Source organism: Myodes glareolus, chromosome 24 (genome assembly GCF_982192425.1).
Source record: "Myodes glareolus chromosome 24, mMyoGla1.1, whole genome shotgun sequence".
NCBI classification, from domain to species: Eukaryota; Metazoa; Chordata; class Mammalia; order Rodentia; family Cricetidae; genus Myodes; species Myodes glareolus.
The window spans coordinates 11,431,748-11,503,836 of NC_142049.1; the positions used below are offsets into that span (position 1 = coordinate 11,431,748).

Below are 72,089 nucleotides of genomic sequence, written 5' to 3' on the forward strand. Positions count from 1 at the left end.
TTCTTTTAATGGCAAAAGCAAACAAAGTAACTTCTGAGAGCCTCATCTAATTTGGCAACCCCAGAGAGAAGCAAAAGGGATTGGCCTTTCAAGTTTATATTTGCAAAGCAATTTCCAATCATTTAAATTAGGTTTTCCATTTACTAAGTGAAAGCTTTTGTATGCCCACTGGACAGCATGGGCACGGGGGCAGAGATAGCCGCCACTGTGCTTTCTGGGATATCACGGAGGCCTCACATTGGGAGAATTTTGCAGTCTCACCCCTTCACGACTTGAGTCATCTGCCTTCCTGCTGCTGGGGAAAGGGTGTGCAGTAGTTTGGCAATAGGAGCATGCTCAGAGCCTGAGAACAGTGCCAGGGATGTGTGGATAGATACTGGGGAAAACCGGTTTCCCTGACGCAAATATGATGTTGAGACGGTGCCCTTACAGGTTCGGGGACCTAGTTAGGTTTCACTGGACTGCATGTCTGTTCTTCCCATGCCACTGAAGTCTAGAGGGTTTAAAAAGAAACTAAGAGTAATTTCTTCCCATTGTGAGGCATTATCATAAGACTACAATGAATACCTCTGGAAACAAATTGCCATGTAAGTCTTGCCTCGTCAGAGTGACTCTGCTTTGAGTACTGTCCCTGAGAGAGTCATCAGCACCTACTATATGCATGCATGAATACATATAGGAATATATATATATAAGTATACACACACACACACACACACACACACACACACACATATATATATATTCTTCTGCCCGGGTCATTTAGACATTATTACTTTCTTTTTGGTCTGAAAACCAAAGTTCAGACAGTTGCACATGTGTGGTCACTCAGGAAAGGAGCTCTCGGCTTATGAGAGGCTAATAGTAAAGGCATTATGTAATTTCAGAGAAGCAGAGCAGAAAGAATTTGGTAGCATGAATAATAAAATTCCAGAATCAGATATCGGGATTCAACCTGAAAACCAGAAGAGCAAAGCAGCCAAGCCACTAGATAAGTCTTATCTCTGCTAAGTCTGGGTGATCATAAACTAAGCAGACTAAGGCTCTCTCTCCTCTCATTTTATATTCCCTCTAGTGCTGGGATTAAAGGCGTGTGACTCCCTAGGACTGGGATTAAAGGTGTGAGCCACCACCACCTGGATTTGTTTCTGCAGTAATCTTGTGTAGCCCAGGGTAGCCTTGAACTCACAGAGACTCATCTGACTCTGTCTCCCAAATCCTGGGATTAAAGGTGTGTGTCACCATTGCCTGGCCTCTAGTGGTTTTACCTTTGCCTCTGGTCTTCAGGTGAGATTTATTTAACAAAATACAAATAATATACCACTACCAAACTTTTCACTCACTATTTTGTACAGTTAAATCTAATTTTGTATACTCTTTAGCTGCAGGGCACCTTTAATTTTGCTTTCCTTCCTCTCACTTGCCCACGTTACCCACATTACCTCACTTCATAAAGGAATGTACAGACGAAATAATATTACGCAGACCGAGTTCCCTTCCCTTCTGAGCACATTGGGTACAAAATTGCCCATTTTGAGGAGGAATGCTGGTCCCCAATTCTCGCAAGCTCCGTTCCTCATCTCCCGTAAGCTCCTCAGGAATCCTCACCTGCCCAGAAGACCTTTTCTAGCACCCCCACAAAACCAGCCAAGCCCACACAGGGTTTCTCATTCTTTTAATTATTTTTCTGGTCTGTGTTATCCCGCTGTGATTTTTTTTTTATTCTCACAAGCACACAGGTGCCTGTAAAGAGCTCACCATTAAGAGAAAGAATAAGAAAGAAGGACCAGGGTTTGAAACAGACGTTTTCTTTACACGACTGTGGTATATTCGGTTTTGGGACTCCTCATTTGTAAAAGAAGAAGAATAATGAGACTTATTTTTAGGACTTATTTTTAGGGTGAACAGGTGTCATATATGGGAGGCTTTATAAGCGTTTGCTGTTACTTATAGTGATAAGACCTCACGTGTCTAGCAGCTCAATATAGTTGGGAGGCCTTAGGATGGGAGTGGAGGCTGAAAGTTCAGCAAGCCCTCAGCATTCATCACAGGGGCCTTTAAGGTCATTAACTGTTTAATAGGTGAAAAGGTGCTAAGAGCATTACGATTTTACAGTCGACCAGGCTAAGGGGCTCTAAGGGTTTGATCGATGCCATTCAACGCCAGAGGCAGGGCTCAACCCAAAATGAAGTATTGAGCCTCCTGCTTTGGTATTTCTCAAGACCTTCTCAAACTCACACCACAGTGTTGGTGGCAGCAGGGCCCCAGTAGCCTTGGAAGACCTGGGTACTTTTTGACACGCGGTTCTTTCGCTGACAGAATACGGAAAACAAAACCCACCGCTTACAAGTTCGTGCCCTGGACTAAAGGCGAGAAAAATCTCTGCGAAAGGTGTGGAGCACTATGCAAATAAGAGCTGGAACTGGCAAAGGCTCTCAGGTCCTTGAGCTTCTAGTCCCAGGAGTCGCTCATGTCTCCTCCCACTTTGGAGACGGCAGTGTAGGAAGGAGGATTAACCCCGGGGGAGGAGTTCCGCCCCAGCTCCCCAGCCTGCACCAGCACGCCCGCCCGGCCTTCGCGCCCACACAGCGCTTGAGTTTCCGTCCTGCACCCTAGCCCCGGCTGCGCTTCCCAGGGCAGGTTCCAGGCTCTGCAAGACCGGCGGGCCTCCAGGATGCAGGCCCCGCACAAGGAGCACCTGTACAAGCTGCTGGTGATCGGCGACCTGGGTGTGGGCAAAACCAGCATCATCAAGCGCTACGTGCACCAGAACTTCTCCTCGCACTATCGGGCCACCATTGGTGTGGATTTCGCATTGAAGGTGCTCCACTGGGACCCGGAGACCGTAGTGCGCTTGCAACTCTGGGACATTGCAGGTGAGCGCTCTGAGCAGCGCGAGCAAAACGGAGGGATTGGGGAAGCAGAGAGTGACTTTTTAGCTCCTTTCCAGTCCCGGGACCCTGGAATGCGACCAAGCAGGAGATCCAATCACCAGTGTGGTCCACTCTAGGAAACTTGGGCTAGTGGCTTGGAAACCTATTTTCAAAGAAAAGAAAATGTTTGCATGTTTCTTTCCGTTGTTTCTGTTGGATTCTTCCCGAACTCTAGTGGCAACTTCAAGTAACTTAGCTCTCACTGGGTGTTCTGTGGCCATGGCTCAAGCTGGTTCTTCCACTTTCCCCTGGGATTCCTGGGTTCAGAGCAGTCTGTGGCCCGGACCCAGGAGACTATAGTAACATTCTGTTTCCATTCTAGTCCCTTTCAGGATACAAGTAGCCCTGACTGGACCCAGAGAAGGCCCACGTGGCCTTCATTCTGGCCAGCAGAGGGGAAACCCCTTGGAAACTTAAGAGGGAACAGGGTTGTCTCAGGTTAACTCTTGTTTGCGCAATCTCGAGTCGTAGGAGTTTAGTTTATTTCAAATTTCACTACTAAGGTCACCTCTTCAGTCAAGAAAGTTTGCGATTGTTGATTTTGTATACATCTAGAAGAAGCTATCTCTTTCCATACCTCTCCTGTCTTCTCTATTCCTATCTCTCGCTCTCTTTCCATAGTCTTTCTTAGAAAGGAGACTGTGCATGTGTTTTAGGACAACTTTTTTTTTTTTTTCTGAGACAGGGTCTCACCACCTACGTCTGGCTGTCCTGGAAATCGCTATGTAGACCAAACTGACCTCGAACTCATAGAGATCCACCGGCCACTGCCTCCCCAGTGGTAGAGAAGGGGGTGAAGCAGGGTGGGGGTTATGATAATGTTCATGGCATTTGCTTTAAGATTTCTTAATTTGATCCTGGTGTATTCTTTTGAGAAATCGAAACTATGATAAATTTTTTTTAATAGTGTTTGAAATTAGAATTTGGCCACCAGGTATATCAGCTCTTAGGCACAGTGAAAGCTGAGGCTGCAGTGGCCGTGCCTTTAATCCCAACACTCGGGAGGCAGAGACAGGAGGATCTCTGTGAGTTCGAGGCCAGCCTGGTCTACAGGAGCTAGTTCCAGGACAGGCACCAAAGCTACAGAGAAACCTTGTCTAGAACCCCCCCCCCCAAGTTAGTCTGACTTGTCTGCTTGTAACCTGGGCGTGCCTGGCCTCTTGTTCTAGAAGCTTAGTCACTTACCTGATCAGTAGCATCCGTATTAACCTGCCAGGGCTTAGGCAGTGATGGCTAAGAACCTTCCTGCTTAAGCAGTTTGGAACTCTGATGAGTTCTCTACTGTCCACTTCAAACAGCCCTCTTCAATCTCTGTTCATGGTGTGAGGCACTAAGAGCCACTTGGTAAGAGCTGGATCTAAAATAAGCAAGTCTTTTTCAGAAAATACGTTCCTTTCAGCTAGCACATCTGGCTGCATGCATTTTGTCATGACTTGAAACAAGAACCAGAGGAGAAAATTCCTAAAAGGGTGTTTCTGGTCTTGAGACCCTCAGTCTTCTGTAACCATGAGCTTTGCCAGGTCTTATGATAAGGCTAGTGCAGACAGGTTCATGGTTTGGATCTTCAACAGGTTTAGGGAAACATGAGTTATTGGAGACTTGAAGATGGCATCACCTAGTCTGTTCTGCAGTTTTTGTCCCTGGTCTTTGTGCTCTGTTGCTGCATGTTTTAGAGTCTGAATTGTCTTCTGACTGCACCAGCATTCCCAGGATGACAGTTTAGAATAGCATCCTGTTTCAAATACGTAGCTGTCACTAGCACCAATTTCAAGTCCAAGTAGCATTACGTCTTCAGTCTTGTTAAACATCTGTGACTTTTAGTTTCCTCTTCTAAATTGGAGGAAGAGAAAGGTATGAAGAGTCTCAGTTTAAATTCTAGAATGGGATACCTCCAGAGCAGAATAGCCCTTTCTGAATCTCACTTTTTGTCATATGTATTGTGTGGTTATTGACAAATCCGCCAACATCATTGTATCATTTTTCTTATCTATTAACGGGGAATATGTTTTATTCCACCAAATGAGAGAAGAATAACCAGAAGTTCAAAGTAAAGACAAAAATGCTCACTATCCAGAAGCTTATTAAGTTACCGCTGTTTGAACAATTATACATATTAACCAAGAGGAACATGGCATACACGTAGCAATTAAATCCTAAGAAGATTCAGTTCCTATGTTGCACATATATCCCGTTCTCAAGCGCCAGTATTATTTTTTGAGTCTCACCCATTTTGCAGCATAGAGCAACTTAAGTTCCAAGCTTGCTGTCAGGAACAATTTGAGCAATTTAACTCCCAGACTTGAGAATGCTTTTCCAAGGCTTAGTTTCAGACCAAGGTTGTGAAGGCTATAATCATAGAAGTCTGTACAAGTAGGAAATCAGAAGGATCTGAGATCCATTTGGCAGACAGAATGGCGTTCAGCCTTGCGGTAATGCCCAGTTCACTCTTTCTTTGATAGCCTCAAACTCAAAGGCCCTGGAACTGCTGAGTTAGAGGTTGAACGCTTTTTTAGGTAAAAGCTAGGTAATGGGGGGATAGGATGGTTGGAACATAAATGTTTCATAGTATGTTGGGGACCTGTGGGTTATAAGGCGATGTGAAATCTGACCTCCACTCTCCACTTAGACTCGAGTTAGGTCAGTATGCCTTCTAGTACACTCAGGTCACAGAATGTCATTCTATTCTTCTTAGCTATGTTGTGTGTCTATAAAGAATGGCTAGTAGTGAGAAAAGTTTTGAAAATGTTCAAGTTCTTTTCTTCTAACTTAAAAGCTAAAATATTATTTTACGTGTGTGGGTGTTTTGTCGGCATGCATGTCTGTGCACTACATGTGTGCTGTGCCCATAAAAGACAGAGCATTGGATCCTCTATAATTAGAGTTACAGATAGTTTTGAGCTATGAAGTGGGTGTTGGGAATTGAATTCAAGTAGGCCTTCTGCAAGAGCAGACAGGGCTCCTAATTGTGGAGCCATTTCTTAGGTCCTTTCCCTCGTTTTGTTGTATTGCTCAGACAATGTAGCTCAGGTTACACTTGAACTCACTGTGAGGCCAAAGATGATTTAAACTTCTGTTCTTCTTATACTACCCAAGTGTCGAGATTGCATGCAATTCCACCATATTCAGTTTTCGTAACACTGGGAGTAAAATTAAGGGCCTGGTGCATGGTAGGTAAGTACTTTGCCCACTGAGCTTCATCTTCAACCTTGACACACTTGATGAAATGGAAAAGACTTACTCTTTCCCTATAGGATATTAGGCTATTACAATTTTGTTTATTTTTGCCTAGGTAGAATCTTTTATGTTTTATTTGCTTCAATGATATAAGGCCTTATTTGTACAAATGTTTCCTATGATACGTATCTTGTAGCCACATTGACTAGCCAATCTGGTTCTGAAATTTTCAAGACTTTAGGTAGGGCCTTGTGAAACAGCATGATAATTACCCCCAAACCACACAGGGAACAGTGTTTGCCCCAGATGGGAACAAGTCTTCCCCAAAGGAGCAGCTGGGTCAACTCTGTTCAGATGTTCTTGGTAGAGTCAAAGATATTACTTTGCTCAAGATGAACCTCTTAACAATGGACAAGCAGGATTGTATCTATTCTGTCTAATTTAAAACCAAACTGTGCTATGCAAGTCCACCAGCCTGTGAGTATCTGACAAGCAGTGGGTTCTTTTGGATAAGGTCCTCTCCTTTCTTTCCTTGGTAGATAATCCTAGCCATCTTCCTTCAATTTTTCTTCTATTAAAAATATATTTTTCATACAATTCGTTTTGATTACACTTGTCCCTCCCCAGCTCCTCCCTTTTGTTCCCCACCTTTCCCTCTCTTTAGCTGATAGGTAATCTTTTTTTCTCCCTATAATTTTTCTGGATATTATTATATACCAGTATGAAGAAATAGAAACAAATGAATGAAATTTTTTTTGAAAATTCCATCATTGACTGAAACATGAATTTATATTCCATATATATATATATATATATATATATATATATATATATATATCAACCAGAAGAAAAGTTTACACTTGAGGCTCCTGTCCTTACTACTCTCCAAACCAGACATCAGCAATTGCCACATTAGTGCTTTCAGAAAAGTGGATAATTCTCTCCTAAGAACTGATATACTCTAGGACACAACTTCAGGAATTGAGACAATTGCAGATCTAGCAGCTACCATCCCTTAAGCACCTGTTCTTATGGTTGTCCAAGGACCTGTAATTTCCTAGTAAAATAGCTGGCTATACGATCGTGTCAGAATTTAAAACATGGCTGTTGAACACGTCCCTCCCCACCCTGTCAAACGTGTCCCTCCCCACCTTCTCTAGCAGCTTTGCTCTGCTTCCTCTGATTTAATAGTAAGCATTTCAGATACATTCTATAAGAAGTATGAATTATATATAGCGAAAATATAATACTGATATTGGTTAATTGATAGTATGAAATCTTATGGGACCACAGGTGTTCCACCTATAGAATAGCAACTGTTTTCTCTGTCTGTGATACCACATTTGGAAGATACTCTCTTTCAGGCTCTACCAACTTTAATATCATAACCTGACTTTGCGTTCAGTAATACATACGCGATAGTTTTCTTAACTAAGCTCATTGTGAGCGTTTTGACATACAAGTTTTATATCCTCTGCCTTGTCTGTAAAATGAGGGTAACAGAACTTGTATCTGTTAGAGTTGTTATATAAGAAATAACTGAGTTAATTCATGAGCATTCCTGATACACAAGAAGCACATTACCATTGTTATTCTTATTATGATAGCTGCCACTATTATAAACTGCTTTCACATACATTTCCTGATTGATCTTGATATTTATAGAGACAATAGTATCAAACTCATCTTATACTAATGAAGATCAAAAATTGAAGACGCAAGGGCCTTGTTCACAGAAGGGCAGAAATAGTGTGTGTGTGTGTGTGCGTGTGTGTGTGTGTGTGTGTGTATGTGTAATGTGACTGAGTCTGCTACTTATCAGAAGACCCAAGTCCAAATTCAACAAATACTGTGTAAAACATCGCATTTGCAGACAGACTGCTTCAGTATGGAGAAGTTCATTGCTGTACTTTTCCACATGACAGCTGCCTCTAAGAAGACCCACTTAGCATTTTCATTCCAACTACACTGTGTTTTCTCACTCACTTAGGTCACCATGGTAGGCTGCTTTATAGTTTTCAAGCTCTCATGTTGTGAACTCAAGTGAATGAAGGGTTTAAATCAGGCTATTTCCTTAGTATTCATATCTAAAAAAAACCTTATCTAATGAATTTTAGAAGTCTTAAGTGTCTTGGCAAGAGAATTGAATGTATAGAAAAAGCTATCTTTTGAAAACAAGTATATGTCAAGTAAAACAAAACTGAGTTCAAGGACGGACCCATTTCTGCAGGGGAATTTCTTGCCTTGTTTCTATCCTGGATAATTATAGGTTTCCAGATGTCTATGTGGAATAGCATGTTGTGTGCTTACCGTTAAACAGAGGATATCATAAGCAGAGATGGAGAACTTTCAATATTGTGCAGGAAATACAAAAACTGGGGAATGAGCTTAACTACAATTGTAAAAGATGTAAGTCTTCATTCATTAAAATCTCTAAAATTTGCATTAAAATGTCACTCATTTGAAGGGCAAGTGGAAAACTATCTTCTTTGTGATTTTTCAGTACATTAAATGGAGCAATAACTTGTAAAAATTAATTTTATTAAGTCACATCATCTTACAAGTATTCATCTAAACCATCCCAGTCCTTTTAGAGACAAGGCAGCTGTTATTTCGAAGGGAGTAGCATTCGATTCTTCGGCCCATAGAATTTAGTAATGATAGAACTAATTCCGTGTTTATTATTGGTGTGGTCTGGAGAATTAAAACCCTTTTAAACCTTATATGTCTGATGTTATCTTAAGCACTGAGATTCAAAGGTCATGGATTTGGATAGGCAAGAGGGATCCACAGTTCAGTTGCTAGCAATACATCTTTTTTTCTGTAGTTCTGAGAAATTGAACTCAGAACCTCATAAAGACTCTGCAAGGGATAGACCATGGAGCTACAACATCAGGAACTTTAACAGCAATCTGAAAATGAAAACTATCTAACCACTATCCATTGTGATTTATATTTCAGTCATTTTAACTCCTTGGCAATCCTGTTTGGTCTAATGTTTATTGTCTCTATTCTGTCTTATTTTCTCACAGAATTCATGTGATCTTTTCTTTGTTTCCACATGTCATAGTTCTTGCTAATATTTGACTCATTTGAAAAGTCACACCCCTATGCAAACCCCCCAATTGTTTCCTGTCAGTAGAAGTTTCTTCCTCTTTTAATCTCATGTGACTTTGTTTTATTGCTCTGTAATACTTCTCTCACCAAGACTTGCATAAAAGTTATTTTTGTTATTTTGTAGATGTCCTTTGCAAGTTTTAGAAGACTTGACCATGAGTTATTTGGTATACAATTTGATTAACTGATCAGCAAAGAAAGAGAAAGGGAAAGAGAAAGGGAAAGAGAAGGGTGTTCTAGTGACATTTCCTATTGTAATAAAATGTTCTAATGAAAGCAATGTAAGGGAGAAAGGGGTTTCTCCTAGCTCACAATTCGCCAAGGCAGGGAAATCAAGACAGCAAAAGCCAGAAGTATCATATTCATAGTCAGAAAGCAAAGAACACTGAATGAATGCATGTTAGCGTTTAGCTTGCTTTCTTCGTTTTAAACAGTCCAGCTATACAGACAGCTAAGATGGCTCTTACTATGTCATTTAACATATTCAATAAAATATCCCACAAGTGTGCCCATCTCCCATGTGCTTCCAAATTCTGTCTTCCCAGAGGACAATCAAGCAAAGTCCTAATGTTTTTGAGGCAGAGAATCTTGAATTTAAGAAGACTGAAGAACTTTAGTGTTTTGTCATCTTTATCCCTGATTCTGCAGTTTTTGTAGTGTGCACTGTCATGTGCCTTAGTTAACCTGTGTTCCCTATATTTGCACTCAGATTGAACTTTTGATTTGTCTACCGATCTTGCATAAAGTTTCTCTCCCAGAAAGCATGAATAACTTTCTTGTTTCCTTCCTAAGTCTAACACAGATGAAATATTTATAGTGTAAGGGGAATGCCAAAAGATTTCTGTCTAATTCGTAGGGCGAAGTTCAAAACAAATTGATTCGAAGTCCTTGACGAGACAGCTGCTTTCCTCTGCAATATAATGCATTGTTAATAGCTCTATTTATTGAAGGTCAGGCATATTATAGGTATATGCATCATTACATTTATTGCTCACAGTGAGTTGATCTGGTCACCACCATTACACAGAGATAAGAAAACTCTGCTTATTTGGGCTATAAAAATGACAAACACATAGAATTTTTTGAAAGGCATATAGATAAGGGGCGCTGCTGAGTTCCAGTTTGTGGTGTATCCGGCCACCACTCCCATTTTCTAGCTAGTCTGTGGTAATGCTTCCCAACAGATGATGCCATGATGCAATAGCTTTGCAACTCATAGACTGTTTAAATTTCTCCTGCAAGGTAAGCTCGATTCTTTACATCTCATCATTGAAGGAAGCTTATGGTTGACTGGCCTTAATAACAACCATCCTTAAACATGACATTTAGGCTGAAAAGCTACAGGGCCTGAGGGGCAGAAGTCTCTCATTTAAGAAACAAAGTTAAGAATAGCTGTGTGGGACCCGAATAATAACTAACTCCTATAGTGACAGGAGGGTCTCTCTGTGGGTATATATTGATGTTTGTGTGTTCTAAACGTAAGGGAAATAGAGTAGTCTCTGGAGGCTAAGACAGAAAATCTCACACCAAATTCTGGGTGTCAGAATAATGTCTTATTATGCCCTCAGACAAAAGAAATGCCTAAAAATTCTGTTCTCTGAAAAGTTAACACCAACTTACTTAGTAAGCATATGTTTGGGGGCTAGGGATTAACTCAGTCGGTAGAGTGCTTACCTAACACACATAAAGTTTGATCTCCAGCACTATGTATAACCAGGCATGGTGATATTTGCCTGTAATCTCAGCACTCCAGATCAGATTGGAGGCAGAAAGATCAAAACTTAAAGGTCATCCTGGGCTATATAGCAAGTTCAAGGCTAGCTTGGAGTACATGAGGCTTTGCTATACACAAGCACAAAAATGTGTCTTCTGACAAATAATTATCCATTTGAGAAAAACAGTATAATTTGCAAGAGAAAATTATTATTTGATTTTTAAAAGCTACAGTTTAGGAATATGTGTGTCATTGTTTATGGAATGATCTCTTAGAAGGTTGAAACAGAGTGACCCCACTACCCTCATTTCCTGTTCATATTGATTCTTTGCATGATTCTTGCTTTCTGATTTCCAAAATTAAACTACCCTAAGTTAACAGTGTCTGATATATCTGCTTAACCATAAATACTATTGTATTTGCCACAAGATTTTAAAATATCACATGGGTTTCATGGGGGCTTATTAGAGCATTTCTGGCATGTGTTTTGGGGAATAGGTATTCTAAAGGAATCTAGGAATTCTTCAGGAATGAAGATTTAGAAAATAAGAGGATATTTTTATATGTTATGTATTAAATTGTTCTTAAAGGCTAGTTAGAGCTACTATTCAAATGCCAAGTAAAACTAAGATTGTTTTCCATTGGATGTGTTGAGCTCATTATTTTGTGAACATATTTCAGGTGGATTATTTGTTGTTTTAGAGCAAAAAAAGTTTTCAATTAAAAATTGTTGGTGTTTAATGATTTTAGTGAATAGAATCATAAGATTTAAAAATTAAGAACAGGGAAGGTCGTGTATCGCTGTGATCCCAGCCCTTGGCACGTGAAGCAGGAGGATCCCAAGCTCCAAGCGAGCTCGGGTGACACAGTAAAAACATGTTTTTATGGGGTCATATTGTCTTGCATGTTTTAGCTCAGCTAAATACGTCACAGATGACTTGTTTATTCTTGGTGGATAGATTCAAGGAATGTGAACTATCAAGAGGATGGAATCAGAGACGTTGTTTGCAGGGAATCTAAAGAAATAGGAAGAGGCTGTGTGGTTCTGTTACAGGCAGGTGGGGATCTTTACCAACAGTTTGGCAGAGTAGGAAGTAAACACACAAGATCTAAGACTCCTCTTTATTCAGTCTACTCCTATCCTTGCCAGGGTTCCCTCTCACAAATTTAATAGTCACTTCATTACTTGGAGCCCCTGTATTGTTAGTTTCATTATGCTACATAAACCGATAAGGAGTGCACACTTAGAGCCTTTTACAGTCTGTGTGCTATGCAGATGTGGGTACTAAGATTGGCTAGTAGATGGTGTGGCTTTAGGCGTCTACATTGTCACTGGAGACACATTGTAGAGGCTTACAGCACGTGAATAGCCAAGAGGGTGGCATAGTGAGTCATTGTGATGGGAACAGAACAAGGAGATGAATGCAAAGACAAATAGTCATAGAGTTTCCAGGAAGGTTGGCCTTGGGTACAATCTTAAAGGCTGCACAGGATTTGGTTAGGAGGAAGATATGGAAGAGGTTACGATATAGTGACAGTGGACCACCTTAAGGTGAAGGTTTCTGTATTAGAGCCAGGACTGAGCTGAGGCTGACAAGGCCCAGTTTGTTTTGGTCTTACAACACTTAGGTGGACAACCCCTGTATTCCCACAGGGGACCAGAAAGCAAATGCTCATCTTTTAAGAGACATTCTGAAATGTAACCCCACGTTGGATTACTCAAGCTGCTGCTACCATGGCCTCAAGAAATGGGAACTAAACTTCTCCACAGTCTTGGATCTGGGATTTTATATTTGAATAAACCAAAGTATATTCATGGGTTTTGCTGAAATAGCAAATAAAGCAGAACAAAACAGAAACCGCCAGGATCTCCTAAGTAATTCATAACTGGAGCCATGCAGCAATGGACCGGTTGCAGTTGCTTCTTAGAAAATAAAGCTATCTTTTCATGATTTCTAGATATTTTGATAAGAAAGGAGGTACTTATTTTATTAAATCAATATGAATGCAAAATTTGCATTTAAAATGAGTGTTTTACTTGAAAATGACTGTATATATGAAGGAAGTAGTTGTCTCAGAATTTCCCCTTAAAAGGAAAGCTTAGGAGTTTAGCATTGGTTAGCTCAAAAGTATTGACAAGTGAACCATATAAATACATATTTTGTTATTAATATGAGCCCTGTATTTACAAGTGTTCAGAATTTTAAGATATTCCAATATGTGAATATTTATGGTACAGTTTCCTTTCTATTATAGCTGTCAGAAAAGAAGAATTTAAATTGTTTGAAGCCTAACATGGCTCACACCACACATTAACTGTCTAATTTCTCATTTTGTACCTCAACTCTAGGCTCTAGGCCCATGAGTCTCTCCAAGTGTTGATACTGAGGCACAGTGCCATGAAAAGTGAATTTGGAAGTAGTGCACAGAAATTAAAAGGAGAATAGATTAAATATACAGCCCTGACCACATCCTGGAACTTCTGGCCATATAGCCAACTATCTTTGTAACATATTTCATAACAGAAGTATCAACTGTAACATGTCAGAATCCTGACCTACTTTCTGCCACAGAGTCTCACACATCAGACCTCTGCCTGATGAGATCCTCTCCTTCCCATCTATGGTAGAGTCATGTTGTCTTTGAGGCTCTAAGAGTCATGCTTGAATCATTCCCTGCACAATTCCTCTGCTGTGTCCATCTCCAGTTTAATTCAGGAAACAAACCATCTTCAAAACTATTAATTTAATTCAAATAATACTCTCTTGCTAGTTGTTGCAAAACCTTCCTAAACTGGTATCTCCAGTTCTATCTTTACTGCCACAAATCATTTCTCAATACAGCAGTCTTAGTAATTCGTGATTTCTCACCTGCTTACATTCCTTCAGTATTTTCATATCTTGCCTAGAGCTAAAGACAACATCAATACAATGGCACCAAACTGTTTATACTTTGGACATTCTAGCCTCTCCGTTTTATCCCAGTCTACTCTGACCCATGTGCAGTCTTTGGCATCCCACTCAATTCCCTTACTATTCCCCAAATTTGCCAGACTGACCTGTGTTTGTTTATCTTTGTGCAGGTATTCCATCAGTTTAAACCTACAAAATATTCGTGTAATTTCTTACTTTAGGCTTTTGGTCTTTGCTCAAATTATATCCATTTACTGGGTAGTTCCTTACACAACTTTTAAAATTCTGCCCCTCCCTCAGAATATGTTTTTCTCTTTTCCTGATTTATTTTTTCCATAACTTTTTAAAAAAACACATAAATAGTATTCTTTCAATCTTATTTGCTTTTTAAAAATTTGTTGTCTACCTCTCACCAGTGGAATGTAATCACCATAGAATCAAAGAAATTTTATTCTAACTGATAAAACAATTCCTAGAAAATCATAAACATTAAAGCTTTTTTGTTTGTTTCTTTGTTGTTGCCTGATGAGACAGTTTGTTTACTCCAGTTCAAGTGGAATGACAGTGAAGAATACTAAGATAAGATAGGCATGTTTAAGATATGATGATCCTACACTTGTCTGTTGGGAGGGAGCTAAGGGGTTAAGGTTATTAGCTAGCTTTTCTGGCACTATGAAAAACTATCTGAGGGGGAAATCTTAATAAAGTAATAAGGTTTATCTTATCATCTCATTGCACGTAAGAAAGAGATATGAAAAAGATAAGACAAATATATGTATATACATATATATGTGTGTGTATGTATGTGTGTCATATAAATATGAGACCTCAAAGCCCACCCCTAATGACATATTTCTTCCAACATGGTCACAATTCCTCCCACAAGGCCACACCTACTCCAACAACATAACAACACACACACACACACACACACACACACACACACATTTTAGCCACTGTTCCATTGCTGTGAAGATGCTTACACTTTTAGAGGCTTAGTCCATTTTCATGACTAAGAGCATGCTGGCAGGCAGGCTTGGCATTGGAGAAGTAGTTAAGAGTTCTACATCCTTATCCACAAGCAGAGAAAGGCTAGTCCTGGCATGGGTTTTTGAAACATCAAAGCCCACCTCCAGTGTCACACTTCCTCCAACAAGACCACCATTCCTCCAACAAGGCTACATCTGCTCCAACAAGGCCATATTTGCTAATTTTTCTCAAATAGTAATACTCCCTGATAACTTAGCGTTCAAATTTATGAAGCTATGGAGGACATTTTTATTCAAAACACTACTACATATAGTAGTAGGGAGAGAGAGAGAGAGAGAGAGAGAGAGAGAGAGAGAGAGAGAGAGAGAGCAAATTCCCATAGACAAGGTGATTTATTTCTTCCAGTCTTCCAGCCAGGTCCCATCTCTGTTTAGTGTTGGCTATGTGAAACCAGTATCTTCATGATCTGGTCCCCTCAGCTAAGGTAAAGCTCAGGCTTCCAGTACTTGAGCCTTTTTAGGAGAATCTTCTAATCCAATCACAACATAGTGTTTCTTTTTCACTCAGTATGTGAACCTTAATGGGCTTTCACCACACAGAGTTCAAAGCTGGCCATGGGGGTGATAGAAATTTGACCATGGTTGTGGATCAGTTGGTAGTGTTTCAGGGGTGATTATAGAAGTTTTGTACTAAGTATAATCTATGCCTAAATAAGGAGAAATCTAGATTAAAAGATACCTTTATGTCACTGGCATCTCAGGGGAAAATAGTGAAGAGTGAATAGATTAAAATCTACCCCCAGATGATCACTGGGGCACCTAAAAACAAGAAAACCTTGTTGTTTTACAAGAAAACCTCTATTGTAATACATGGTTTTCCCCAAGCCTTCAGAACAAGATTACTTTATTGACAGCTCAGTGTTTTTTTACACTACAGCAGGAACTACATAATTTGATTATTTTTCTTTCAGAGAATTGTGAAATAGCTATATTTACTTTTGATTTTATGTTGTTCTCCTACTTTTTACATACTAGTCATATAAATATAGATATGTACATGACCTTTGTAGGAGGAGACACACTTGTTTGTCCCGGCTGCCCGGCTAGCTTAGCCCTGAAATAATCACACAGAAACTCTATTCATTAAAACACTGCTTGGCCATTAGCTCTAACTTCTTATTGGCTAACCCTCTTACATATTAGTTTAACCCATTTCCATTAATCTGTGTGTGGCCACATAGCAGTGGCTTACCAGAGATTCTAACTGGTGTCCGTCTCAGGTGGAGAATCCATGGCTTCTCTGTCTCTGCCCTTCTTCCTCCCAGCATTCAATTCTGTTCCCCGCCCCCACCTACCTAAGTTTTTCCCTATCAAAGCCAAGGCAGTTTCTCCATTCATTAACCAATACAAATAACATATAGAAAGAAGGACCTCCTACACCTGACCTTGTTTGAATAAAGTTAATTTTTCTCCTCCAATGAACACTTATTATTTACTAGAAATGACAGTCGATTATAGAGTAGGAATGGCAGCATGTACTAGTGGCTTGTGAATATATACTGATGTATTGTAGAAAACATAATGAAACTTTAAACGCAATTTATTTTCATCATTGTATCTGGTGCTCTATCTGTATGCAAAAGAGAAAGAAATGGTCCTCAGACTTTACAACACCAACACATCCTTACCTGCTCCCTAAAAATTTTAGCGCCATGAGTGAGGTGGAAGCATGAATACACATCATAACAGGTAATCATGATGGAGGATAAAACGATGATGTGGGGTTGGGGAGATGGTTCAAAGAGGAAGATTGATTGCTATGCAAACGTGAGGACCCAAGTTCAAATCCCTGGTGCTCACATAAAGGCTGCCTAAGGCTCTCAAGAAAATGAATTTTCAAATAGGACTGGGCCATAGAACATTTGGAAGGGAGTGAGATAATTTGTAAAAGTAGATGAAACAAAAGATATATATATGTGTGTATATATATATACATATATATGTGTATATATATATATATAGAGAGAGAGAGTTAATGAAAATATTTTTTTCTTAAATATGTGTGGCTAATGAACAAAAATGACATAGAATAAGGGTAAAAATTACTTGTTTTAGTCATAAGTCTTGGGTATACATTAATGTTACCTAAAGGGCATTTACAAGTGGAAACTTTTGGGCTCCACACAAAATATTTCTCTAAAGTGCATAGGACAAGATTGGGTGTTCTATCAATATTTCATGTTTCTTAAAAATGCTACCAGATTGAAACTGTTAGAAAACCTGTACTGATACAGTTATACTCACCCTTGTTTATATTTATATCTTGGTGGAGAGAAAGTGATGAGAGACAGCAAAGGACCTACCAATGGTCCAGGTGATGGTCAGTGTTGCTGTTTGGACCAGTGGCAATTTTGATGGATAGAAGATGGCAGAGTTAAGAGCCACTTTAGAAATGGAATTTGGGGTCAGTATTGGAGACTCTTTGCTCAGGAAAATAAAGTGTGTTGAAAGATAGCATGGCTGTTCATTGTGGGTGCTTATAAGAGCGATGCTATGAATCAGATGGGCAAGCACAGGAGTGGTAGGACTGCTGTATCAGTTGCTCGTCTCCTTGCTGTGATAAAATACCTGACCAAAGCAACTTAGGGATGGTTCATTTGCATCTACTTCCACAAGATAGAGTTTATGTTGGCATATACGGTGGTGGGAGCAAAGGGTGGCCGGGCACATTGCAGTCACACTCAGGGAAGCAGAGAATGGTAAATACCAGTGTTCAGCTCACTTTCTCCTCCTTTTTCGATTAGGACTCTAGCTCATGTCATGGTGCTGCCCTCAGTTAAGGTTGGTCTTTTTGACTCAATTTTATCTGGATACTCCCTCACAGACAGGCCTGGATACTTGTATTATGGGCAATTCCGGATCCTGTGAACTTAATCATATTGACTCTTACACTTGCCAGATTCCCAGAAACAAAAACAAACGTAGTTTGCAAGTAGATAGTGAGAAATCTGAGACCCTTTATGGTGAACAGACTAATCCAAAGTCACACACAGGTGGTTTAGGGTCAGGTGGCAAAAAGCATCTGCCTAGTTTTGGTGAATCTCTTTGCGGTCTCCATTAAGCCCTCCTCATTTGGAGAGTGTTTATAAGAATATTGAGAACAGTTTTGTGCAGATGGAATACACCCAGAAGACAAAAATAGACTAAACATCCGATAGTCAAAAATTTTTTAGTATGTTTAAAACTTAATAAAAATATGATACAGGTTCTAAAAATAGAGATTTGGATCAACGTTTAAGACAAAGCACTATTACAAGTACTTAAGCAGAGGCAAAAATGTGAACAAAATCTTATTGTCTCTAATTCTGTCTACTAATGATTGCTGGTGGCAGGGACTAATGAAGGGGCATTTTTATCTTATGAGCCCAATCCTTATTTTACATTGAATCATAAAATTACACACATTCACACACACACACACACACATCAGAACAAAAGTAGATGCACATCATTTTTCTTTGAAAAATAAAATACTGAAAATGCAATATATTTAGTAAAATGCATGCCAGTATAACCTCAAAAATACTTCAGATACATTTTGAACATAACATTATGTATTGGTGAAATTAGATATGAAATAACGAGTGGTTTGTAGATTATAACCTTCTATACTTCCGCATAGGTTTTATGCCTGTTTGGGCAACTCACTGCTTGGCTGTTCTTAATGAGAACATTTTGGGTACTGATTGTTATAGTTATCTTTAGCTGCCAACTTGACAGATGCCTAAAATCACCTAGGAAGAGGGATCTTCAACTGCTAGTTGATGTAGTGAGGCCTAGCCTCCTGTGGGCAGGTGGTCCCAGACTCCGTAAATGCTGGTGGATTCAAGCCTAAAACAAGCTGGGAAGCAGCATTACTCAGTGATCTCTGCTTCAGTTACTGACTCGAGATTCCTGCCTTTACCTCCTGCCTTGACAGCCTTTGAAGAAAAACTTGTATGCAAAATCAACCCCTTTTCTCTGGGTTGATTTGAATAGTGCTTTATCACTGTCCCAGAAAACTAACAAGAACACTCATTATTAAGTGAAAATACCATTAAATACACATTATGGTTGTGACATTTGTATGCATTTCGGCCTGAGCTTATAACACCAAGGGAATCATTTCAGGTGACAGAAAACAGAGTCAAGGTTTGACAAAATCTTAGCAAAGCAAGCCACTAAGGGGGCCTTAGCAATCAACCTTATCAATTTCATTTACCACAGCAGAAAACTCAGATTCAGGGAGAGCCATATTCATTTAAGGCTCTCTTGATTTGTTTAAGATTAATGGTGATAACGTTAAGGCCCATGTCTTCTGACTCCTTAAATAAGTGAGTTTACAATTTCGCATCCCTCAGGCTGGAAGCGGAATCATGAGCCATACCCATACCATGATGGGTGTGTTTAGAGGCTAGGAGAGAAGACCTCCACCTAGCGAAGCAGGCCATTTTCAGTAGAAGAGCCAAGTATGACTCTCTTTGGTTAAGAAACTTCTCATGACCAGAAGGTCTACATTTCAGTGGCACAGGGTTAAGTAGCTGTCCAGTAAATGTGTGTTGGGTGAGTACTGTTATGGCAGAGATGGGTTTTGAATTATAGTCTTTGCTTTGTTTTAAAGAAAATTTACTTCGGCTAGATTAGACAAGTCTCTATTCTACCTTCAAGTAGGCACTTGCTAAGAGTCACATGATTCCCACTTTTACCAAGAAGTAGCAGAGAGGGCTGTCACCTGACAAAGGAAGGATACGATGTGAGAGCCAGAAAGGCTCTGGTCTGCCTGTGACCCCTTTCCGGAATGTCAAAAATACCAACCTTCCCAGTGGCTTGACCCAATGACCTCTACATACAAAAGTCTTTTCTTTCTAGAGAAGTTGCCTTCTCCTTGTTCCTGATGCATTCATTCATACCCCTTCACACACATTTTCCTTTGAAAATGCCAGTCAGGGTAGAATATCTAATATGCTGCTCTTTGCACAGTCTGAATATGATCCTTGTCTGTATGTCAGTGTAAAATCGTCATTCTTGGGAGTTACCTACTTTGCAAACCCCTTTGGACAAGTAGATTGTTGAATAACCCGTGACTGTCCTTCATCTAGTTAGCTCTCCAGAGAGATCATAAGACACTCTTAACAAGCCTAGAGGCCCTCAGAGTTCTGAATGATCACAGAAGGCTTCTTTCCTTTTTGTCCTGAAATGTCATGCCCCGCCCTGAACAATATCAAAGGAGGTCATTATTTGTAACATGCATTAAAAAAGAATAAAGGAAGGGTCATTGGAGAAAAAGGAAAGTTCATCCGTAGGTTGTGTGTCATATGAAAAATGTTTTACTCTTCCCTTCATTGACTGAATTACTGTAAGAAACAGTTTTGCCTTTCTCTGTGGTACAACCTATGTAAGAAATAGCAGATTGTTCTGTGCTGGTCCTGTTGAAATGCTGCTCTCCAGCACACATTCATGAACAGACGCTCAGATACTAAGGCAAGAGCCTTCGAGTTTCATCCCTTCCCATGATGTACTTAGGGAAACATTGTTTCTTTAATAGCAATGTGAAAATCATCTACAAAACATTCACTACTTCATGTTAAAATTCACCAGCACAAAATCTTGTGTTCTAAAGTTATCTAAAGTATATTTTGATGCTATATTGGCATCCATTTTCCTAAATACATTGCATTTTTAGTATTTTATTCTTTCTAAGGGAAGTGATGCATACCTATTTTTTTGTTCTGATTTGTATAATTTTGTGATTCATGTAAATAAAGATTTGGGGCTCATAAAATAAGAATCCATCCTTCATTAGTCCCTGGCTCCAGAAATCACTAGCAGACATAGTTAGAGGTAATAGAATTTTGCTCACTTTTTGTCTCTGCTGAAGTACCTAAGTGTTTTTGTCTTAAATTCTGATCTCAAACTGTTTTTTAGAACTTATTTCATATTTCTATTATATTTTCAGCATAGTAGAGAAATTTTGACTGTTGGGTGCTTAGTTAATGCCTTCCATCTGCACAAAACTGATCTTCATAGTCTTAGAGACACTTTCCAGATGAGGAGGGATTAATTGAGAAAGTATGAGAAACTTGCCAATACCCATTAGAAAGACTTTCAGAGCAAAGCTGCTCTGGCTGACTGCAACTAATTCCCAAACCAATCTTTATTCTTTAAAGGAAACGATTTTCTTCAATTCGAAGATTATTTCTTTGTCTAATGGACTGTAGACTCCTTAATGGAGAGACTGGTTCACTGGTACATTGTAAGGACACAGACAAGAGACTAGCACAGATTCTGTAGACGTCCAGCAAGTATCTGTAAAATTGGATTGAGTTGGCTGTTTGTAGAACATAAATCTGGAGTCAAGTTAGCTCAAGAGTGTGGCTTCGAAACTGACAGTACTTGATGTTAATGGATAACATGGCTTTGGATTCAGGCAACTAAGGTTTGAATTCTGATTTTGTACGCTTATCATCTATTTTATATGGGCAAGCTGCACACATGTTCCAATTCTCAATTTTCTCATTTTATACTGAGGATAATGACTGGGAACGCAGCCCTGTTGTAGAGTGCTTGCCTAACACTCCTGAGAGCCTGGATTTGATCCTAATCTTCACAACATCAATAATGATAAGAAACTAAATAGTGAGGGTAATAACTATGATTTCATGCTCATTTGTATAAATTATATTTCTGATGGGCAGTAAACATACAAAATATGCTAACTAGTTCTATTACCTTTGGTCAAAATAGATTTTGAGTGTCTCTTTAAAATACTACATACTTTAATTATTAATTTGTGTTTCCACTAGAATATAAACTCCCAAGAGTAAACTTTTTCATGGTAATCTCATTGTGTATTGTGTTCAGAGCACTGTTGCACAATACAATGACCTGTGTTGATTCAAATATCCTGTATTGTTATCATACAATGTAGCAGTCACTAGATATTTTTGGTTGTTTAAAAAACTTTTTAAAATAAATTTTAAAAATTAGTACACAAAGTAATGGACTTTATTATTGTTTATTCACTGGATTTTTTTTAATACATCAGTTGGTCTATTTCTTTCAATAGATGAGTTGAGTCTGTTTGCATTTCAGGCTGTTACTGAGAGAGAGTTGATATTCCCATGGTTTTCTTTGGCAATTGGTTCTTCCTGCCTGTTCACTGTAGGGTTTTCACTCTACTGTATTGTACCTGATTGATCCCTTACCAATTCTCTATCTTTTGTCTATTCTGGAAACAAATTGTATTATTTTCCATGTGCTAACTGACAAGTCTATGTTTCTTCTCTCTCTGTGTGTTTTCTCTTTTTAGTATAGTTTGTATTTCTGGCCTGATTGTAATAATTGACTTAATTTGTGCTTATCTTGAAATGGCTTTTGATTGTCAATTTTAAGAGATGACTTTCTTGTATATAGCAGCTTTTGCTGATTTGTTTTTTGATTTGAGAGTTTAAAATATAACATTTCATAGTTATATGACTTTTCTTTTTAAGGATTAAAATATGCTGTAAAGCACTTGCATATAAAAACAGTATGCAATGAGATTAGTCAGATCTACTTATCTCAATGAACATATTAGGATAATATTAGAATAAATGCTGAAGCTTTGCACTGGGTTTTTAGGTTGTTGCTATGACAGGTGATCTTATCGTGATATATTCATCTATGTAATGAGTTGATATTTTTAACTTTCAGCTTTCAATATTCTTTTGTGGGTTTTTTTTTGGTAACTTTGGCATTTTAACAGGTATGTTGTAGTGATTTCTTCTCTAGTCATGTCTATTTGGAGGTTCTAAACACCTCTTGCATTTAAATATCTTTCTAGGTATGGGAAATTTTCTGTTACAATTTTACTGAATATATTTTCTATTCCTCTAGGCTTTACCAGACCCATTTTATACCTAATGGATTCTTAGATTCTGTATCTTGAACATATCCCATAGCTCTTGGACATTTTAGTCATGTTCATTAATTTCATCTTTATATAAGTCTGAATTTCTTATTTTCCCAACTTTGTCCTTTGTTCCTGATTCAGATCTTCTGCTTGGGAGTCTCTGTTAAACATGCTTCCCACTGTTCCTTATTTGAGTGATTATTACTTTTATTTCTAAAATTTCTGTTTGATTCTCTTTGGGGAGTTTCAATATCCTTTCTGAAATTTGTTCTCTGAGTCCTTGATATTTGAATTTCTTCTCCAAGTTACTGCTTTATCTACTTTAGTACATTCCTTGTCTAGGTCCCGATTTCCTTCCTTTCTTCATCTGCTTACTTTAGCTCTCTTTGTAGTTTCTGATTCATTTTAAAACTCTGGACTCTTTTTCTAACATTTCTGGAATTTCATTATTTTTGGTTTCTGGTGCTGAGGAGCTGGGAGCTCGTGGAAGTGTCAGAGTGGATTGTTTCATACATTTGCAGCCTGTGCTTCTGTTAAAAGAGGTATTCCCAGTTTTCATTTTTTTTACCTATTCTTTTTATTGCTTTCATTTTCATGTTAGTTCTCTGGTGAGATGTCTTTACTTAGGGTTATGTTTTATAATGCTGTTTAGTGGGGTAACCAACCACAGTCATAGATATAGTGGCAATCTCAACTTTAATGTTCATTAGAAGGTAATTTGTACTCTTGCTTAAGTCCTGATAGAGTTCAGAGACAGTTCCTCTAGGGTACTTGCTAAGGGACTCTATTTTTTAATGCATTTAGAGGAAATATTTAAAGTGGGGTGAGGAGAGAATGTGGAAACAGGAAAGATAGAATGATAAGAAGGAAAAGATATGAAATAGAGTCATGAGAATTACCAGAAGAAATATTTTAGAGTAGGTAGAGAGGAAGAAAGGACAGTCATAAAAGCTTATTAAAATCAAAAATTCCTGAGATCCAGGTTAAAACACAATAACAAAAAATTAATTTACGAAAGTTGTAATAGTAATAAAATAATAATAATAATAATAATAGCTATTCAGTGAAATAGAAATCATTATAAGTGTAGTTAAGAAGATGTGGTTTCTCCTTGACCTTGTATTGCCTTTTGAAACAGTCTCCATAGGTGAATAGGGGAGATTTATAATGTCAATAATTCAAACAAGTTATGTCAGTTTGTCCTTGTAAGTGAGAAAAAATTGTACGGCTAAAGTCCACTTTCTGCCATAATTCCCCAGTCTGTGACGAGTCTACCTGAATCCCATACCAAGCTCAATAGCTTGTCTAAGCAGTGGCAGGCGTATAGATTGGGGATTGTTGAGAAGTTTCAACTTCAGGTTCCACACTGGCGATGTTATCTCCAGTCTGTGTTGCTTGAAGCTTTCTTGCACCCATCAGAATACTGCACCAAGTTCCACTTCCAACTTCCTGTGAGCTTTAGAGCTCATCCAAGCAAGGAGCAAGTGAGCATGTGAGCATGCTGAGCTCCTCTTGGCTTTACAACCTCTGCACACTTCCTCTACCTCCGCAACTTGCTCTACACTGGCCACTTTTTGCTGAAAGCTATGTCTGCCTTCTTGTTTCTGAAACCTTGACTGTCTCTCTCTACCTCTTCCATTGTTGGTTGCCTAGGAACCCGCTTCCCAGGCAGCTACAGCTAAATTTGTTAGGGTACACACAGGTCATGTGGCTTGGCTGGAGTGCTGGCTTGGCTACAGCTTTGTGGGCAAAAACCTGCCAAGTATTCTTCTGTTTTCCATAGCTCTCTCTTTTACAGGAACAAAATCAATTGCTTTTTATAGTAACAATTTTTTGTTATCCAATCCCACAGACATTGCTTCTTGTTTTGTTTCTATTTGTTTGTTTTTTGTTTTGTCTTTTTTTTTTTGGTATTCTTTTAGAGACAGGGTTTCTCTGTGTAATAGCTCTGGCTGTCCTGGGGCTGCTTTGTGACAAGGTTGGCTTCCGACTTAAAGAGATCCACCTGCCTCTCCCTTCCGAGTACTGGGATTAAAGGCTTGAACCACCACCAACAGGCTCAGACACAACTTTCGATCGGTCATTTTATCATGAACTTCAAAGAAGACTATGTGTAGTTACTGAACATTTTAAATGTAGCTAACTACTGTGACTTGTAGCTTGAATTTTAAATTTTATTCAGCATTAATTAATTTAATGTAGATAGTCACATACAGGTATTGAGGTACTGTATAAGCAGAGTTATAGTATATTACACACTTCACTGTACTTTCTCAATAAATATTTCATAATTTTCCAAAGTTATTACTTATTTACACACACAAATACACAAGCACAAATACTATCACATACTTGTGAGAGTCAGAGAATAAGCTTTCGGAGTTTATTGTCTACATTTACCATGGAGGAGCTGGGGAGTGCATGCATGACTTAAGGGTAAGCAGCAAGAGTCTTTAACTGCTGAGCCATCTCTCAGGCCCAGTACATAAAATCCCAGTTTTTAAAATGAAAGATCTCCTTCTGGCTGTAAAGATTTGCTAGCACAACTACATAATTGTATATTTACCCTCTCTTTAAGGATTAGCAATAGTACTCTCTATTGCATCTTCTGCTCATTTTGCAGGCCCCATGAATCTCTAGTGTAGTGTATATTATGATTCCAATTTTAATAACTTTCTGAATTCTGTTTCTTTTGGGTAACAGGTCAAGAAAGATTTGGAAACATGACAAGAGTCTACTACCGAGAAGCTATGGGAGCATTTATTGTCTTCGATGTGACCAGGCCAGCCACATTTGAAGCAGTGGCAAAGTGGAAAAATGATTTAGACTCAAAGTTAACTCTCCCTAATGGTAAGCCAGTGTCAGTGGTTTTGTTGGCCAACAAATGTGACCAGGGGAAGGACGTGCTTGTGAACAATGGACTCAAGATGGACCAGTTCTGCAAGGAGCATGGTTTCGTAGGATGGTTTGAAACTTCAGCCAAGGTAATGTCACATTAAACAGTAAATTTGGTAGAGTAAGATTCACAAAGAGCTGGACACATAACCATAACCATTATCATTATCATAGATTACTGTGATGTTTCTGTTTGGTGATATAGAGTTTGCAAATTGCTTTACGCTCTGTCTCACAGCAAGGTAATGAGTGCATGGGAAAGAAATTGTTATCTACTATTTAAGACGATTATGACTAAAAAAGCAAAACCACTTGTACATGGCCACACTGATCATAGTTTATAACTGTGCACAACTTTTGTAAGCTCACTATACACCAGGTGTGTTTTACAAGTGTGCTTGTATTTAGTCCTATGATTCCATAGGAAATGAAAGAAATGGATGTGACATCCTATGTTGTCATATTCTTAAATTCATACTGTGGCTCTTAAAGCCACTCCCCTGCATGCCAGGTATCACGCTTTGTCATGTGAATGAAGAGATGACAATAATATAGGACCATCACATTGGAAATACTTGACTAATAGGGTAAAAAAGAGAATGGTACAAACGTGGAGCACATAGCAGAACTTGGTACTTAGGAATCTCCTGGGAGACTGGGAAGTACCAGAAAGGGGCAACATATGCAAGGCTGGAAGACCCAGGATCCTTTGCAGCACAAAAGGCATAGCACTTCAAATTGTGCCTTACACTAATCTCTGATTTGTTAGTACAAGTTTTCTTTTCTACACTCACTCTCATCTCCCTTTATGGTTTTTATTTTAAATCTCAGTATTAGAAGGAATTATCTTTCAAAGTAAATTTCTTTAATTCAGTTTAATTTAATTGACATTTAATACATATATAAATTTATGTCATGCATTCATTTCTTCATCAGAAAATAATCAACATAGGACACTTAGCATAGTCATCACCTTAGTCTGTTGTATTTTTTAAAAATATTTTCTGTGTGAATTTAAATACTTCTTTTAGATTATTAGGATTTCAATCTGTATTGTTTCAGTCGTGGTTGTTCTACTTTTGTTAATTAGTGTAAAACAGATATTTAGATTTTTGTGAAGCCCAAGCATTTGATAATTGTTTGGGATTCAAGTGTGCATAACACAGGTATTGTCTCTTTACCTATGGAGTTCATATGTAGACTTCACTATAGACATTTATACATGCCCCTAGAGAATTGTGGGGGAAATTTCTTGACTAGTCAACATTGAAAGTGGGTTGTGGATATTCTGTTACATAGTAGTCTGTATATAGATATGGTAATCTATTATAATATATATATAGCTATATATTTTGAAATAGGTAGAAGAAATAAAATGTTTCATTAGATATGTTTACTTTGATTTAAACATTACCTGTATTCCTATGGGAAAATGACCTTGTTCAAGATTAGTGGCTACAGGATTTGAAAACAAAATTTATTTGAGAGTATCCCTAAAGTGTAAACTCAGGAAGATTAAGCTACTATTTGACTCACAAGATGAGAAAAAGGGAAAGGGAGTTGGCTGTCCCAGAGATTTTAGTGATGTTTTGTCTGTGCTATAACAAACAAAGCTTGCCTGAAGATCACACTAGTTAGGGAGAGAGGCCAGGCAGTGGTGGCTCACACCTTTAATCCCAGTACTTGGGAGATAGAGGCAGAGGGATCTCTGTTGAGTTTAAGGCCATCCTGGCCTCCACAGGATTGAATCAGTCCAAAAGAGAAACAGAGCCAAGGAGTGGTGGCTCACACCTTTAATTCCAGCACTAGGAAGGTGGAGATGAGAAGTGATAAGGCTGGGCAGAGAGAGGAATATAATGGGAGGAGACAGGAGCTCAGGATTCAGTCTGAGGTTTCTTAGAGGCAGCATTCAATTTGAGGATCCATAGAGACAGGGTTTTGCCTCCTTGGTTCTGAGGATGTCGTAGAGGTAAGAACTAGTGGTTCCCTGCTCTGCTTCTCTGGTCTTTCAGTCAAGTTTTATTTGTTAAAGCACAAACAAAACATCACCACAACTGACGGGCTCCTACTTGAAGTAGTTTTTTGTTACAGTGATTCCCAGGGCACGCCCAGCAGCTGGCCCATCTATGTGCTGGTGCTAGGATTATCTTGTATGTAGAGGTTCTTGTGCCTCAGTTCTCAGTGTTGTCCTTTTTAAAATGGCACTCATGTTTTACACATTTCTCCAGCTCTTTCAGTCCCTAATTGCCCATTTCATATAATTCTTCCCTTGATTCTTAGCACACAGAAGTTTAACAACTGCAGTCTTTTCCTGGTTGTTAACCTGTATTTTCTTTTTCATTCCAAAATATGAACTAACATGCTCGCTGTTTTCCCTGAGGCATTTTCCTTCAGATCCTTTCTTTCTTCTCTTCCTTCCTTCCTTCCTTCCTTCCTTCCTTCCTTCCTTCCTTCCTTTCCTCCTTTTTTTCTTTTGTGAACTCTTCATCTGGGCACAAGGAGACACGAGTTTCTGGACTTCTTTTAATAGCTAAGGCTAAACTGGACTGGATGATTTTTTATGAAGAAGTTGTCTTCTATTACTCTTTCATTGAATAAAAACTATCACGTATTCCTTCTGCACCAGTCAAGCTTTTTGCACTTAGACCTGCAGGTATCTGTAAAACAGACCCAATCTTGTCTTCATAGATAACCATAACACAGCATAAGTAAAGTCTACAGTCTGCTGAATAGTGATGAGCAACTAACGAAAAAGAAAGGAGGATATGAGCTATAGGGAGGGCTGGAATTGCTTTGGGGTCTACAAACTTTCTTAACTTTGTTTTCCTCCCTTCACTCTGGCATTCTTGGTTCAAGCACTGCAGCGTCAAACTGTATATTGTCGAGAACACTATGTTCCTTAACGTAGGGTCTGGCTGAGCCTCCTACTTAAGCACCGCTTTTCTAATCCTCCAAAGTTCCACTAGTCTTAAATTAGAAGACAGACTGTAGACAAGTGTGGGAGAACAGGACATGCAACTTCACAAGTAAAGTGCCCAAGACAGTACAAGTCCTTGCGGTGAAACACACAGTCCACATTCTACTTCTCTGTAACCCGTGCCACTGGAGTCGCCCTTCTGAGCATCCTAAAGTGAAGGACTTGTGGACACTGGGTTAACGTTCGCCGTCAATATTAGGAGCCTCTGAAATAATATGCATGGATGACAAAGTCAAGGGCCAAGCTGCTCACCGATCTGAAATAAACTTCTGCTGACTGTGGAGTGCAGCATTGCAACCTTTCACAGTCGAGTCCCAGATGAGACTACTGTTTGGTCCTGAAATAGCAGCCTTTGGGGACAGCAAACAGTTCCTTCTTTGATGGCATTTGGGATCAGGAGACACGACCAATAGAAGGCTTTCTTTTTAATAAAGGAAATCTTTAAACAATTAGAGGTCTCCTGCATGACATCATAATCATCTGGCGACAAACATCTGATTTCCATTGTTCTCCTTTTACATCTTCAAAACTGCTAATGAACCAAAGCCACACCCTCCGACTTACCCTCATGGCCGCATCTGGTAGACATCCTGTGCACAGCAGCAGACTTGCCATTTCTTAAATGCAACTAGAGCTTGTGATTGAAACCACCCTCTGCCCTGCTGCTGACTCCACCGCTGAGGGGGGTTTTCTGTCTTGGCCTTACATTTTCTGCAGCAAACTTCTGTGAGAGCCTTTGTACCTGTTGTTATTGCTCGAACAATATCAATATGGTAGCACCTGGCTGACTAATGAATTTTAATGGAATATATATGTATGTTATAGTTATAGTTATATAGTGGTGTATCTAATCTTTAAATTATCTTCTTTTACACTAAATTCAAAGAAAAGAACAATGATCTTTACTAAATCAGATTTTCTGTGCAGCCTGCCTGAATGAATGCTCCCTGTGGATTCTCCAGGGAGCATATGATTGTTCTCTCAAATGTGTCCATTTCAGTTTCCCCCAAACATTCCTCGTTTATTCAAAATAATCACTGAAGTTTCATATTCTTGGTTGTGCCTGCTCACTTTCATGTGTAAATTGCCTGGGAGCTCAGACTCTCTCACTCTGTCTATTTACTTCAACAATGGGTGTCATTTTGCTTTCCTGTGACCATAGATAATCTTCATAATGTGCTTTCATATTAAAAGTTTGGGGTTCTGCCCTCTGGGCTCCTCTCAAGTGTTGGTGAACCCTACTACTGGTAGCAGGTTTACCTGGTGTATTACTGCTGCCTGTTCTCTGAGTCTTCCGTCTTAGAGCATTGGGATTGGCTTTCTCAGCACCTTCTGAAGTTTTAATATTGTCAAATATATCTGGATTTCCCAGATGTATTACATCTGACTCCACTATAACACACACACACACATACACACACACACACACACACACACACACACACACTCCTTTGATTGTTGCCAAAGCCCATCTGCTAGTCTGGTTTTACTGTCTGTGTTTGGCTCTGAGGCACACACAGCTGCACTCAGGTGAGAGAAATCCTCCTGTATCTAAGCCTTTATTGTGGTTGTTCTTTTTGCCCCACTCCCTCCCTTTTCTCTACAAGTATAGTGCTTCAGGTGCAGTTGCGTTCGTAAGTAGGACACAAGGTAATGACAGGGTAGCTGGGAAACAATGGAGCATCTTCTATCTGTATAATACTGAGGATGAGTCAAATCCACAGAGGAAAGTCCACAGTCTTCTGTTCTTGTTTCTCTTATCCCAAGCCCTATTTCTGACTGAGTTCCTCAACAATTCCTATTCTATGTAGTGTGACTCTCTAGGCCCATACCTCCAAGAGCTGTCTAGGATCAATAGGTGCATTGGGAAGCAACTATTTTAAACTAAAATCTCCCCAATTTAGCTTAAAAGTAAACACGCCTATGGGTGCTTTCTGCTTAGAGGATGAGTGTGCTTGGCTGCGCCTTCTGAGACTGTGCTGCTTGCTGCAGTTGAAGAGCAGACATTGTACACTGCACCAACTTCTTTTTACATTTTAGTAAGGGCTCAGCGCATTGATTATCTTTAGGGATTTTTGCTTTAGTTCACCTATGTAGGAAAAACTCATGACTCTTTTATTTTTATTTTTATTTTTTCTTTCACAACCTTCTAAGCCTTGGGACTACCAGTATGTGCCACCCCACATGATTTCATGGGGTGATACGGATTGGACTGAACTCTAAGCTTTGTGCACTCTTGGCAAGCGCATTTCATATGCTATTTATAGGAGTTTATTACTTTTATTTATTTTGCTTGTGTGTGTGTGTGTGTGTGTGTGTGTGTGTGTGTGTAAAGTCAAAGAACAACCTTTGGGAGCAGTTCTTTCTTTCCACCTTGTGGGTTCCAGGAATGGAAGGCTGTCAGACTTGGCAGCAATTGCCATTGCTCACTGAACCATCTCACTTGTTCTTACCTTCCTCTATTACTTCTTCTGGAACTAGGACATAGCCTCATGACCTAGATTCCATCAATTAAATGGACGAGAAAATGAGCCACTAGACGACAAAGGTAAGATGGCGGGCCTTTTTTTTTTTTTTTCTGGAGCAGGATGGCAGAAAAAGACTCATCTTTGGGAAGCGGAGTGGTTTTTAGGCACCTGTGCTTGCCATAATCAGTCGCTGCTCGACCCATGAATCGTGGAGTTCTTTGCTGCTCTGAAAACAACAGGACCTGTTCTGGGAGGCGGCTAGAAACAGTTTCTTCCTTAAGCTGTTTCTCTGTGTGGTTTGAAGTTCATCCTAGAAGATCAAGGTGTATTGTTTTTCTGGATACATGCATGATTTTACACACTATATAACATCCCTTGAATATGCTCGTATTTACCCTGCTAGCATTAGGCTTCTGTACCTTTCAAATAAGAACATAGCTTACCATAAATGTGGTCCAGAAAAGGGTGAGGAAAAACAAGTTCACTGCTGTGTTTCTATAGAATTTCTTAGACTTTAACTTCCTGTATGTTCTGAATCCACACCGACAATCTCTAAATTTTGATAATCGTTGACTTCATTTTTTCTAAAAGATTTATTTATTTATTAATTTTTCTATGTGTATCTATGTGCCACAAGTGTGTAGGTGCCAGTGGAGACCAAAGAAGGGTGTCAGGTCATCCACTGGAAATGGAGTTGCAGGCAGTTTTTGAGCAGTCTGATATGGGTGCTGGGACTCAAACCTCTATCCTCCAGACGAGCTGGGTGGTCTCCTCACCACTGAGCCATCTCTCCAGCCCCTGCTGTTAACTGTGTGCAAAAATTTTTGTGTCAGAATCCACTCAGCTATTGTAGGCATTACTATCTTTCAAAAGAAATAAAAATTGAGGCTTAGGTGACCACTCTAAAATTGGATATTTATTTTATTTCTCTATTTTAATACTGATTTCCTTATACTTAATTATAGTGTATTTTAAAAAGTAAGGTGTGGTCTACAATCTGACGCTGTGTCATAACAGGCAGCTGGTTTGTTGTTGTTTTGGTTTTTCCTGTTTCTTCTAAGAGGCAACTATACCAAGTGGCAGCTCACAAGTCATGTTGCATGTTAAATACTTAACAGAGCCGTGGGAATTGTAGCCTAGAATTATGTTGTTGCTGTTGTTGTCAAGGGAAAGTTTTCTGTGTTTCATTAGGCTTAGTGATCTAATTTATTATTTTTCAGCTATTCTGAAGCTGGCATAGAGAGAAGTTAAGATTGGCGAGTTTCTGGATGCTTTTTCAAGGGTAATATCACACCTCAGTTATTTTACAGGAGTCTAGAAAGTAAACAGATATAAAGCTTGAATTTATACAAACTGGAATTGCATAGATAATTGCACTTGGGTATGGGCAACTAGCAATTCTAATTTCTTTTTTTAATGAGCTGAGCATAACACATTATTTTTTAAACCCTTTTCTATTAAATCAAGTAATAAGCCATCTCTGAGTCTTTCTAGCTTTCAAATGTCAAAGTGTCAAAGAAAAAAAATCTCGATCATTTCTTATGTAGTCATTGATGAGCACAGTTTGTCAGGTGATTTCTTTTAGGCTCTAGGTTATGAGTGGTATACCTTAAGTCTATAGTGTGTTCAAAGAACCATTATTTTTTTAAACAAGGCCCTAAGGAAAATACATCAGTTTATCCATCCAGCTTCTGTGAATTTAGATGGAATTATAAGATGTAGATAGACTGACTTATCTGGCCTTGCCTTTTAACCTGCTCATATATTTGACCCTGCATTTTTAGTTCTTCTGGTTGGAACTGTTAGAACTTGGAAACATAAAAGGATGAGACCCATTTGAAATCCAAAGTTGATGGAAGTTAGAAAGTGCATTTTAAAGGAGATTATGGGTGTGTTTAATAGTTCTGACTGGTTCCATAATGACTCCCAGTATGTACTACCACCATCTGAATAATTGCTGCTGACAGACTCTTAATGCCTTACTTGAGAAATGGAAATCTTTTCCTGAGTTTGAGAGTGGCTTAAATCTGACTCATAAATTCAGGCTACCAATCTGCTTACGGAGCAGCATAAATTAATAATAGCATTTTAATTTGTACCTAATCAGTTCTTTAAATATTCCCCACGTTTGTGCTTACAATTTTCTACATAGGTTGACATCCCATTTCGGGAGAGGGAAAGAGACTATTAGCAAATGTAACTGGAGCTTGGTGACAAGACGGCACAGTGTTGTGCCTGCCACTCTGTCCTTCGTGGTCCATGCTTTTATAACTTAGACCTCCAACCTTTGCTTTCTCACATTTAGAAAATGATAGCTTTCCATCTTGAAACTCATTCAGAGGAGCCTAGTTTATACGCCATATGCTGAAACGCACCCTGAACACGGATTCCTTTGATTTCTCCCCTGCCTAGATCAATCATCTCTGCTCCGTTCATTAATGATTAATATTCAGACAACCTAGCAAGTGTCAGTAAACTATGACCTGTGGGCCAAATCCAGGCCCCCTCTGTACTAACCTGAGCTTCTATTAGAACAGAGCTGTGCTCATGGTTTACAAATTGTTGATGGCACCTTTTCTGCTCCAACTACAGAGGACTGGCAGCCAGCAAACCTTAGTTGTATCAGAATTGGAGAGGAGAGAATGAGGGGGCTGCTTTAAGCAAACCTCAAAGAACTTTGCCAAAGACCTTGGTAAAATCTCTCACTGCCTCCATGCTTCCCGTTGGAGATACGCTGTATGGGTTTAGAGATGGTTCTCATGGGAATGGGTTCACAGTGGGAAAGGAAGCAAAAGTTATCCTCAAATAAACTTTTCTAGAGGAAGGCTAGAGTTAATGGGATCTGTAAGAACTGGATTGTTTTTTGTTCTGTCTGCATGTGTGTTGGGTACATGTGTATATGTGTGCTCACAAATGTGTGGCTGCACAAGTGTGAGAGAGTGTGCAAGCATGGGGTGGCCAAGACTCACTATCAGGTGTCTTTTACAATCACTTCCCACCTTACTTATTGAGTCAGGGTCCCTTTCTGACTCCAGCTAGTCTCACTAGTCAACTTGCCTAAGGGATCCTTTGTTTCTGTCTCTCAAGTGCTAGGATTACAGTAGCTCATCACACCTGCCAAGCTTTTATGGAGGTATTGGGGCTCTGAACTCCATTCTTCATGCTTGCAAGGCAAGTACTGTATCCACGGATCTACCTCCTTAGCCACTCAAAATTCCATTTTGTGTTCTCCTTTATCATTTCCTAATTCTACATCATGATTATTCCTACAGAGTTTTAAAGAAAAAACATACATACGCATGCCTGTTTGGAATTCCAAGGGATAAAGATCCTCCCAAGGCTCCATTTAGCTCAAGCTTCATCTGAAACACAAAAGCCCTTCTTCATAAAACTATAGGTAATAAGAGCAACTCATAAAACTCTGGAATGTTAGAGGCGAAACAACTGCTTGTTTGCAGCCAGGTGCAAGTTATAACTAAATGAACTCTAGACTTTACCAGTAGACCACATTGGTCATTCCCTCATTCAAAGGATTATTAAATACAACCAGAATGTGTTTTTGGGTTCTTGTTTCTGTTGGATATCTACCTCCAGGAGTCAGTTTTTTTCCATTCTTTAGATTTCCATTTGTTATGGATCTGTGCCTTCATGCCACCCAGAGATTGCAAACCTGATGGGGCTGGACCTCAAGGCTTCTCTACAAATGCCATCATCTTGTTTGGAGGTCCTTCCCGTGCAGTTAGCTAAACTAGTCCTTTCTCTAACCTGTTACTCATCCTTTAGGTTCCTCTAAACTCCCATAGAGACCCTCTGACCTGCTTTCCCAGAGCTTTTTTTTTTTAAAAAAAAATGCGTCTTTCTTCATAATTTTGCTACATTGCATGAAGTACTCTTGGCCTTTGTACCCTTCTGCTTGTAAGAATATCTTCCTGTCTTTATGCACATGGTTCTCTCCCTGCAGAACTCAGCTTGATATCCACGATTACTGGTCATTTCTTACCACAGGTCATTTCTTCCTTTACTTCAGATTTTAGGTAGTGATTATTTCTTCTAGAGCTTGGGCCCTACCCTCATCCATGAGTGTCTCTGTTTGTCGCCCAACACAATGTCTGCTACAGAGAGGTGATCGCTTTGGCAGAAGCTATTGAACATGAAGAGCATTGTTTACTGCCGTACCTGTCGAGGACACTCTTGGAAGATTAGTGTACTGTATTATTCTCTCCCTGCCCTTTGTGAACAATTTCTGTCCTTGAAGAATTCTGCAGAAGAGAAAAAATTAAATTACTTCTGCTTTTCTCAGAAGGACTCTACAGCATGCAACTCCTTTTTTTTTCTAGAAAGCTCTCCAGACACTACACAATATGGAGATTGCTGCTGTGCCCTGCTGTAATGATGGGGAATGGGGAATCAGGAGGGAAAAATGAAGGTGAAGGAGACTTTGTTCTCCATTAACGCCCTCTGGCCTAAATCGGGTCTGCAAACTCTGGTAATGCTACCAAGAATCCAATAAGAACCTGACATTAGTTCATGGCTCTGAATATCCAGGGTCCTCCACCCTTTCTCCTTACTGATTTTCTTTTGCATGGTCATCTCTTGTGTTTCTGATACTGTCATTTAAGGCCTACAAGACGGTTATCGAATTTATATGTGTTTACTAATAAAAAACAGAGTTCTAAGAAAGCTTTATAAAATGTCTTTAAAACATTTGTTCATTCATTTCATTTTTGTGTATATGTGCTTGTTGACTGAAGTTTCTGTGTTCTTCATGTGTATAGGAGTCTGGGGGGGGGGGCCAAAAGTGAACATCAAATCTTTCAGAATTGGAGTTAAAGGCAGTTGTGAGGCAAAAGGTGCATTGCGAAGAGCAGAATCCAGGCTCTCTACAAGATTAGTAAACATGCTAAGCCATTCCTACAGCCCCAGGAAAGTTTCTCAGTATTTATCAGACACATTAGACCTCATCTTCGCATCCAGACCACTGATCTGCCTACTGACAGTGAGTGATTCGTGATGAGACTTTGACATCTGGGAAATCCAAGGGGCTTGTAGCAATTGCAAATGCTTTGGTCTAACTTTTAGCAATAACTGTAGCAGGACACAATTTTTTGGAAAATACAACTTTGGTGATTTTGATATGAATATTGATTACCATACATGTGTTAATGTTCATTCATTCATTTCCAACTTATTCTGTGAATTTCTGCTGTATCTGCACTTTGCTAAGGACTGAAATAATGACAATTAATGACAGTTTCTATTAATCAAAAAGCCCCTAGGATCCTAGGAGAAAGTTCACAAAACAAACTTCGGTACCGTGCAAAATTTGATTAAAAAATTGTCCTCTCAATAAGAACTGTAACAGAATTTGCGAGTAAAACTTCTCCCTACATCTTGACGAAGCAGCTTGCTTTCTGTTGGATCAGGGTCACTAAGCAGAAGGAGACACCAAGGGAGAACTCCGTTTTCATGGGTGTTGAGTGGAGACTTAGGAATCACATTTAGGGACCCAGGGACTGTTGAAGGCACTCAAATTTCTCATCTTCCTGTTAAGTGTCCACGCAGGAGCATGTGGTTGCTACTTCAGCGTTATCTAACTTCACAAGTCCTTAGAAATTGTCTCTACAAGGCCACAGGGAATTCTAATATTAATGAGGCTTCTTTTCTTTGATGTACGTTTTCTTTTAAACAGACTTTTTCCTAAGTGATTCAATTATTCATCTTATCACCTTCCCCCCAACCTTTACGAAGCACAAGCAGGTGCTGGAGAAGGTAATTTATTTCCTGGGATCATCTGTTTAGCTTGGGGCAGCGTCAGAATTAGAATGTAGCTCTCTTTATCCAAAACTCATATTCTCTGATTTTCTTCATTTCCAAGGATAGAAATCAAAGTTTTCTACTAATTTGCCTTAGTCTATGGTATCCAGACAAACATGCATGCTGTCGACTCCGTTAGATAGCTTCCTGTTCATGTCTGTTTCCTTATCAAGGACCCAAAATCTGTCCAGTGGTTCTGCCACTGCTTTTGGTTCAATCACAAGTAACGACTCTATCTGATGGGATTTAACATGACAACTTTATTTCCTTACATAGTTTGTAATTTGTGGTTAGCCTCAGTGAAACCTTGTTCTTCAAGGTTCTCGAAAATTCTTCCTCATCTCAATTATTCTGTTGAGAGCAGCTTTGTTCTGGTAGCCTCCATTCCACACTCCTCTTATTTTCCACTTCCTGTGGGAAATGCCCTGCAGTCTCGTGACACGGCTTAGAATCCTGGACCTTTGCTCTTCCACTGTACGGCTTGCCCGCTCCCTGGTGCCCAGTATTATGGCCTTATTTTATTGGAACGCAGGCTTCTGAAATTGTTTTGGAAAAGCCGCATGGGCATTTCTGATTCTGATAGCTTCAAGTATGAGTTTTTTCAGCTTCACACAATTTTAGTTCTCTGGATGGGTCTGAGATTTTAGATTTAAAATTATTTCCCTTCATGGCTGGAAAGCCTTGCTCCACTGTTGTGTAACATTCTGTGTTGCTCTGTAGAGGGCTCGTACCTTTTGATTCTTACAGTTTATGCTTTCTGTTGTCTGTCAGGTCTCGGGGTCACTCACTCAAGTCTGGTAATCTATAATTTCACACGTTATTGATGTCTACGTCTGTTGCCCATTTATGTTTTCCAGCTCTGAGTCCTTTCTCCTTAGAAACTTGTATTTGAAAAGAAATTGTTCCTTTGGTAGTTTTCTATTTTTTGTTGGTTTTGTTGGTTTTTCTTTATGATTTTCCTGACTTGGTGTAACCTCACTGAAGTCTGTCAACTTTTCATTTTTCTACGTCATTTCAGTGCTTTTCAAGTTTTATTTTATTATATGCATTTTGATTAAACATTCTATTCTATTATTAGGCTATTTGGAGGATATATAGGTATATTTGATACAGATTCTCGATGTGGCTGATATTTTATGTAGTAGAATAGAGAACAAATGGAGGGCTACATCTTTTCAGTCAATCCCTCTGACTTCAGCTACCTTAGTATTCAATTCTAGGGATGGTTAAATTCTGTGGGCATGGAGTTTTTCTCGTCAATATCTCCCAGTACACGAACTCTGCGCTGCTCTATCTTACATGCTCACCAACCCATAACCAATTTTTCCATTGCTTCCAAATTTCTAAATCTATGTCAGGATCTCAGAAATGCACAGTTTTTGTGTTCTCTTAATCATTATGATGCTGTTTAATGTATTTTATTAGTCGCAAATATTTTTTGCAGAATATTGGTAAGGAAAATAAATGGGCACATCTCCTTGTCCCGCCATGCCTAACAGGGATGTGTGCACATGCTCTGTCCACTTGCTGATGGCTTTCTCAGTCCAATCCTTGGTAATATACAACTCAATTATTGCAAATTTAAAAGTAATATATTTTGTCCTAACTTTTTAATGTCGGGAGTAAAGTATGGCAGTATATGAGTACCTCACCTCAGGTGACCCAGCTAGTGAGTGTCAGAGCTGGGACTGAAATTCATGACAGTTGATTCACCAGCATGCTGTCCTGCCAACTTCCTATTTAAAATAAAAATAAAAATAGACAAAGGCTATGCCTCCTCTGTCAGAACCAATGTCTCTCTCTCCTCTTTCTAACCCTGGCAAGGGTTTCCCTGGTTCAGGAGGGCTTCATTGTTAAGACCCGTGTTTCTTCTCCCTCCTCCCGCTCCCTTATTGTTTTCTGCATTGACTTTGCTTGCCCCCTCCTCTGTGGTGCTCTGCCTTCTCTGATGGTGTCTTGTTTGCCATCTTTGAAACATTCTTGATTTGTTGGCGACAGCCTTACCATCCCAAGGCCTTCCATTTCATCTCTGTCTGCTTCGCCGCAAGTGAGATATTGATTTCTTGGGAGAGCCTGCTGAGATTGGGGGAAAATCAATATCCCATTAGACTTAAGTGAGGAGTAGCTGAGCTCCTCCGCTGCCAGCCCACTGACCTGACATGCTGGGACAGTACTCAGAGACTGGCTTAGCCTGCTGTGCCCAGTTATATTCCGAAACGATGAGAATGTCACAGGGAGAAGGAAGGGGGCTGAGAAGGGACAGGCAGAACTCTCCCATGCTCTAATAAATCTGAACGGAAACATCTGTGACTCCAGAAAGAGGTGAAAAGTGTGGGGTGACAACAGAGGATCAGAGGAATTGTCAGAATGTAAGAGACTAGGTAAAACATAGACATATTGAATGGTGGCTTTATAAGGGAATTCACAGACGAGCCCAGAACCCTGAACAAAGCAGCAGGGAAAAGAGAAAAGGACAGTCTGTATGGAGCGTGAATCTACTTTGTCTTATTAAATAAAAGCCAGGAGTCAGGTATTAGGGTGAAAGCTGAAAGATCAGAGAAGCAGAACAGCCAACCTCCAGAAACTTCTTACCTCTATGACTCTTCAGTAATGGCAAATCAATCCCACACCAGTTATGTTTTAAAGGGGTATTTATTATGGGGGGTAAACTTACATACACATAAACGGTCAGGAAAGGAGCCTAGTCGCTGGAGCAGGAGCCAGAACCAAGCACCGGAACCAAGAGGCTGAGCCGAGGCTTGCTGCTCTTCTTTTAAAGAGAAATATATCACGCCCCAGTGGGCTGGTATTTCAGCGGCTATTGGCTGATGGAGCGGAAGACGCTCCCGCAGCACTGTGGGCTGGTGCTTCAGCGACTATTGGCTGAAGCAGCAGAAGGTACTCCCGCAGCACCTCCCCCTTTTGTTTAAGTAAGAGAGTTCTAAGCCTACTACGAAATTATATACAGTAAGTACAAACCTACAAAATTATATACAATAAGTACAAATATCCTACTCTAACTGGTTAAAGTCTTGTATAATAAATAACTTGGCCAAGTCATGAGAGGAAAGTAGCTACACTTATCTAGTCTTCAACCCCATAGAAGATCCGAGAAGGGAAATAATGTTACCTGAGTAATTAGGAAGTACAAAGAACTTCCAAAACATGCAACAAATCACAGAGACAACTGGCAAGATTCTATCTCCACCCACCTTATATTCCTGTCTCTACCTAGTGCTGGGATTAAAGGTGTGACTGAGTTTCCTATATGCTGGGATCTAAGGTTTGAGCATCCCATGTGCCAGAACGAAAGGCATGATCCTCCACGGCCTGGCTCTACTTTTCTTTTAGACTGCGTCAAGCTCAAGTAGCCCAGGGCGGCCTTGAACTCCTGATCTTCCTGCTTCCTCTTCCCAAATGCTGGGATTAAAGGTGTGTGTCACCATTGTCTAGCTCTGCCCCCTGGCCTCAAGGCCAGCTTTTTATTTGCAGGAACACAAAGAAAATATTGCACATCTGTAGAAGAGAGAAAAAGAGAGGACTGTAAAATGAAAACTAAAGACCTACAAGAGAGGATGCTGGGTGGTGATCCACCCACTGGCAGCTGTGCTTCATTACTGCCTAGAATGCTGGAGTAATGAAGGAAAAGATCCCAAGAGAAACTCTCCAATCAAGCTGCCCACTGGGAAGGAGGGGATTAGAGTCACAATGCTGCACCATGGTGTCACTAGAACACCAAACCCTCTTCCTCCCATGGGGCCCAGAGAACCTTATGAATACTCCATGCCAGCCAACCTGAACTGAAACGTAGGAGAGCAAACTTATTCAAGCTAAGACTAACGATGCTGACGCGAGCTATTCAAGCATTAGTAAGATAAGAATATGCAGACAAAGGGTATAGGACACATCAGAACCTTGGGTGCTGGAATCCACTCACAGCTAACCGTCTTGCACATTAGTGGGTGAGGACTTGGGGCAACACTTTTTTGTGGCCTTTTTTCCTTTTAATTGTTTTTATTGAGCTATAAATTTTTCTCTGCTCCCTCTCCTCTTTTACCCTCTCCGATGACCACCACACCTCCCAATATACTCAGGAGATCTTCTTTTTTTCTCCTTCCTTTGTAGTTCCACGTATGTCTCTTTTAGGGTCCTCTTGTTTTGGTTCTCTGGGGCTGTGGACTGTAGGCTGGTTACACTTAATATGGATGTCCGGGAAACTCCAGAAGGATGAGTCACCCTTTCTGATATTTGTGTAGAATTCTAGCACAGACCAATATTGACCAATCATATAGACCAGGTCTCATCTGGAGACACGAACAGCAGTTTGTCCATTGTCCATTTGCTCTAGGAAATAGTTCGCGGAGAATTTGGATCTAACACCCTTCTCAGTAAGGAGGGGATATTGACTGAAGCTATCTATGTCACACTGGCTTTTATTTGTTTTAACTTTCATTTACAGTGGTGGTTTAAACGAGACAATTCCCCCACTGGTTCCAGTACTTGGCTACTTGGTTCCCAGATGGTTGTGCTGTTTAGGCAGGTTGGGGGATCGTTGCTGGAGGAAGTGTTACAAGGGTAGACTTTGAGTGCTCGTAGTCTTACTCGAGGCTGAAGATGTGAGTTCTCAGCTCCCTGCTAGAGCTCCTTCCCTTTTACACTGAACTCTTACCTAGACTAGAAGCCAACTAAATTCCTTCTTGCATAAGTGACTTTGGTGTGATATTTAGCACAGCAGCAGAAAAGTAACAAACACATTTACACCTAAGTGTCCCTTATTTTGTTCTGCTTTTTATATCGTTGAATTAGTTTGTGTGATTATTCCATTTGTTTCTGTATGTCTTTTGCTGTGATCTTTCTGCTATTTACCTACAACACATGTAACTTGCTATGTTTCTCATATCTCATTTTCTCTGTTCCATTCTCCGTCAATTCATATTTACTTCTACAATATAACTATCTGTAGCGTTAATAACTTTAAGCTATTTAACCAAACAATATCCCAACACAACTTTCTTTTCTTTACTCTAATATTAATTTAATATTAATCCCTAGTCTTACTAAGTCCATTTTCCTTCCATTACTACCCTTAGTAATGAATATCTTCTATATAGCACACTTCCCTGAATTCTTATTCTCTTGAAGTTAACACAGATGAAATATTTCCAATTGACCATGGTCACAATGCGTTTATTGTTTGTGACTGTTTCACAGTTAGTATTCTGCCCTCAGAGTGCTACTGGAAATCATGTTTGGTGCACTACATAGTGAACTAATCTAGTAAAACAGAATGGCACTTGAACTTGAATGGTTGTATCTTGGTTATTTAAATTAAAGTATAATTTTGTTCATATCACATCCTCATTATCCACTTATACAACTTTATTGGCTCAGACTGCCTGCTTAAATGAGCACAGGCTACTAACATGTGCCAAGCTTGTTTCTTCTGTCTCTTCTCCCACTGAGTCCCCTGCCTAGCAAAGCTCAGCTGACCTAGAGCATAGAATGTGCTGCAAGCTAGAGTGCTCACTGTGGCCAAGTGACTCTTACATCCCTCTCTGACTGAAGATCAACAATACAACTCTGGTTTGGTGCTTCTTATTCCAGCTCTCTGCATAGATGCCTTATCCATTTAGAATAGCATCCAGCTCACAGGAAGGTTTGCATCCACAGTGTATCATTAGAACACGGTGGGGTTCAACCAGGTGGTGGTGGTGCAAGACTTTAATCCCAGCACTTGGGAGGCAGAGAAAGGAGGATTTTGGTGAGTCTAATGCTGGCCTCGTCTACAAGAGCTAGTTCCAGGGCAGTCAGGACTGTTACACAGAGAAACCCTTTGGAACTCCTATCCCATTTTATTCCTCCTGTGCTAACACAGGGAAAGGTTACCAAGCAATCATGCCTGTACCTGGCCATAGGATTATGCTTCTCTTTATACAATCAGCAGCTACTAACTTGAAGGAGCAGTATGTGGGAGAGTAGTGGATGGGGAAGTGGGACCAAGGGAGACATTTATCAACTGTTCTATGTAGTGTGATTTCTGACCTTCATCTAAGGTATGCTTGTTGAAAGATACTTGATTATATTGTGTAAAGATATGTCATTGTGTGTGATTGGTTTAATAAAAAAGCTAAATTGTCAATATCTATGCAGGAGGTTCTGGAGAGAGAGAGTGTTCTGGGAAGAAGAATGGTAGCATCGTCAGCCAGACGCTGAGGAAGCAGGATGGGCAAGATGGAAACGAAATAACATGTGCATGGATGAATGGAGACTGAAAATATTGATGAATTTAAGTTTTAGGAGCTAGTTAGAAACAAACCTAAGCTAAGGCTGAGCTTTCATAATTACTAATAAGTCTCGGTGTCATCTTTTGTGAGCTGGAGAGCCAAAGGAAAATCTGTCCACATATACTGTTTTCTACTTTTACCTTTCTCTATTTCTCTGAGTCTAGCAGAAGATGAAGTGTGTGTGTGTGTGTGTGTGTGTGTGTGTGTGTGTGCGTGCGTGCGTGCACGCTTGAGTGCACGTGTGCACACATGCATGCATGCATACTCATATATCATACTAACAAAACAGCCATATAATGCAACACTTAAAACAGTGTGTCTGACTGTTTATGTAAAGGTATTGTGTATTTTGATAGGTTGATACTCCCTGCCGAACAAAATAGGGTGGGACTAGGTATATCCAAGCAGTCTTCTACAGGACTATTATTTATGTGTAGGGCAATAGCTTTAAAAATGTCATTTTGGGGTAAGTTGTTCTGGGAAAGAGAAAGAAAAATGAAGGGGAAAGTAAGAGCTGCCTATGTTGATATCCATTATACTCAAGTTTCTTTAAACTCAAGACCTGTCTGATGCCTCGCTGCAAACTGTCCTAGTCATTAACGACATGCCAGATTCTCTCTCTCTCTCTCTTTCTCTCTCTCTCGTGTGTGTGTGTCTGTGTGTGTGTGTGTGTGTGTGTGTGTGTGTGTGTGTGTCTGTGTGTGTGTGTCTCCTGTGTCAGTTTCTTCAATGGTGAAGGCAGGGAATGTGTACTCTGTCATTTTCCAAACAGAACTAAAGATGACCATCGAGACTCTCTCTGTCCATTAACTAGTGCAGTGGGGCTTGTGGAAGGCCTTAGAAAATGGTCCTTTAATGGGAAAGATTCCTCATATTGAGGCTTTAAGTAGGAGACATTGGTTTAACAGATCACCTACTAGAGCGTGTACACTCTATCAACTTGATTAGCCATAAGGTTTTCTTTTGGCCATAAAATTCAGAAGCCCATTAAATTGTCCATTGGAATCTGGAGTTTAGTTCCTGAGAGTGACAGAATTGCTGAAAGACTCAGGCTGTTCCATGAATTTTAGGCAATAAAATTATCCTCTCAAACGCTCTCAGGTCGGCTTCATTTTTCTCCATCAGCAGTAACTTGCTATCTATGAAGAGACTTGAAGCATCTAGGTTCATCTGTTTACCACTTTGATGTCCGAGAAAAAGATTTCTTCTAGTCCTCAGCTTCAGATGCAAACATCTCTGAAGAAGAATTCGGATGAATTTAGACTTGGTCGCATGTTCACACTCGAGGCTAGAAGAACTTCAAGTCCAGTGGTTGCAAGAGTGGCCCCATTCAGATCTTGTGGACACGATTAGCAATTGACAGTGATCTGATAGGTCGGGTCCAGCATGTAGAAATGATAGCTGCTACTTAGAAAACAGGCAGGGGGAGGGAAAGAGGGATGTGGATAGGAGCAGAAAAGGAAATCTGACATGGTCGAATCATGAAACTTGAAAATCTTTAGCTGACCTTGTTATATCACTTCATAGACATTTATACCATCAATACCATTGTAGATGGGGTATATCCTAAGCAGAATAGGAATGAGAAAAGTATTTTCCACAGCAAGGTCTCCAGCAAGTGTAGGGACATTTAATAACTTCACCATGTGCTGGATACATGGATAATTTAGGGTACTTACCTGGGCATAGTGACGGAGATGCTAAAGACAATTGAAACAGGAGAGTTTGAAAGAATTACCTTAATCAGAAAACCATTTCTTTCGGTATAATTTAAAATAATGGTAATAATATAGAAATAATAATAAAAGGCCTACTTGAAACTTAAGAACTAAAACTTAATCCCTGCTTTTTATTTGCTTTAAAGGATTTTACCACCAACTTATTAGAGCAAAATGAACACTCTCTTTGTCAAGCAGAAGATGGTGTTGCTTCAGATGTGAACTTTAAAATTTTAACATTACCACTGGAACTGCTTAAGACATCTATACACAGTCTACATCATAAAGCCTTATCCAGGAGAGGAGCTTCTGTCACTAAGCCTGTTCACGCCTCTTTTATTGCAGCTGTAACTGTACATGCAACTGTACACAGCAATAGCCCTGGCATCTCAGTGAGGGGTGCATACACAGAAGCCTTTTTTCTGCTGTTTGGAAATATGTGACAGTATCTAAAAGGCTTATGCTCCAGCCAACGCAAACCGTGAGACTCCCCACAGAATGTGGTAACGAAAGTATTACTTGAAGAAAGATGAGAATGATATAGGAGTAGGGACTTAAATTTGTTGACGTACCAGTGACAGAATTGGAGTCATGTCTGGGTTCTTCATCTCGGTTTATCATTCAACTCTAACAAGAGCCCTGTGAAATAGTTATTACTGGTCTCATTTTGCAGACTAAGAAGTGGAGGGAGAACTTCTCAACTTCTCCCTGGTCCTGGAGATAATTCACGCTATAGATCTTGACTGTGAAACTTCTTTCATTCCATTACACCCTGCTGCTTTCTGAGACCACGATGCTCCGGTTTCTGTTTGCAGCCTTAACGCACAGAGTTGCCAGAACAAATGCATTTAATCAAGATAGAGAGAGATTTGAAGACAGATCATTTCTGCTCCCAGTGAGCAATCAATAACACTTGAAGTTGAATCAGATGCATTCGGCTTGCACTGTGGCTAAGTGTTTATTCTATGTGTGTCACAATCTTCCCTTCGCTAAAGAGGGGTTCAGAGTATATTACTTCTCAGATGAGTTAATACATGTAGCAACATGCATAAAAGAACACTGAGTAAGCATCCAAGCAGTATTAACAATTGTTACTATTCATATTTGTGTCTGTTGGGTTATTTGCCTTCCCGAGCTGACAAATGAGAGAGGATATTAACTGAAGCTATTCTTCATGAATGGAGTTATTAAGTCTGACTAAGTGATAGCGTTGAAACTTGGGTATTATCTTTCTGAAGCTGATGATTGGGTGTCTTAACAGTGTGTTAGCAGAAGGCTCACAGTGAGGGTAATTAAAGCACGACTACATTCAAAGTGAAGTGTTAATAGCAGCAGAATCCATGAGTGTTCTGACTGAGTGATCATTCGCGGTAAGTTACACATACTGGATTTGGAAAATACATCTCAGGAACGGCAAACGCAAAAAGCTCTGGCGAACTGTCTGCCTGATATTAGGGTTGTCGGTGCTTGATGAAGGCAAGAACAATGGGTATGATGCTGTTTTTCTTCAGCTTCAGGAATTTAATGGACACGAGTTAGGTGTCAAGCTAGGGAGAGTATGCATATTCCATTTAAAGAGAGTAAACCTGAGAGCCACGAAATTAAATACTAGCCACGGACCAAGTGAAATCCCCTGTAGACTGCTCATTTCTGATCTTTCAGGTTTGGAAAGAAAGCAACAGAGTTCCAAGAAGGAAGGCGAACTGGTGCCTGGTGCCTTCCATATGCATTTATGGAAAAGAGTAGGTTAGGAAGAGGAACTTGGCTAGCCTGTGGCCCTGCTCCCTGATAGAATATGTTTCAGGGTCATGTGACTAGCTGGATTTGTGGGCTGGATAACTCTGGGAAAATTGTGTAATCCTGTTTTTCTTACTTGTGGTTTTTTTAGGGGAGGGAGGATTAACTTAGCCGACATAGGGAAGTATACATATGGTACATGATTCATAGTTACTTGTCCATAGGTATTAGTCATATTGCACAATATGATTTAGAGAGGTCTTATAATGTTTGAAGTCAGTAGCACACAGCATGTATCATAGTTAAACATGACACTGTTGGGGAGACACCAGCAAAAGGCGGGAAAGGCATAGTCCTCTAAGTCACTGGAGGTGGCTCTAAAGAGCTGAGAACATAGAGGGTGCATCTCACCAAATAGACAGAGGCCACTCAGAAGAGATAACATTTTCAGAAATGAGTAGAGCAGGCAACAAAAGCTAAGAGGGGGTACTTGTGGCTTGTTCCCCTGTGCAGTCCCGTAGCCTCTGTGTTGTCTTCAGTGATGGTTCCTTCTGTTTGCCTTCAGTTTCTGAGGTGTCAGAGAAGGACGAAGAGCGATGACCCATTTCCCCTCCTCATCAGTGTTTGTGACTCTGCAAGTCTAGGGAGTTTTCAGAGCTAACGTGGGGTACATGGCTGCCTGGGTGATAGAGGAAGTGTTCATTGGCAGATCAGAGTGGAGAAGTGTGAGATTTCAGGCCTTGAAGTTGGAGGGAAGCACACAGAAAGGTTGAATTGGACCTGCAGGACATTTGGTAGGTGATGCAGGAAAGCAGTAGCCGCCCATATCAGAAGCCCCGGGTTCAAACTACAGCACAGGAGAAGGATAAACGTTGGAAGGAAAGGACAGGAAGACAGGAAGAGCAAGGTGTGGATAGGAGCAAGTGTAGACAGAGGAACACTATCTTTTTGTTGAGTGCATTTGCCAACTTCTCTGGGCTGATTGACAGCACGGTTGTTCTGTGCCTGGATCAGCAGTGATGCAGCTCACTCTGTCCTTCCCAATAACCTTAAACTGATGCTTTTAGTTTCTCTTTATATACCACATATGCCTTCTCATTCAGAGAGAGGAGCAGAGTACAGAGCTTTGGGTAATCTAGACTGCTAGCTTGGACAGAAATAAAAGGTAGCCAAGCATTTTCCAATCAAATGTAAACTGCAGGCTGTGAAGGAAGGAGTCAGGTTCCGAATCTTATTGTTACAGGATCTTGTGTCCAGCATTCTATGGAGTAAATTTTCTCTTTGAAAAAAAAAAATTACTCAGTATTGCTGTGGAGATCAAGTGCAAAAATTCAATTATGAGAAGAGTGTGTAAGGCATAAGTCTCAGATGAAGAGAACCCTATCGTGAGATCTACAAGACAGTGAATCCCAAACAGCATGGAGGTGAGGAAAAAGAGCATATCAGACACAAATTTAGGTCCATCACCAGTGTTCGTATCAACAACGGAAAAGAAAATCCTGACTAACAGGGCGCTAGAGACCTTTCAGAATGTAGGTGTTCAACTGGCAGGTGACGCATGCTCTCCTCGGAGTAAGGAGTTTGAAGCCCCGGTCTGTGTGAGACTTCTAACTGTCATTACCCAGAATCCACCTGCTCTAATTAGAACTTCACAGTGCTGAGGAATTTAGTGCCCCACCCTCCGGCCTCTGCTACCCCTGGTATTTTGTTTGAGGTTGATGCATTTGGAATGATTGTGGAACGTGAATTCTTGGCCGCCTTCTAACAAGGCAGATGTGAAAGTTTTCTATTAGAATTTTTTTTCCTCTCTGGCATGGGGTGAATGTCAAAGATTAAACAATTTGACCCCAGCCAGAGGTCCTAAAACTGTGACTAAATGACTGACAAGATCTCCTGACCCCAGCTAGAGTTCAATGTGTTGCTTCACAAAAAAATCAGAACCTCTCCTGAGTGGAGCACTGTATTAAATTATATTTTCAGAAGTTCCAAAATAAAAATTAACAGAGTATTTAAAAGCATCTTTGCTATCTCTGTCTTATCACTGGGTGCACATTTTATTTCTTAATTTTTGTATATGTTTGTTCATAAAGGAGGGCTTACATGTGCACTGCCTGTATACATGTGTGTGTGTATATGTGTGGAAGTCAGCGCTTCACATTAAGAGCTTGCTTTAATCAATCTCCACTTCCTTTATTGGGACAGATTCTCTCACAAAATCTGGAGCTCACCAGTTAGGCAGACTGGCTGGCCAGCAAGCCTGAGAGACTGTTTCTGCCCCTGCAGGGCTGGGATTGTAGATGCATGGCACCTCACTGTGTTTTTACCTGGATGCTGGGGAACTGAACTCAGGAACTATACCAATTAAATTACCTCCCTGGTCTGTCTGTGTGTATATGGTTGTCCATGTGCGTGTGTGCTGTATGGATGGATGGCTCTTTGTGTGTCCATGGGTGCCCACATACAGTACTGGTGTGTGTAGAGGCCATTGGGTGTTTTCTTCTTCTGCTGTTGTATACCGTGCTATTCCCTTTAACAGTGTCTGTCACTGGATCAGGAGTGAAGTCTTCTTCAGCTAGGCTGACTGGCTGCTGAGCTCTCAGGATCTTCCTATCTGTACTTCTCATGTAGCCCTACCTAGCTGTTACAGGTGTGCTGAAGATTCGAACTCAGTTGCTCAGGTTTAAATAACAAGTGCTCTTACCAGCTGAGCCACCTCTTCAGCCCAGGATCTTTTGAAGCGTATCAAAGAGGGTTATTTTGCTAGACCAATTGAATCCATACTTAAGAGGGGGAACCTGGCAATGTAGATTTGTAAACTAACAAGGTAGACATATATATAGCCATGACTGAGAACTCCGAATTCAGGAGGGAAGTTCTTCTCTTTCTGCTATAAACCTGAGAGACTGTTGTGTAGTGCTCAGAGACCAGCACAGAAGTTGAGTCTTGGTTGAAATGACAGATTGACAAAGGACAAACTATTCTGGGTGAGTTTTCCTAGCCTTATAACCTCATTATCTTTAAAATGTGGCTGCCAAGTTTTTTTTCATAGATTGTGTGTGTGTGTGTGTGTGTGTGTGTGTGTGTGTGTTGAGTGCATGAGAATACTATTTTGTAAATAACCACTTGTCCAACTATAGGACTTACACCACCTGTTTTAGTGCAATGCTTCGTCGGCCGTTTTTCTATTGATACAGTGAAGTGAACCCATAGCGCTGGCCTCATCCTGAACCATCTGACCGGAAGCTGCCAGCACAATAGACCATATCCTCATACTGCACGTGTGTGACTGAATCAGCCAGATCTTGCCAGCCTGTGTGTAGCTTGGGAGTCACAGGCTGTGTAAATTCCCTTTCAGGCAGAAGATGCTCCTGGGATGCTGTCGCTGCTCTGAGTCACGTGTGCAAACAAAAATCCTCAGAGAGCACTTGACGGCTGAGCCGGCAGTTCTTCTTCTGCACGGTCATCTGCAATGTAAGCCTGACCGCAGCTACCTGGATGCTGAGTAGTTCACTGATGCCCGAAACCTAACTGCGGTTTTAATAGACAGGGCTTGATCATCCACCATGGCCTTGAGACTAAAGGAGAGAGAGGTTTGTTCTATATTAGGCTAGAGCAGGGACTCAGAAAGTAAATAAGTAAATCTATCCTTCACTTGATGATCTGAGTTCAATTCCCTGTGGAAGGAAAGAACCATCTTCCTCAAGTTGGCATGCATGTAGAGATACTAAATAATTTGAAAGGGTATCAGCAGTTAAAACACGGCTGGCCTGAGGTCCCAATGGCATGCTCCTTCCCTTTTTTATTCTGGCACCACATACCCTGTTCATTTTGTTCCTGTATTTATTGGGGTAATCTTTAGAAGAGTCAAAGGAGTTCAAACTGGCTTTAGACACTGCATACACGCTTCCCCTGCCTTTTGGCAGTAAGCTTGTGGTCATTATCACTCTTTACTATTTTCCCTGCGCTCATACTGAGCTGTGACATGGGGCTTGCAACTTACTCTTTTTCATTCTCGGTGTCTTTGGCTGCCCCACGAACGGATAGAATTCACACAGTCCTGTTCTTCAGGTGCTGAATGAAGGCGCAGGCCATGGATGCCACCATATCCTTCAGCGCTCCAAGTATTTTGCATGTTTTAAGCATTAACGCTATTAACATAATCTCCTGTAGGGCAGATTCTTTTTTTTTTTTTTAATTTCTTTTTTCAAGAGGAGAAAGTGTCATTATTTATGGTGCCTTAGAGTAGAGGAGGGTTTATTTTGACAGTTCCCAAGTCTGGATAGTCCACCATAACTAGAAAGACAGCAACAAAAACATGAGGCTGGCCTGGTAGTCAGGAAGGAGAGAGCGAGCATGTTTCATACATACACAGGAAGTAGGGAGAAAGAGCAGGGAAGTGGGTTCAGGTGATAAGACCTTAAAGCCTACTTCTAATAATGTCCCTCATGCAGCAAAGCTCCACCTCCTAAGGGTTCTATAACTTTCCCAAACAGCACCACCTGAAGACCGAGTTGTTCAAGCACACGAGTCTGTGAGACACATTTCTCATACTGGCCTGTGAAGCATCTCATGCTTTGAGCTTTCCTGGGACTACACAGTCAAAAGGGGCAGAGGGAACTCAGATAAGCGTTGGACTCCAGACACCTTTCTGCCCATTCCATCCATTCCTTTTTACAGCATGCTTATGGTGACTATGATGATAAACGGTAGCCCTGAACGCTTCCTGGCTCCGTGTTTAAGTCTCAGAGCAGGGTCAGGCATACTGCCGTGATAGCTAGAAGCACACCGGCACGGGTATTCATGAAGCATGCTGATAGGTGGTTAGGCAGAGTGCTTCGTGTGTGTCCCTATGCTAGAGTGCTCAGGGTCTCCACAGTCTTGTCTATGGGGTTGCAGAGAATTGTACTGATCAGCATCTCACCTCCAAGAGAGCTTAGAGATTAAACTTCTGCAAAAAGCTGGCCCACCGATGTTCTTTTCAGACTGGAACGTGACTTTCTCGTCTTCATTTCTATGCTGAGGACTTAGCAGGAATGCACATAACACTGGGTAAAATAAGAGATGTGGCTCAGTCATTATGAACTGCCACTTGGTTACTATTTGGGGGCCTCACTGAAGATCCTGTTACCCCTTTGCTCTGCTTGCTTCCCTCATGGGGAGCCTCATGTCCCCACCCCAGTCCTTTACTTACCTTTACCTAATAAGCTTCTCTCCAAAGGCAACTGCTCCTTTGTCACCTTATCTTTACGGAAACCATCTTACTAAGCTGCCACTGACTGGACAGATAGTTTAGCTGTTTCCCCATCGTGATGAATAGATTTTCATTTATTTGCTATTATTGCATTTAACTTTATTCCTTAACAGATTTTTCTCAATTTTACATCAATGAATAAAAGTACATTTAACTGGCATGTTGACATATAAATAGGATTTTTTAAAAAAAAACACTAAAAAACCTAAGTTACAATATAATTCATATATATATATACTTATATGTAATTATATATATACTTCATATATAAATATGAAAACTCTTAAAGTTTTTCTATCATATAAACATATTTTATAGTGTATAACAAAATAAAAGGAGAATTATCTAGTACCTATTGTGTCTCAAGCTGGGTAAAGAACTTCTGCTACTGCATTTGATCTTTAAAATGGTTTGACAGCATTTTCTCATGGGTCAGGGAAGAACACATGGGGTCCCACCTTTCCCTGAGGGACTGCTAGTAGTGATTGGTTACCGGGGAAGGGGCGCCACCTTCTTCAGTAGTGTAGTCACAGAAAAATTAGTTCATACCCCAGTAAATAAGTGTTCATGCATCCGCACACAAACAACCCTAATTTAACTCCATGGGTCACACAGAGCAAAAAGCGTGGAAGTATGAGGCGGGATGTGGAAGAGAGACGGGGCTGAGGAAGGGCAGTGGGGGTGAACATGACTAACGTTCATATATATTTATACACAAAGTCAAAGAATAACTATTTCAAAATTAGGGGAAAGAACAGTCTTGAAAAGAAACACAACTTGTTTTAATGCTGATGAGAGGTCTGGCCATCCAGGCCTCCTGCTGTAAAGTCAGGCTGAAATCTGGAACCTTTCCAAACTTAAGGCTTCTTACCTGCCAACTTATGATCATAGTTCATGACTGGTATTTGGACTGCGGTTGTAAAGTGCCTTTGTTTCTAACACACAGCAACAGTTAATACAAAAGTGGCATAGCTTATTAATTCCCTGAGCACATACTTTAAAGTCGCCCTAGCACACAGGATTTCTTTAATGAGAGATGCTGTCCCATATGCTGAGGTCCTACAAGGCCTAGTGAGGTTACCTGTTCTTACCATCATGAATGTAATGGAAAACCAGTAACCAGGTTTGTTCTTAGTAGCATAAACAGCTGGTTGGATTCAGAACCAAAGCACGTGGGGTGTGTGTGTGTGTGTGTGTGTGTGTGTGTGTTGGGGAAGGGGGTGTTGCCATGCCATGCCAAGGTGACTGCAAGTCAGAAGACAACCTTGGCGTTGGTTCTCACCCTCCACGAGGCTTGACATGGGGTCTTCAGTTGTAGTTTCAGTGCAAGTGCCCGACTAGCTGGTCCATCAGTGCACAACAAGTCTCCTGTCTGTGCCTCACATCTTCACAGCGGGGGTGCACTAGCCTTGCAAACACGTGTTTTGATACAGATTCTGAGGCTCTCGGATCCTCAGGCTAGTGTAGTGCTGCTCACTAGACTGTCTTCTTAGCTGTGGATCCACTTCTGATTTCACGTCCTCCTTTAAAGAGTTACCTCCCCCTGGAATGTCTAGGCGATGCCGTGGTCAAATGATTCCTAATCTTAGGAATTTCCCATAGCAAAGGTGCAATTCCCACCTATGCTACATGAACTGATCAGAGCAAAAGCTGAGAATCCTCACCTCCACCTCAAGCTTTCCACGAATTCATGTGCAAAGAATGTGGGACAGTTAAGTCCTGACTTTTGTTGCTTCTAGCCAAGAAAGTCAGACAAAGACTTTTTCATGCTTCTCCTATTTAATTGGCCAGCAGCTGTCGCATGTTCATGTCTGAGCTCAAGGACACCAGAAACATGGTAACTGACAGGCAAAAAGATAGAAATGTGGATTAAACTGCTAACGACTGCGGCAAAAGGTGTCCCATTGCCTCTATTTCCTATTGAGACTTTGAAAGCAACACGCATCGGTGCAATTAAACATCTAGACTGAAACTTATTTCTCTTATATAACAGGTGAAAAAATAAGAAAACTGAAATCTAAAAAAGTAACATTAAATAAATTCAGCAAACAATATTGTTCATATTCGACAAAGTAAAATCTGTACCTCTGAAGAACCAAGAGATAGAAAAGGAAAAGGAGAAGGAAGGAAGGAAGGAAGGAAGGAAGGAAGGAAGGAAGGAAGGAAGGAAGGAAGGAACCAAGAGGGCAATGGGAGTGAGGGAAAACAGGATGTATGGATAATGCGTAGAAAGAATCTTTGCATGACTTATCAAAAACACTGCCCTGGCTGGGGAGAAAGCTCAGTGGGTAAAATAATTGCTTTGCGAACACAAGGATTAATGTAACCTTTGATCCCCAGAACACGGGCAACAAATTTCAGACAAGCTACTGCAAAAATACCTTTATTCCCAGTGCTGGGGAGGCCAAGACAGGCACATCCTTGACCCCTTTTGCCAACCAACCTAATCCACGTGACTAGTCCCAGGACAGTGAGAGACTATTGTCTCAAAGAAAGGTGGAGGTATCTAAAACACAGTGCTTGAGATTGTCCTCAGACCTCTCCATGCCTATGCACACATGTGTCTGGAGACAAAAAGCAACACATACACACACACATACACACACACACACACACACACACACATATGTGCGTGCACACACACAGGCACTATTTTTTAAATATTGGATTTTGTCTTGTATGAGACTGTTATTTTATACACTGCATTAAAAGAAAACTGCTTTTTTTTTTCTCTCCCCCTTAGGAAAACATAAACATTGAGGAAGCTTCAAGATGCCTGGTCAAGCACATACTTGCAAACGAGTGTGACCTCATAGAGTCCATAGAACCGGACATTGTGAAACCCCACCTCACAGCACCCAAGGTCGTCAGCTGCTCTGGCTGTGCCAAATCCTAAAAGGTGCCTCTGCTGGCATGTGATGGTCAGAACCCCAGAGTCCTAATGAATTGTGCTTCAATTTTTCTTTGATTACCATTTTGGGTAAGTGTCAGAAGAAGCACATGGCACATGTGAGAAGCCAAAGATGTATGACTGCACGTTTCCTGTCCAGAGAGGAACAGCAAATATTCTTTATATGTTTTTCCCGACCATCAGCACAGTGTTTACAAGCTTTTTAAATATCAGTCTGTTGTAAAATGCTGTTTTATCACTGAGCAAAGTCACTCAGGGACACATCCAGCCGTGATACGTGTTCCTTTAAATCAGCAAAGGCCTCTGGTCTTCTTGAGAAGGGGAACAAGAGAGCGCGGCGGAGGTCAAGCTAAGTGTGGAATTTGCCTTGCCCTGGCGCGTCTTTGTTCTGGTTTCAATTTGTTTCTGGGTGGTCCTATAGGTCTGTTAAATAGAAACGGTATTTTCGCCTTTCTCGGCAGACCTGAGGGTTGTGTGTGATGTTGCCCTTCAGAGTCGTGTATGCAGGCAGCCTGTGCCTTTGTTGCCTTCATTGTTACTTGCTGTGCCCTGAATGCTGGTTTAACTGAAAACTGTATGGAAAGATCTGCTCCCTGAATGTGCCTTTCTCTTAGCATCCTCGGACTCAAGCTGTGGGACTCCTCTGTACATGTAAGATATATTATATATATTTTGCACAAGTGGAAAATAAAACATTAAAGATGCTGTTTCCTTATTTCTGATATTGCCTTCAACTTCTTTTTTAGTACTGTGGGTTTTCTGGGTTTTTTTTTTGACACTACAGCCATGTTTCTCAAATTCTGTTTCTCCATTGGATTTTAGAAAGGGGATGAGGAATTGCAATGAGTTCATTCTATCTTGCACCAACTGTTTCATTCAGCATTTAGGTCAAGAAAATAACTACTGTTTATGGACTTTTGGTTAATCACAAAAATATCTTTATACGTTCTGACTAAGAAGGTTATAAAGCAAAGAATATAAAAACAAACAACTGGCCATATTGCTGAAATGTTTCAGGTGAGTAACATTTTTAAGAGGAATATTTTCCTTTGCTATTCATAGTACACTCACAAAACCTTCAACTTTCACAACGTATATTTTAGTACACACCATTGACATTCGTTGTTTCTGTAAGCACGACACAAGTGTTAGTATTGTGTTTCATTTTCCCTTAGGATGTGCACTTACCTCAGGTGCAGTTGTCCCATGAGGCAAATGGTCCTGAAGCATCTAGGAATTCATGCTTCTTAACTGGCTCTGACCCACGAGACCAGAAAATGAGCTATACAAATCCCCAAATTTCTTTTCACTCACAAAGAGTAACTCCAAGGCATGCTCAGAGGACTGCCTCTGGGGGCATTAAGTGTCTGGTTTTTATGGAGGGAATTTTCCATTTGATTCATCCCACCTGATTTTCTTATTCCTTTGTGATGCTCTTGGGTTAACCTCCAAAACAAATTACATTCACACAAATTCTTGTCTTATTATGTGGAAGATGACCTTGGTTTGTTAAGATGGAGGTGAATCAAGGGAGAAGATCCTTAGTATCAGATGCAAAAGATGCAATCAAGAGTATGAGGAGACAAACTACAGAATGGAAAAAACATGTTCAAGCTATTCACCTAAAAAAGGGTTCATATAAAAATATATAGGAACTCTAAAAACTCCCTGACAATAATAACAATCCAATAAAGATGATCTGAAGAGATACTGTTCCAATGGGAAACTATCAATGGTCACCAAATAAAGGTAGAACATTACGAGCCATCAAAGAAAGGGATGCAGTTCTACCCTATGAGCTGTAATTCTACTCTAATCAGAATAGCTAACCCCACAAAAGAAAAAAAAATAACAAATGCTGGTGAAAACACTAAGAAAAGGCTTATGCCACTGACAGAAATAAAGCTTAATATAACAGCTATAACGAACTGCATAAAAGTCCTTAGAAATCTAAAAAATGTATCTACCGCATGGTATAGCCACACATTTCTAGATCTATGGTCAAAAGAAAATGAAACAGCATATCAAACAAATGTTTATTGCATCACTAATAGCTAAGATGTGGCATCCACCAAGGCACCTACTGGTAGATAAATGGATGAAGAAAATATATAGATAACTATGGAATACCACTTATCCTTAGGGAAAAAAATGAGATTTTGCCATTTGTAGCAAACTAGGTGGAGTAGGATAACATTCTGCTAGATATAATAAGCCAAACACAGGAAGACAAATACTCTGTGCTCCTCTCTTTCACAGGTGGAACCTGTAAAGAGCTTATTTTAAGGTAGTAAAGAAAGAACTGTAATTACTAGAGGCTATGAAGGAGTCAGAGTGATGGAGTGATGGAGGAAGGGTGAATATGGGTATGAAAACAGGTAAGAGGAATAATTCTATAGTATCATGGAAAACTAAGAGATGAGCTCAAATTTCCCAAATGTGAGAAAGAGAAAATTTATTTTATTTAATTTATTGTATATATATATGTATTGAAAATTTTTGATATACCACACATAAATGTATCATTTATTACTTAAAAAAGTTTTTGCATCACCTTAAAACTTTTATTAGTTCTAATTCTTTTTTTTCCTTTTTATTAATTTATAAAAGTTTCCACTTCTGCCCCTCCTCCCAATACCCTCCCACTCCCCCCACTCTTTCTCCTCCTCCCTCTCCAGCCCTAAGAGCAGTCATGGTTTCCTGCCCTGTGGGAAGTTCAAGTTCCTCCCCTCTCCCTCCAGGTCTAGGAAGGTGAGCATTCAAACAGACTAGGATCCCAAAAATCCAGTACATGCAGAGGAAACAAGTCCCAGTGCCATTATCAATGGCTTCTCAGACAGTCCCCGTGCCAGCCACATTCAGAGAATCCAGCCACATTCAGAAAATCCAGTTTGATCGCATGCTTGTTCAGTCCCAGTCCAGTTGGCTTAAAAAAGTTTTAAAGACAGAAGAATGAGCCTTTAATCCCAGCACTCAGGAGGCAAAGGCAGAAGGATCTCTGAGTTCAAGGCCAGCCTGGTCTACAAGAGTTCCAGGATGCCAAGGCTATACAGAGAAAAGCTGTCTTGAAAAAAACAAACAAGCCAAATAAAGACAAACAAACAAACAAAACAGACTAGCGGGTTGGACGGATGGCTCAGAAGTTAAGAACACTGGCTTCTCTTCCAGAAGTCCTGAGTTCAATTCCCAACAACCACATGGTGGCTTACAACCATCTATAATGAGATCTGGTGTCCTTTTCTGGTGTATAGGCAGAACACTGTATACATAACAAATAAATAAATCTTTTTAAAAAATCTCTAGAGGAGAGTAAAAATATAAACTTAGATCAATATGAACTTGTAGGGAACGTGGTGGTGCAAGCTGCATCTAACAAGTACCATCAGGATCTGGAGAACTTTTCAAAGAACTAACCTCATCATGTTGAGATGTTCCATTAAATAGACTTGAAAATGAGTGTTTAAGACAAGATGATTGAGAATTTGCTCACACAGCTACTCTTCCACGGCTCAATTTTTAATATTCCGGAACATCGACCTGTATCAGACCACAATATGCTCCTGGATATCTACTTGAATTTGAATGATGTTGACCCAAAACCAGATAATCTGGAAATACCCAGAATTGCTTTGGCGAAGCAAAACAGGGGAAGTGAAAAAAGTATGTATTTTGAAAAACTGAATAATGTATTAGTTGTTTTTTTCCTTAGTATAGAATACAATCCCTTCTCTAAAGCAATAAGGAGAGACAGAGAGAGAGAGAGAGAGAGAGAGAGAGAGAGAGAGAGAGAGAGAGAGAGATCAGTCAGGAAAGACTGGGTGCTGACTTTTTCCATAGATCAAGTTTAGATGTATAAAGACATGACCATATTTTAATAGGAATGCTCTTTGGTTAAGGTACAAGAAGTACAGAAATAGTGCTAGTATATTTGGTGCTCTGCTGTGGACAACTAAAACTGAAAGATAAAACCTAGAGTGAATCTTCTTCCCTCAATAACACATTCTAAATATGTCTGCTTCTTCTTTCCCCCACTGGAGTTTCCCCCACAGTACTAGAAGTCTTGATACTTACACAGAGGAAATAGGAAGGATTCCACTTCTGTGTCATCTGTTGCTTGATGAGTTCTGGACACTTATGCTCCTAGGCTAGCTCTTGATAAAGGTACTTAATACAGACGGGATAGGTCAACATGACAGGGAAGGCGAGACAGGATTGCTGAAAAGCAGTGGACCAGCGAGGCCTATGTCTGGGACTCTGGGCTCACTAGGGTCCTTTTGATGTCTCCGTGCATCGTGCATCACGATAGCTGCTGGAGCAATTGCAGTATCGCTGGAGGCTAACTGGGGGCTCACACTCCTGACAATAATAAAGCTTTACTTGTGGCGTCGTTCGGGATACTGGATGTAGAAGCAACTGAGTCAAGGGAATGAGCGTGGCAGAGAGCAGTCGGGAGCATCAGTTATAATCTCAAAGATGAAACACAACTGAAGGTAGCAGAGATTTCTAGTACTGTCTCTTTTCCGTTCTCTTTTCCTCATTAATAAGACTCAAGCTTCATAAACCATGGATTTTCACTCATTAAGGGGCAAAATAATCAAAGACAGAGGTTGTGAAAATTTGACAGCACTAAAGGATTTCTGAACATACTACAGCCAAACATTACTTTTTAAAAACAAACACATCATGAATACAGTGTGTTTCTGGCTGCCTTCGGCCTGTGCTGTGTCACAAGGTCTTTCTGAAGTCTTAGTTCTGAACATAAAACACACGCTCTTTTCACTGGGTAACTTATGCTGCCTAAAGCACTTTGGCTCAGATTGGAGATTATTATGTGTGGAGAATTGCAGTGCTTTCATTGTACATAAAGAGGTTCCTCCTCCTGCCGAAGCATGGTGGCATAATTCTGTAAAGAGAACGCTTTTAATGTTTTCCTGCCCCCTATGCCTCAGCATGCACATGTAAAATAATGATTTGAATTGCATCATGTCCGAATGCTTGATTTTAAACGTTGCTATTTAAGTTTCTGCATCAAGTTTCCAAAGAAAGCATTAAAGGAATTTTGACTTATGGTTAAGATAGAAGTTTAAACAATTGTTGAAATGACCCTAAATGTACTTCTACCATTTTGTACTGCATATTTATATGAAGCGGAGTTGTTAACATTAAGCATAACAAATGAGAACATCAAACAGCTTGAAATATTGAAAGATCATCTATGCCTTGCAAAATTTTGTTCTTTATGAAAAGAAGAAATAGTCACATCCCACTCACTAGGATGCAAATGGACTTTCATCCTCAACAAATGGTGACATTATATGTACCACAAAGAAGTTTGAAAATATATTTATTTATCCTTTATTATCTGTAAATATTTGCATTCTATAATCATTTTATATGCTTATATGTTACGGCTTTTCTGAATTAAAAAAAAACTAAATTTAAGAGAAATTAAAAATTTCTGTGTGAGAAGGGGTCACAAGTGAAAAAGATCCTTAAAAGAAAGTCCCTGGACTTTTTTTTTTTTGAACAATCCATGTAAGACCAGAGTGTCCTAAAGATGCCGAGGAAGTAAATGCAGAGTAGACAGACAATAGCTAGGCAGACCAAAGGCGCTCTGCATTGGACCTGTTACAGCCTCCTGTGCCATTGCTCAGAAGCTGACTCTGGATGCCAAGGGTCAGAGCACTAAAGAAGTGAGATGTCCTCGGTGAGCCTCATACAAGACTAGCATAAATTAGTAAATAGTCGGTCTGTCTCACGTTGGCTTGAATAAACCAAGGGCTTCCTCCTCCAGGGGCCTCCAAAGGCAAAGTTACAGGGAGTGGGAAACTGATTATTGCAACCTTTTTGGTTTCCCTTTGTGCCTGCCTCCCTTTTCTGTCTCTTTGCCAGCGAGTCCCAGAATCTTTAAGCAATTCTCATTTCTGTTTGTGCTCTGAATGCTTCTGGATATTAAACCATCAGGGTATCTAGTCTGTAACTACGAAATGTATAATACACTACATTTCTGGTTGTTTTATTGGTTTTGTTGATACTAGGCTGTTGCTCTTGCCCAGGGTGGCCTCAAGCTCTTGTTGGCCCTCTCTTTGTCTCCCGAGCAGCTGGAATTACAGGTGTGTGCCACCCCATCCAACTTTTACTTTAATTTCTAAATAATTTAAAACATTTTTAAATGTCACTATTTTATGTCTGAGGGTATTTTGCCTGTCTGTATATCTGTGTATCATGTTCATGCAGTACTGCTGGAAGCTGGAACTGGACATTGTATCCACTGGAACTGGAGTTACAGACAGATGTGAAATGAACTGTGGGTGCTGAGACTCAAGTATTGGTCCCCTGGAAGAGCAACCAGTGCTCTTAGTCACGGATCCGTCACTCATCCATCATTTCAGATCCCAATTATTTTAATATCCATCAATGCATAGGTCTGTATATGCCTTTGAACACAGAGGCGCTCATCTAAATTTTTATAACTATAATAATTATTATTTACTAATATGAAGATTATTATAAATCATTATAAACTTAAAAATTGTATTTGCCTCTCTATTTTGTATGTGCATATGCATGCACACATGTGTGTTCTTGGAAACATGTGTGGTTGCTGTAAAAAAACAACGTGGAGTAATCGATTCTCTCTTTCCATCACAGTGTGGGGCCAAGGGATCAAACTCAGGTCATCAAGCTTGACAGGAGGCATTTTAACCTGCTAAGCCTCTCATTGACCTTCTCCACAAACCAATATTTATCAATCAATTGCTGTGTGGCCAGTACTGCAGCTGAAAATGTTTGTGGAGAAGTTCATTATTAGATCATGGCCTTAGCCCTTAAGATACTATGGTCAAAGAGGCAAACACATTTTTATATGTTAGGACATTAGGTATAATCACGATTAAGGGGATAAAAGAGATGTTATTCCTACTATTTATTCTCTTATTAGAATACTAAAATTTAGACATACTTGAAAAATTTGTTTGGCCACTTTTCCCCATTATTTAGAATATTCTGTTTGGTTTTGGTTTTGGTCTTTTGTTTGTTTCTTTTGTTTGTGTATGTGGGGGTCTCTGTGTGTGTATGTACATGTGTGTTTATGTCTTAGAATCAAGGATTCAAACAATAGCCTAGTTATATGGGCTCACTCATGTCTACAGACAATGAGCAACTTCCCAAAGCTCACATAGCTACTCTCTGGCAGGACAAGGACTCACACCCAGGGGTTCTGATACCAATGGCCTTGCAATTAAATGTTATGGTAAACTCTCTTCTTAGATCTTTGCGGCATGCAGTGCTACCACATACCAGCTGCTACCAACCACTTCTCTCCAGCACCGTGTGAGATGCTGCTGGGCACTATCCGTAAAAACACTTAGCTCAGTGCATAAAGCTTGGCAAGCAATGAAAAATGATTACTGTGCTGTTCTGTTGACTTAGCTATTACTAAGCCAAAGGAGTACAAGCATGGCCATCTGATGAGATGATATGCATGTGTCGAGATATACAGGGCCTCACGGATGCAGTTTGGTGACTGGTTCCAGTGACAGCTGAAAGGAACGATTTCCTTTAGGGAAAAGCAAAGACGTTAGGAAATTAATTGTTATGATAGTCTCACAACTTTGTGACCATATTAAAATCCAGTGAAAGGGGGAATAAATGGCGAGTAAATAGCTTACAAAGTCCTCACAAGAAATAAAGTAAAGTCAGAGAAAAAGAAATACAGAATTGTTTTCCCCGATGCATGAATGGAGGCCAGCTTGGGGAAACTCTCCTGGTCTGATTTCACCAGAAGGTGTATTCTGACATGCTTGTACCACTGCCGGTATTGTTCTCCCCAGCTCGCCCTTGCTGAACTCACAGCTTGCTCTCAGATGCTGGCAACTACCATTGTGCATGGTTTTACATTTAGTTGCTTCTGAGCTGTCCCTGACCCCTGATATCTTGGCCGCTCTTAATTCCCCCAAGCAATAGCACATCTTTTATTTATTTTATTCCAGGGCTGGGATAAAAGAAGCATGAGAAACTCCGACTGAAAGGGTCGACAGTGCAGGTGAACTAAAGCAAGCACTCAAACATGGGAGGAAAGCACCCCATTGAAGCCTGGCTGCGCATTCTTTCATTAGTGTGGCTAAGGCTGAAATGCTCCATTTTAACAACCAGCTTATTTTCTTCAATTGAATTCATTGTCAGAATATTAATCTCCAGACCCAGGCAGTGTATTCCTAAATTCTGTATACTAGCCGACTTTAGACATAAGAGCCAGGAAGTTAACAATGCAGAAGGTCCAGATTACGCTTTCCATTAGAACGTGAATCAGCCGTATGCAAGTGTTTCTTTTGATTTTTCACATCAAATACCAAAGGACGTGCCGGTACTTGTATTACATTCTTGTGTTTTCTGTTGCCTTGAACTGAAGTTTTAAGAAGTTACCTTACGTTGGATGTGTAATATCAATCAATTTGCATTCACAGAAGTCTTTAATCAAACAGCTACCAAGTCCTGCCCTGAGCATGTCTCTGTATCTGTATTAAATAGGCCGCCTGTCAAGGATTGTAACAAAATACATAGTACTTAATATGTGTTAGTTTCTTTTTTCTGTGATAGCTGTTGTCATGGGAACCTGAAGAATAAAATGTCATGGTTCCTTGCACTTTAAGTTTGGAATTTCCTTAGAGGAAGAGAGAGTGGTTAATGAGACCAGCAAAAGATGGAAGCAAGAATGAAGGGGACTGTTTCTGTTACTGCCGGCAGTCTTTCTTTTATAGTATTTTTATCATTGCAGTAAAAGGTGATAAATATTATTTATTGCTAGACCCTTCAATATATCTCTTCCAAGTACAGTATCATTTAATTATTCTTACTACTTTATCGGCCAGAGGGTTTCATTTTATATACATAAATAGAAAAATAAATAAGCATACAGAAAAATAAAGATGTTTTGATTACCGTGATTCTGCAGAGACCTGTAGCCAATCTGTCTGCCTTTCTGGTTAGTCTGGATTCTCTGTCCTTAGCTAATGTGAGAGGGAACGATATGTTTGTGATGCAGTCTATACGAGGTAGGCCCTTGTGCTTCCCACTCCAAACTTAAGTAAAACAGCCTACGGGGTGTGGCTGTCTTTCTCACTCCTGCAGCAGGTCAGTGAACCTGTACAGAATGGGGCGAGAGCCAAGCGCTGAGAGGGGGCAGCAGAGAGGATGGAACTGCCTATCTAAGTCTCTGGGTTCAGCTGTGCAGGAATCCTGATTGAACCTTCACTATCATGTTGTAAGAGATAAGGATTTCTTATTTCATGTCTTTGCATTTTTACTCGGTAAAGATTGAGCTGATTTTCTACTGTCCATAAACCAAACAACCCTGACAACTACAGCAGAGTCCAAATCCTAATAGTAAAAGTGGGTTAGACAGGTGTACTGTTATACAGTCTGGCTTTGTCTGTCAATCTGACACAGGTAGAGTTATCAGAGAGGAAGGAGTCTCAGTTGAGAAAATGCTTCTAGGAGATCCAGCTGCAAAGCATTATCTCAATTACGGATCAATGGGGGAGGGCCCAACTCATTGTGGGTGGTGCCATTCCTGGGCTGGTGGTCCTGGGTTCTCTATAAGAAAGCAGGTTGAATGAGGCAGGGGACATAAGCCAATAAGCAAGGCTCCCCTCCATGGCCTCTGCATCAGCTCCTGCCTCCAGGATCCTGCCCTGTTTTAGTTCCTGTCCTGACTTTCTTCAGTGATGAACAGCAATGCTGAAGTATGAGCCAAATAAACCCTTTCCTCTCTAACTTGCTGTTTGGGCCTGGTGTTTCATTGCAGCATTAGAACCCTAACGAAGACCCTTTTTAATTTTATCTTTAATATTCTAGAAGTAGAGAAATATAAAGTTACAGTTGATGAAGCGATAAATGTTTTATGCTAATAAAAACAAACAATCAGTATCACAAAAATAAATAATAAATAGTAAAAAGTGGCCTACCTAATAAAAACAAACACATTAAGATTCTGTGATTAAGTTACTTGGTAAAATTGTAGAGAACAAGGTAATAGAAATAGAGTACTTCACACTGTGTATCGATTTGTATTTAAAAATTAGTGCAAAATATTTTTAAGTATATTTATATATCAATTAGGGAAACAAATTTCCTTTAAACTCTACAAACTATAATCTGGGAGTTTATTTCAAAGATAGGTGGATATTTCTCAGGGGAATCAAATTAGGATAGGAAGAAAAAAATGTATGAAAATATGGAATTTTATGGGCCCAGTGAACACCACCCAGAGAAATGTGAGAGGAGACAGTTTGGTGGTAAACCTGTAATTCAAGCACTGAGGACCAGAGGTAGGGGAACTGCCGAAGCTCAGGACCCGCAATTTGAACATTTATCCCTGTAACCAGAGCTATTTTGCGTGTGAAACTGTAAAATTTCCGTAAAGAGAGTGGATGCATGAAGCTGAACAAAGAACACGTAATAGGAACATTTACGTCTTAGGAAGTGGAGATTCATTATGAAGAATTAATCAAGAAACATAGGGGAAGGCCAGCACTTCTGAGGGTGAGAGAACCCTTCCACAAGAGAGAAGACTTAGCTGAGCCTCCCTACTTCTCACCTCTGAGGCTGATATGTGGACTCAGCTAGGGAAGATGCTGCTGGCGTCCAGAGAACTCAGTGGCTACATGTGAAGAACCATGTGCACACAGGAACCACTTTCTGGAAATCGTTGGCAGGGATCCTCCTGAAACCCACTGAGAGCTGTGCACTACCAGACTCTTCTGAGGAAGAACTGTTTGTTGGAAAGGAATCCATTAACATCAGAAAGAACGGCAATTAGTCTAGCAGAAAAGTCCCCTTCTCCCCTTGGGATCTCTCTAGCACCCTCTACCGGCAAGGCTGTGCACTGCGCATACTGGCAAAGAACACAGGAGTAGAAGGCTCACCTCTGGAACCAAAGAGTGCAGATCCTAGCTTCTTATTGTTAACTGCAAGCATTTAGAAGGCACTCGCTGGGAAGATTGTCTAGAAAACAAGATCACAAACAAGAATAAGGAAAACTCAGAAATCTGAGAGAGGAAGGGGGTGGGCAATAGAGCACAGGAGATAGGAAAGTGGGGGGAGAGAAGAAAGGATGAATTCAAACAAACTACGCATGAAAATGCCATAAAGAACCCTGCTAATCTGCAAGAAAATGAGAGGAAAATCAAGAATAAATTAAAAATGGGAAGGACCACAGACTAATTTGGAATAGAAGCAGACTAAACGGGTAACCATCACAGTGTGTTGATTACTGTAAACCTCAATAGCTCAACCCTAAAGAGCCCCTGGTTTCACTGGCTTCACCGAAGCACTTCCCTGTCACTGAAATCACCTTGTGGAGTGTGCCAGATGAGGCTATTCTTCTCTTGGATTTCCACATCACCCTGGAGGCCTTTGCTTCTAGAGATGCAGATAGAAGGGAGCGAGAGAAATCCAGAAGAGTGATATCGAACACTTGTTCACACAGAGCTGACCAGAGTGAAGGCTCTTAGTTCGAAGAGAAGCTGAGAATGGGACCAAGAAAATGACCTGTAGTCTTGCCTTCACCACTCGAGATTTTTCAGAGATTTGTTCATTTTAAAATTTCACCATGCCCCAATGCCCCAAATTCGATTATCGTGTCTTTAATATAAAAAATGATGGTACTTATTGCACATATGGATATTTAGTACATATTAAATTCCCTTAATTAGTAATTAGGAAGGCTGGAAGAGAAATCCACACATGGATAAATATCTTAAAGATGTCATTATGGTAAGAAAAAATTTTCAGTTTGTAGTTTATAGTGGGAAACAGAAAAACCTATATTTTTTTAAGTGATTGAATTTACAGATTTATTTTTAATCATCTGGGTGTCAGAAAATACTTGGTCTTACCATGAGCCACGTGTTTGAAGAAATTCTACTTGTTGAAGCTTTGGTACTGGTAAAGCCAAGCATGAATTTTCCACCCATACTCTAACCCTTTGGTTCTTTAATTTGCAAATTTGAAGTGTTGCTAATCGTACCGTGGCCTCCAGTTATTGTGAAGATTCCACTGCAGCAGCATGGGCAGTAGAAACACCGGGAACATCTCAGCGCATGCTTTGTTGCAGGCATGGCTATGAGGGCTTTGCAGGGAGAGAAGTATTTCAAGCACGTAGGAAGTTTTGCACTGTGTTCTTGTTAGTTCCCTACTTTTTCCATTATCACACTAACTATTCCAATTCATAAGTCAGTCTGCCTCCCCTGAATTCCATAAATATTAATTGAAACAGTACACAACTATTACTAAATAGACAGCAATGTAAATATGCAAATGATATATAAACTACAGCTATGAACATGTAGCATTTAATTTTAATAGGATAACTTTGTATATTATTGTTTCTTTGTGATAATCAGCTGCTAAGGATGTTATTAGGAAGTACATGGTTAAAGAACAAAATCTTTTTTAGTTCTATGAAAGGGTGATAGGTTTGTATCAAAAGTTTCTGTATGGTTTGGAAAATAAAACGAATGCAAACATTGTAAGTGATTTCACTTCCCAAATTACCAGTAATTTTTTCTGTCTAATGGGAATTGGTGTTTAACCTGATGTTGGGATCTTATTTTTTTCTTTTTATGATGAATATCTTTCTAGTTCATAAACTTACTACACATCATAAATTTTGAGGGTGGATAGAAATTACACACATTATAATCCAGTAAAGCTTATGCAATCACATAAGGGAGTTGTTTTCATCAATAATTTTAATTTAAAATATCTCAAATATAAGCCTTTATTATATAGTCATGAATAATTTCTCAGAATAAATGTCTAAAAGGAAAACTACTGATTCATAATTTATGCAAAATTTTAAAGCCACCTGGAAATTATTTCGCAGAAAGCATGTACTGATACCTCCTTCCCTTGATGGTATTTGAAAATGACCAGTGAGCAGAGCCACCTAGGCACCTCCATTCTGCTAGACTGTTGCAGAACCTTTGCAGACTGACTCCCTTTGTGTGTGCTGGGGAGGACAGGCAAATGTGTGAGGCGTAGAGAAATCTCTGCAGATACCACAGGCATGATGTCAATTTTTACTGGAGACCCAAATAAACATAAATTTAGAGTCCTCCCTCCTCTCCTCAGTACCCTTGAAAAAGGTCAGTTTGTTCTACTAAATACAAAACAATACACACAAATTAGTTTTCGTAGGAGTATTTTTATCTACTAGGGAGATGTAGCCCGTGGGCTTCATCCAGTAAATCTGCCTGCTAATAATATTAATGAACTCAATGAGTCAGGTATTGTGTTTTATGGTGTTATATTTATTTTACCAAGCCATTATAAATTATAATGATTCTGAAATCATAATAGAATCTTCTCAGCTTGCTTTTGATCTACAACAATAAAATGCCTTTTAAAATATACTGTGGAGTCTGCTTTCACTTTAACCTTGTAGAAAATTGAATTGCAGCGGAAGAATAAATCAAAGCATAAACCATTTCTCAAGCAAAGTTTAGGTTTTTTGTTTTGTTTTGTTTTGCTTTGTTTTCTACCTTAATTTATAGAGGTTTGTCAGCTCTCTTGCCTTACACCTTTAATCTCATCCCCGCATTCAGAAAGTCTGAGGCAGGAGGATTACTACGTTGGACATCACTTTGCTCTGACTATATAGTGAGTCTAAAAAATATAAACAAGAATCAGGATCTTTGGTATATTAGATTGGAAATTTATAAAATATTAGACACTAAGAACTTCTGGATTATGAAAAATATTTTAATCTACCATTTTAAAGTGCTATTTGTGTGATTTCCTGTTTTAAAGCTTTTCATACTCGTACCATCCCTTTTGGTACTTCAACATACTTTTAGCTTTTTGTTTATCTTGACTGACTTTGAATCAGAATTAATGATATTTGTCAATATCATATCAGTTTCTCTCTTCTTTGAATTTTGAGCAGGAGACAGAAAGACGTTTTAAAATCCTCTTAGGTACCCTGCACAAAGAATGACAGAAGCTGAGTAGAAGCTGGGAGGGAGTAGGATCTGTGGTTTCCCCAGGGAAGAGCACACCAGCTGGCTGTCAGCACCACGTGGTCAGCTCTGAAAACATACATACAAGAGACATTCAGACAGACTCCACAGGTTATATATATTCCTCTATATAATATATATATATAATATATATATATATATTGCATACAGCAGCAATTAATGAGAAAAAGGATTGTGAATTAGAAGAAAAGCGTGGAACAGTACATGGGAGGGTTTGAAGGGAGGAAGGGAATGCAGAAATGTATTTATAATCTCAAAGATGAAAGAAAAATAGAAAAAAAAACCGTTTAGGTAATTCTATTCTCTCTTCTCTCTATCCTTGCCCTCTGCAGCCTGTTTGAGCTCCAAGTTCCTCTAGGGGAAGTCTTCAGAAGCCGCCCAAGATTAAACACTTGCTGATAAACTCTAAGATCAGGATAATGGAATTCCTAAGTGAATTAAGGGAGAAAACCAGCATAGACTATTTTGAGGAATCCCTGGCTTCCTGCTTCCAAAGATGTTAGCTAGTGATATTCTGATGGGAATTGTAACCCAAATGTCACACAAAACAAAAGGCATTTGCGACCTTCTGGGCTGAGAGCATGTTCTACAATATCAGCCACGCATTTTGATTTGAGACATTTGACCCCAATCTTTCTAAGAGTGTAACAAACACTAATGGTATTAGAAAAAGTTCATTTGACACCTCTAAGTATATTCTTTCATCCACTGGAGTCTCTCGGGTGAAGCTCTGTGGGTTTGTGGGGTTTGTCTGTACATGTGCATACTCACACACGTGCCTGACATTTTTTCAAGGTTTACTCTTATTATTTTTAACGACATGTATATATGCATTTTAAGTGTAAATCAATGCATGTTGTGTGTGTAGGTACCAGAATCATAGGGAGCTGTTCACATTCCTTTTCTATTTTTCTTAAACCTTTTCAGATATTATATTTTTTGTTAAGTTGATTTATATATTTTACATCTGGACTACAGTTTCTCCTCCCTCCTCTCCTTTTATTCTCTCCCTCCATTCCCCACCACCAATCTACACCTTCTCTGGTTCTCTTTCTGTTCAGAAAGGGACAGGCCTTCCCTGGGTATCAACAAAGCATGGCATATCAAACTGGGATAGGACTAAGCTCCTCCCCTTGTATTCAGGCTGGCCAAGGCAACCCAGTATGAAGAAGAGATTTATAAAGTCAGCCCAAGTATTAGAGACAGCCCCTGTTCACACTGTTAGGAGCAGACATTATAGTTTAATCATGTTATTTCCTTCCTCCAGCTCCTATAGGATCCTCTGAACCTGCTTACCCAACCCACTGAGAAGCCATCTATGCTTACCCTTTGAAGCTGTTCCCTCCCTTCAGGAGATTCCAACTGGTGACAAGGAAATTCAGTGTGAAGAATTTCCACCCAGGTGCCTGTGAAATTTTCTTTCACCTCCCTTTTTTCTTTTTTTTTTATTACATCAATCAAGGAAAATCTGCAACTTGAGAAGTGGTAATGAATTCTGTGCAAATTGAAAAATAAAACAATATAACAAGGAAAGGGATTTCCTTGTGCTCCGGGGCATGAATGTCATTGAGTATTTAATAACAACCATGCTTTATTTTAATCTTAGAGTTTGTTTTTCATTATATTATTGAATTTTATATACTATATACAATCAGCTCACACATGAGAAAATTGAACGGACAAGTTCCTCCTTATATTAGATTCTATATATTTAGATTAAATTCTCTATAATTTTTAAACAATTACTTAAACAACCAAAAGAGACCTGAGAACTTTATATAAAACTAAAATGAACACTAAGGAACCATTTTCCCTTCCTTGGATCTGTTGTGTATTCCAGTAGAAATAAATAGCATTTATTTAGGCTAGTATTGACTTTTCTTTAAAAAAAAACTGATTAGTATTGACTTCTCTAAGTAAAATTAATTAATTTTTGATTCTTTCCTCAAGCTCATAAAGATGAAACAATAGCAAAAGTCATTTCATTAGCACGATTGTCCAGAAGACAAAAAATGAAGAAGATGTTTTGGATCTAACAGGGTTTGGGTCTGTTCTCCAGGAAATGGTGGACTTGTCAGGGGAAACATAGGATACAGGCTCCTCTTAGCCTGACCTGCCCAATCAGGATTCTAAAGCAGCCAGCAGATCAGTTTCAGTGCATATCGACAACCTCACTTAGGTACTGATTGTTTTCATTCAAAGATGCTGCTGTGAAGTTATGTTGGTTCTCTCTCTCTCTCTCTCTCTCTCTCTCTCTCTCTCTCTTTCTTAAATACAGCTTCTTAAAAGCTAGGTGGTTTTAGAACCACAGTGTGGAACCATTTCTTTTTCTCCTTGTCTAAAGCTATAACTCTGACCTCAGAAGGTTGAGCGACACACAGGAGAACATGCAATCAGCTGCAAAACCTTCTGTCTCTTGACACTAGGTTGGACGCCAAGTATTCTGATTGTACTAGTTTTGGAACTGGAATAGTAAACTTGTACTACGTGTATAAATTTAAAAGACACAGAGGCAGAGAGGGTAAGTAACATGTGCACAGTCACATGGTGGAAAATGTAGGGCCAAATCAAGTTCTCATCTTTAGAATACATCTTTTCCATGTCCTGGCCTTTGGTCCTCACAGCCGGTTTTCGGTTTCATCATTGGTGTTCACCAACTCCAACTGGACTGGGAATGAATGAGCATCGGATCAAATTAGTCCCTCTGAATGTGGTTGACAGTTGGGGCAGACTGAGGGGCCAATGACAATGGCACTGGGATTTGTCTCTACTGCATGTACTGGCTTTTGGGGATCCTATTCTCTTTGGGTGTATACCTTGCTCAACCTGGATGTAGTGGGGAAGGGCCTTGGACTTCCCATAGGTCAGGGTGCTTTGCCCTCTCTTAGGACTGGAGGGGGTTGGGGGAAGGGTTTGTGGAGGAAGTGGGAGGAGGGGAGGAGGGGAGGAAGTAGGAATTTGGATTGATATTTTTTTAAAGTAATAAAATAATAATAATAAATAAATAAATAAGAAATGTCTTTTATTGTGCTATTTTATCTGCTGTGCACTAAATTCCTGATGAGATGCTAGGTTATCACTGCCAAAAGGATATGGATTTCTGTCCATCAGTGTAACTACATTTCTCGAATAACTGACATGCCGAGGCTTATAAATGGGGCATGTGGAAATTCCTAAGGTCTTTACTAATTTCTATTGGCAAATCAAATAAAAAAGAAAGTTA

At 39.9% G+C, this 72,089-nt stretch overlaps 1 protein-coding gene across 1 annotated transcript; it reads left to right on the forward strand.

Annotated features, from left to right (window-relative positions):
* Positions 1 to 2,542: 2,542 nt before the first annotated feature.
* Positions 2,543 to 55,539, forward strand: Rab38 (RAB38, member RAS oncogene family). The gene is made up of 3 exons (XM_048435235.3): positions 2,543 to 2,876; positions 25,473 to 25,753; positions 54,657 to 55,539. Exons 1-3 carry the CDS (start codon positions 2,675 to 2,677, stop codon positions 54,807 to 54,809), a joined length of 636 nt encoding a protein of 211 aa, XP_048291192.1. The 5' UTR covers positions 2,543 to 2,674; the 3' UTR covers positions 54,810 to 55,539.
* The last annotated feature ends 16,550 nt before the right edge of the window (positions 55,540 to 72,089 follow it).

Bases quoted from the DNA above. Each gene is read 5' to 3' on its own strand.
- Rab38 (XM_048435235.3), top strand. From the start codon at position 2,675: ATGCAGGCCCCGCACAAGGAGCACCTGTACAAGCTGCTGGTGATCGGC. The intron at 2,877-25,472 runs GTGAGCGCTCTG...TTTGGGTAACAG, and splicing joins GCAACTCTGGGACATTGCAG to GTCAAGAAAGATTTGGAAAC. The intron at 25,754-54,656 runs GTAATGTCACAT...TCTCCCCCTTAG, and splicing joins GGTTTGAAACTTCAGCCAAG to GAAAACATAAACATTGAGGA.